We start from the raw sequence: 63,427 nt of genomic DNA, 5'->3' as shown, positions 1-63,427 counted from the left end.
ACACCCTATGTCCCAAGCTATCTATCCGATCTTACCCCTGAAATGGGAGTCTTATTGAGCCGGCGTTATTGAGCCAACTCTCACCTATGCAAATCTAAGGACAATCCTGAATAAACAGGAGTTCATAGTTAGCTCAGGATTAAGATCGAGTTACCTAGGTCATCTAGGTGAAATAGTCAGTCTTATACAGTAAACAGCGTTATAAAGTAAGAGTGACTTATTTCTTGGTCCTGATTCTTATGCAAACTCATTGCATAGAACGCCCCCACTCCTCATGTCATAACATGTACGAATTAGAATCACATCGTATGTAGCACTTTACAACTCTTTGTAACAACTACAGAGTAGGCTGCATCCAATGGTGTTACCAGAATAAGGTACCCAATCTTATTCATGTACCATAGATCATTTTGACTATTAACTCGAACCTGATTCCACTCTTATGTCTCCACATAAAGTTCAAGTACTCATACAATAGTCATGGGTCTTAGTTTATTGGATTTAGATTTTTCATACAATTTATGAAAATAATAATAAGTATATTGATTATAGAAAATGTTTGTCATTTTACAAACTGTGAGTTTTAGGACATAAAACCCAACACCTGTCCCCGCCCCGCCCCGATTAGTTTCTACATATTTATTTAATACAGTTATCTAATGTTATGTTAATGATATTATTATATAAAGATTACATTTAATTTCAAATTTGATTATTTATTGGGAAAGATAATGAATATTTTTAAATTGAATATTTTAATTTAGATTATATATATGAATAATTTGATTTATATTTATTTCTTTCTACTAAAGAAATTAGTTAGCTTTTTTAGGAAAAAATTTGAGTAATTTATCTTTAAATTCAAATTGCTTTGTAAAACTAACATAATAAACAATTTATGATAAATTTAATTATTTAATTAAAATTTATTCACATTAGTGATTTAAATTAATGATTTTTTACAAAAAAAAAAAAAAGGTAACGGGGAAAATTCCTCGCAGAGAACCCGATCCCCGCGAATTCCCCGCAGGGAATTCTCGCCCCGATCCTCATGGTGAAGAACTTTTATTCAAGAGTACCTACGAGTGAAAACGGATCTTTCTAATTCATTGTGACAGAGTTACTGCATATATATTCAAACATACTTTCATAATGCTAAAGGGATCAAGAAATCATACTAGATGAAGATTTCTTGAGTCTGAAGCCCAACCGTCTACCTCAAACAGGAGGAATAGGAGAAGACAACACCACTTAGAGCCTTCAGTATTCTTGGAGTGAGAATCCAAAGTTGTGGGCTTTGTTCAGATTTGGTAGAGGGGGGGGAGGAAAAGTGACGGTACACAACGATCAAGCAAGTGGGAGATGCGGTCGTTTATCGCATAGACAATATGCTTGATCGTTTAGGTAAAGTGTACGATCGTGTAGTAAAAGTAAGCGATCGTCTAAACGATCGTGTAGGAAAGGTAAATGATCGTCTATACGATCGTATAGGAAAAGGGTGAGCGATCGTCCAAAACGATCGCGTAGGAAAAACTAAGCGATCGTCTATACGATCGTTTAGTAAATACCGATAGCTAAACGATCGCTTAGTAAAAAGGTAAACGATTGTTTAGATAATAGTGCGCGACGGTGTAATTAGTATGTGATCGCTAACAATATCGTATATGTAAGCGATTGTGCAGTCTTATCGTGATTTTCTAAACGATGACACTATCTTTTTCACATACTCGCGACACTGAGATCAACATATCGTCTGCTATTTTATATGCACTCATCCATTATTTTAAACGAAGAGGCGCCTTCCCATTTCCTTTATAACCGTTCCAATTAATATGATATTATCACATTTCATAACTTATAAATTAATATCAATTTTTAATTATAATATTTTTCCTCTACTAGATATAAATCATATTTATATCCAATTTCCTCCAAATTAATGTATCTCATACATAAAGTTAATTATATCATATTTAATTAACTCGTTCAATTATATCATATATAATCGAACTCCCTCTTGTCAATTTGACATTTCAAATTGACCCAAAAACTGATTCTCAACTTGTATCCAAGCTACCAAGGGGACTTTATGGACCTATGGCTCGAAGCTCCAACCGTATGTGAATAGTTGACTAAATCTTTAGTCACGATATCCACCATCCGTTAACTTGATCAGGCATTCAACTAAAGACCGACAGTTGAACTCTTCTTACCATAGATATATTCTATGTCCATTAGATATAACCAATCATCAGTACGATGACCCTTCACAGATGCTCGTATTTATAGCAGGCCAATTTACAGTTTTTCCCCTGTAATTACATCTTCCTCCTTAAGTACCACTGATCCTTTTAATGAACAATACAACATAGTCATACTATGTGTGAACACCTCTTAGGCCATGAGAAGGTGTGTGGCCAATCGTTCAAGCCCTAGAATCATCCCTTAAGGGAGCTATCTATCTACTTGCCCCTGCCTCGGGGAAGAAGTGAATTCCATCTTGTGTAGCTGAGTTCCCAGCTCCCAAATCAGACGAATCCTCAAAATGGTAGGTTTTGAGTCGGCGTTCTGGCCACTGCACCCATGCAAATCAAAGGACCGCCCTCAATGGCAGGAGTTCCCAACTCACTAAGGATTAAGGTCATGTTACCTATGGTCATCCTAGTGAAGTGAAGTCTCAGTTATGAACGGTTGTATTATAACGAGACATTAACACTTCGTGGTCAGGTCTTATACAAACTCTTTGTATAAGACGCCCCTACTCGCATGTCCCCTACACGAATTGATCAGGATCAGATCATCTGTGACAAGTCACAACACTTGTGACCATTCCACAAAGTGGGCCGCATCCGTAGCGTTATCAGGATAAGGTTTCCCTCCTTTATCCATGTACTATAGACCATTTTGGTTATTACTCAAGACATGATCCACTTGTATGTCACCACATACATGCTTAAGTTACATATAATATTCAAGGATTTTAAGTTTATTGGTTTTGTGTAAAATGAAAAACATCTAAATGTGCAAAGTCAAATAGTGAAGTAAATATCATTTATATTATACAATCACAAGTGTTCGTACAAAGTTGTTTACAAACTACTGGACACGATATTTTAGGGCACAAACTGTCACCCGCACCAGATTACCCTCCTAACCTGGATGGAATGGTGACTGCAGCGGTTACCAACCCTTTTGCTGGCACTTACTGCCTACTTACCTGTTAAATTACATATTAACTTAGAACTTAACACATTTACATTACAGGGTTCGCAGCAATGTTTATACATGGATATTACAACTCAGTGAGCCCTATCAAGAATACTAGTCTCTAGACAGACACATGTGTATTAACTAATACAGTTCTTCAAATACGCTTCCTTCAACCTATTCCTTGAATGGCAGAGCAGCAGCAGAAAAGTCTTTTGGGAACTGACCACTACCTGAAAGGAAACATTTGAAAACATGAGTTAGAAGCCCAGTGAGTGACTTAATAAAACATAAATTCTCATGCTTTAAACTCAAACTCGAAAACATAATACTAGAATTAAAATATACCAAGCAAACGTGTACATAAAACCTTTAAAACCATTGTATCTGAAACCTGAATCTTAGTTGAGAATGAACATCCTTTGCTCTAATTCCCAACGCCAAACCTTGACTAGATGAGACTTCTACTTCGACCTGTTCATACTAAACTATGCTAGGGGAGATCCCTACGTCGATTTCTTTATTATACTGATGGCATCTCAAGCAACTTCCTTTAAACATAAACATTGATAACAACTCTTAAACATCATTACATCATTATTCCCTAGTGAGGATGAGCATCACCGCTCTCGCTCCCAACGTCTGTTATCAGCCACGAGACCCTGCTTCGGCCTCTCCTTGCTACTTATCTCTCTCTTCCCTACACGAATGATCAGGATCAGATCATCTGTGACAAGTCACAACACTTGTGACCATTCCACAAAGTGGGCCGCATCCGTAGCGTTATCAGGATAAGGTTTCCCTCCTTTATCCATGTACTATAGACCATTTTGGTTATTACTCAAGACATGATCCACTTGTATGTCACCACATACATGCTTAAGTTACATATAAATATCCAAGGATTTTAAGTTTATTGGTTTGTGGTAAAATGAAAAACATCTAAATGTGCAAAGTCAAATAGTGAAGTAAATATCATTTATATTATACATCACAAGTGTTCGTACAAAGTTGTTTACAAACTACTGGACACGATATTTTAGGGCACAAACTGTCACACCCGCACCAGATTACCCTCCTAACCTGGATGGAATGGTGACTGCAGCGGTTACCAACCCTTTTGCTGGCACTTACTGCCTATCTTACCTGTTAAATTACATATTAACTTAGAACTTAACACATTTACATTACAGGGTTTCGCAGCAATGTTTATACATGGATATTACAACTCAGTGAGCCCTATCAAGAATACTAGTCTCTAGACAGACACATGTGTATTAACTAATACAGTTCTTCAAATACGCTTCCTTCAACCTATTCCTTTGAATGGCAGAGCAGCAGCAGAAAAGTCTTTTGGGAACTGACCACTACCTGAAAGGAAAACATTTGAAAACATGAGTTAGAAGCCCAGTGAGTGACTTAATAAAACATAAATCTCATGCTTAAACTCAAAACTCGAAAACATAATACTAGAATTAAAATATACCAAGCAAACGTGTACATAAAACCTTTAAAACCATTGTATCTGAAACCTGAATCTTAGTTGAGAATGAACATCCTTTGCTCTAATTCCCAACGCCAAACCTTGACTAGATGAGACCTCTACTTCGACCTGTTCATACTAAACTATGGCTAGGGGAGATCCCTACGTCGATTTCTTTAAATATACTGATGGGCATCTCAAGCAACTTCCTTTAAACATAAACATTGATAACAACTCTTAAACATCATTAAACATCATTATTCCCTAGTTGAGAATGAGCATACACCGCTCTCGCTCCCAACGTCTGTTATCAGCCACGAGACCCATGCTTCGGCCTCTCCTTGCTGGTTTATGGCCTAGGAGACCCATACTTCGGCCTCTCCTTCAAAACTACCTACGTGTATTTTGAGGTTTCTATGTACCGTCAACACCTTAGGTACATTTATTCAGATACCTTTCTTACCTTCAGTATTCCTTTTCATTGTGTTTAGGAATACCAATGCATGTACTTTGACAATCTTAGGTATTTAAACATAGTACATCAAACTTCACTCAACCTTAGTTTTAACCCTAACGCATGCTTCATACTTTGTAAAATAAGTTGGCTTAAATCGTGTTGAACTAGCTTGTAAAAACAATTAGCATGCGTTAGATATGGAAAACATACTTGGAAAACTCATAAATTAGTAACATCATTCGTTGATAAACATTCATAAGCATTAGCAATTCCAAACTATCCTTCTAGCCTAGGAGAAGATATGACTGCCTTTATCCTTAGTTGAGAGTGAACTACTAGATCTAACTCTCAACGTTAATCTTAGTCAGGGAGAACCCTTTTGCTCAATCCCTCGATGTCGTATTACCTACGTGCACATGGTTATAACTGAGTATCGTCGTACCTTAGTACTTAACTAGGATACGTTCTCATTGTCCTTCAGTATCTTTAGGTGCTTATCTAGGATACTTTCTCATTGTCCTTCAGTATCCTTCATATAACTAGTCATAAACATTTAGTTGAACACTAAGGCTTAGTGCTCAAATCATCATACTAGTTCATCATGAAAATGGACTTACTAAGCATGTTGAAAGTATTTGGACAAGATAACATATTTAAATCATGTCAATTTCCATGGAAAACATGCTTTACTTAGCATGAGAAATAGCTTCAAACATATGTCCTCATTTAAACACTTAGCATGAGAAATAACTTCAAAGAAATCATAGTTTCTAAATCATTAAAACATTAAATCATTACATAGTCACTCACATCTCATTGGGGCCCTTAACGGGTTATACGCCTCTCCTAGCTCTTCTTGGCCTGAAAGGACATAATTCCCGATTAAATTCCTTAGAATTCTTAGTAAAATACCTCAATGAGTGAATTCATCCTTCATCAACAAAGATAGCATTGCTAGCGAGATAATCATTATGAGTGAATTCATCCTTCATGAGCGAGATCCTCATGAGCGATATCCTCCTCATGAGAGAGATCTTCATGAGCGAGATCAAGCTTTTCCTAACAAACTTTCATCCTAGCGATACTCACCTTATCAGCGAGATTCAGCTCAATTTCTAGCGAGATTTCCTTCTTAAGCAAGATGCTCATCACAAAATTAGCGAGATTATCATCTTGAGCGAGATCCTCATCCCCCACATCTCGCTCTCGCTCTTCACGGTGAGCTGTTTGCTTGTTCTTCCAAAGCAGTTGTTTGCTTCTGCAAAACTCTCTGTTTTCAACTTTAAAAATTCATAACTTAAAATCCAGAACTCTTTTCAAGAAACTTTATTCTCACAAACTTATTTAGAATTGAGTTACTTTCTTACCTTTAAAATTTCAGTCGAATATTTCTTATGGTTTTGCTTGAAGCTTCCAATCTTCACCTCGGGCCCTGATTAATCCGAGATTCTGTCTCTTCTAAAAATTCCTCACTTTTTGTTCTTTTTCTTCTACAATCTTTCTTCGGCAAGACAACCTTGAAAACTAGAATTCTCCCAACTTTCAAATGGCACTGATTTTACTAAATTTGCTTGTGTAGATTGTTGAAACCAAGCTTTCGAAATTCCTTTCCTTTTAATCTTCCTGCACCCCCCCCCCCCCCCCGAGTTCAAGGATTAACCTCCACGTCACCCCATATTTAGTGCCTCCAGCCCAAACCAATAAGTGAGCTTCCCTATTTAATATGTTTTTCTTTTCCTTTCTCCACAATTCCTATAAATAACATGGATTTTCACTTATTAGATATTTAATATATCATTCCTTTGGCTAAACATACTTGTCTAGGAAATTTAGTATTCGGGGTTTACACAAACCCCAACACGTAGGGATGAGGAATGAATGGGAAGTGGGAACGGGATGGGGAATGGCATCCCTGGCCCTGCCCCACCCCATGGACATCTCTAGTTGAGTTGGTATAATATACCAACTCATTGTTTGGCCCACCAACTTTAAATGTTGGTGGAGTTGAGTTGGTATATTTTACCAACTCACCCCAACTCGCCCTAACTCTCCCTTGTTCTCATGGCTTTTCCCATCAGCCATTGTCACACTCCGAGAACTAACTCTGGGCTCCGACAGCCACCTCTGATGACAACTCCGGCAACTAACTTCAAGCTTTGACAACCACCTCTGATGACAATTTCGGTAACAAAATTTGGACTCCAACAAACCACCTCCGATGACAGCTCCGATGACAAACTCCGAGCTCGGACAACCTTTGTGCAACCAATTCTGGCCTCCGACAACCACCTCCGGTGACCCAACTTCGACGACCACCTTCGTGCTACCAACTCTGACGACCAATTGGCTTCGACAACAAACTTCGATGACCAACTCCGACTACAAATTTTGATTAAAATCATCTTCAATGATCACCTTTGAATGAGCAACTCAAACTTCGACAACCAACTCTAATACCACCTTCATGCGACTAGCTTCAGGCTCCGACAGTCACCTCCGATTATAATCTCCAACGAAAATCATCTTCGATTATCAACTTTGACAACCACTTTCGCCCGACCAACTCCAGGATTCGAAAAACACCTCCAATGATAAACTTCGACAACCAACTCCAATACACCTTCACGCAACTAACTCTACGCTCCGACAACCACCTCCGACTACAAACTCCAACAAAAATCATCTTTGATAATCAACTTCGACAACCACTCTCGACTACTATAAGACTGATGACTGTTAAAGTATGTTATAGGGTTGTTGATTATAAAAAAAATATTATTTTCCACATTAAGTGCAATATTTATACATAAAAATTTATTAAAAACAATATTTTTATTTAATTGAATTCACATATCAAATGAGTGTTAAGAATATTTAGACTAAAAGTATGTATGTAGTTGAAAAGTATGTAACATATAACCAAAAATAACCCATAAAATGATATAAAAAAAAAAAATCATGGAACATTTTCCAGCAAAAATTAGTGAAAAATAGAGATTTGTTTTCTAATGATTCTCCAAATTTAGAGGAAATGAAATTGAAATTGTTGAAGAAATGTGGTGACATTCCATTGGCTGCTACGATGATGGAGGAGATTTAATTAAAAAATATTCATGACATAGTAAAAATATAGAGTAGCATTTAGAAGAAGAAGATGATGATGATGATGATAATGAAATTTATGGAGAAAAATTAGCTAGAATAAAAAGTTTTGATTTCGCTTTAGCTTCTCATTTTATATAAACATGGGTTAATTGTTATTTATTGCCCAAAAAAAAAGAAGAAACAAACAAACAAAATTAAAAAATTAAAAGAAAAAAATGCAATCTATATTTTGTTCAAACAAATATAGGTAGATTGAATAAAAAAAGTTTTAAAAAAAATAGTAATCATAAAACATATTATTGTGTTAGAGAAGAAAATAAAAATGAAAGGTGGAAGAAAATAGATATGAGTCACTACCATTCTGTTGAGAATTTGTTTTTTCTCCACCAATCAAACCAAGCCAAGTGTGATATTCTTTATTCCTTTTGTATTATTATGTAACCATATTGTAGGGCAATGAGTGTATAAAAGTAAATAGGGTTGTAGCTACTATTATTGATTGAATACAAAGGAGAAAATAAGGAAGTTGAAAAGGCTCTCTCAAAACCAAAACCTCTTGATCTTCAACTTAGTATCAGAGCTACCATGGTCGACGCCACACTCACCAGAAGTTCCTCAACCGTCGAACTAGTGAAGTTCACCACACCACCCCTCAATCAGCTCACCACCACAAAGCTAGAATGCGACAACTTCATGTTGTGGAAGATGCTCACGCTGCCCATCCTCTGAAGCTACAAGCTCGAACGACATCTCTCAGGACAAATATCCTACCCATCAATGTTTTTCCAGACTACCTTTGAAGCAACTTCCAGCTCCCAAACGATCAGTGACGACAGAGTCAGCTCATCGATTGAACGATGTTTGAATTCTCAATATGAAGCATGGTTTGCCATCGATCAACTCTTGCTAGGATGGTTGTACAAATCCATGGCTCTAGACGTAGCAGTTCAACTCATGGGGTACGAGAATGCCAAAGAACTGTGGCAAGCCATCCAAGAGTTGTTCGGTGTTCAATCTCAAACTGAAGAAGACTACCTAAGGCAGTTGTTCCAACAAACAAGGAAAGGTAGTCAGAAATGAGTGAGTACCTTAAGCTGATGAAGCTGCACTCCGACAACCTTGCGTAGGCAGGCAGCCCTGTGTCGACAAGAACACTAATCTCACAAGTTCTCCTTGTCCTTGATGGAGAATACAACTCAGTAGTCATAGGCATCCAAGGTAAACTAGGTATTTCTTGGTTGGATATGCAATCTGAACTTCTTTCTTATGAAAAAAGATTGGAATACCAAAACTCTGTCAAAATGTATAGCTCTTTTGTCCAGCAGCCTTCTCTCAATGTAGCTTTTAACAGGAATACAAATGGAAGGAAGCCACATTTCAATCCCTCATTCAATGGGAATGGGCAACAGGGCAGCAGCTTCAAAGGTAGCAGCTCTAATCATAATCCATTCAATGGACAAGATGGCAGTCGAGGTCGAGGAAGAGGTCGAAACAACAACACAAATAGACCAACATGTCAAGCTTGTGGAAAGTATGGTCACTTAGCCCTGGTATGCTATCATCGGTTTGACAAAGAAACTCTCAGAACAATGGACAGGGCAGAGGAAATCACGAGTCAATTAGCCCCAACAACAATGTCGCCCCTATGTTCACAGCCTCACAACCCTCCAACCCCTTCATGGCCACACCAGAAACAATAGCTGATCCAAATTGGTACATCAACAGTGGAGCTATTAATCATGTCACTCCTGATTATAACAATATCAACAACCCAACTGAGTATGGAGGTAATGAACTGGTCATTGTAGGTAATGGTGAAAAACTACATATATTTCACACTGGTCAGTCATATTTATCTGATGGAAGAAATGAGTTTATATTAAATGATGTCCTATGTATGCCTAATATAGCAAAGAATTTGATTAGCATATCCAAGTTAGCTCATGAAAATGTTGTGGTTGTTCAATTTCACACTAACTGTTGTGTCATTAAGGACAAGGCTACGGGCAAAACACTGCTGAAAGAGGAGCTTGACAGAGGATTATACCGCCTACGAGGGACTGAAGTACTGAAAGACAACACAAAGAGAAGAGGAATGCTCTGTATAAAAATAACAACCCGACTACCGTAGTTCTATCAGGAATTAAGATAAATTTGGTTGAGTCAAGAGTTGTCTGGCATAGGAGATTAGGACATCCGTCAATTAAAATACTAGATTATATCCTTAGAGAATGTAATTTACTAGTCAAATCTAATGAAGGAAATGAATTTTGTGATTCATGCCAATTAGGAAAAGCAAGTGCCTTACCATTTCCAAACTCTCAATCTCGAGCATCTAACAAGTTTGACTTAATACATACAAATGTATGGGGACCAGCCCCTATTGAATCTACTGATGGATACTGATACTACATACTGTTCTTGGATGATCACAGTCGATATGTGTGGATATACCCTGTGAAATAGAAAAGTGAGACATTGGCAGCGTTCAATCACTTTACTCGATTAATCCAAACTCAATTCAAACCTGGGATCAAAATGCTTCAATCAGACAATGGTAAAGAGTATGATAGAATGCATCAACTCTGTGAGTCCAAAGGCATCTTAATCAGAAAATCATGCCCCTATACCTCTGAACAAAATGGCTGAGCTGAGCGCAAGTATTGAAATATCGTCGAAACCAGACTCACGCTACTTACACAGACATCCATGCCTTTGTCCTTTTGGTGGGAGGCATTCTCAACAGCAGCTTATCTCATAAATGGAATGCCTACCATAGTGCTACAAGGTAGATCGCCCATCACTGTACTATTTGGTTCTAACCTTGATTTTTTCAATCTCGGGACATTCGGATGTGTTTGCTTCCCTTACCTAAGGCCATACCACAGTCAGAAATTCCAATTATACTCGGAGAAATGTGTGTATATTGGTCCCAACTCACATCACAAGGTGTACAGATGCCTCAATCCATTGGGTCGAATTTACACCAGCAGACATGTGAAATTTAATGAGAATGACTTCCTATTTGCATCCCCATCGTGCACCACGATCACCTAGACGACAAACAAAACGATCGCTAAACTTCCATTGTTTATCACGATCGCCCAGACGACAGGCCAAAAGGAAGAAAAAACGATTGCTGAGCTCTCATCACTCAGAACGATCGCCCAGACGACAGACAACACGATCGCTCTCAGCTACTGTCGTTTAGAACGATCGCCCAAATGACAGACAACACGATCGTTCAGCCTCCATCATTTAGAATGATCGCTCAGGTGACAGACAATGTGATCATTCAACGCCCATCGTCTAGAACGGTCGTCCAGGTGAAAGATAACACAATCGCTCAGTCTCTATCGTATAAAACGATTACCCAGGCCAAAGACACAACGATCGCAGAGAGTCCATCAACTAGACAAATCGGTGAAAGCTCATCGTATAGAACGATCACCACAGCGAAGAACCCCACGATCGTTGATATTCCATCGTCCAGCACGATCGTCTAGGCGATAACACCTCCCATAATTGAATCCTTAATCCCGAGCCTTCAACCCATACTCAATAACCTGTCTCAGTCACAGTCATTCCTAAAGTAAATCCAACACCACCATATGCTCCCGACTATGCTCCAAACACCACAAACCAAACATCCTCACCAGGCTATGCATCCCACCACAGCCCAAATCTCTCCCTGACGGTGAGCCCCACCCATCCCTCATCGGTGCCCCTGACTCAAACCAACCCAGTCTGACATGACAATCCTACTATACCACATATATCACATCCTACTGATAATTCAACCTCTACCACCCTGCCAAAGCCTACCATCTCCTCCCGCCCCTCACCTGTTCCCACTCACCCTATGGTAACAAGAGCCAAAGCCGACATATTTAAACCCAATGCCTGGATAACAAGCAAAAGCACTGATTGGTCTCAAACAGTGCTCACAAGAATCACAACTGCACTTGCAACTCCTCAATGGAAGAAGGCAATGGAGAGGAATACTCGACTCTCATGAAGAACAAGACCTGGACATTGGTTCCCTCATCTCTGTCACACAATATAGTTGGAAACAAGTGGATATTTCGACTCAAGAGGAACATGGATGGCTCAATACAGAGATATAGGGCCCGACTAGTTGCGAAGGGCTTTCATCAACATCATGGAGTAGACTTCTTTGAGACATTCAGCCCGGTCGTGAAGTCCTCCACAATCTGAGTAGTCATCAGTGTTGTTATGTCACACGGCTGGACTCTCAAGCAACTTGACTTCAACAATGCGTTCTTAAATGGAAAACTTGTCGAGAATATCTATATGTGTCAACCACCCAAGTATGTCAGCTCTCAATACCCGAACCATGTCTGCAAACTAAAAAAGGCTATCTATGGCCTAAAACAAGCACTACGAGCCTGGAATACAACCCTCAGCTCTGTCCTAACAAAATGGGGATTTTATCAGTCACGATCGGATACATCCTTTTTCATCTAACGCACGATGGGCTCTATAATATTCTTACTTGTCTATTTCGTCAACGTCATTATCATAGGTAACAACTCTCAATTAACAGAGCAACTCATAGAAACTCTTGATATTCAGTTTGCACTCAAGGACTTGAGACAACTTTGATATTTTCAGAGAATACAAGTTCACTATTTAGACTCCGGCCTACTGATCAACCAATCAAAGTATATGGATGACCTACTGCATAAACTACAAATGACTAATGTAAAACCAATGCCCTCACCAAGCGTGCAAGGCAAGAAACTATCAAAGACTGATGGACAGCCCCTCTCTGAACCTTACATGTATCTTAGCACCATCGCCGCCCTTCAGTACTTAACTCACACATGGCCGGACACCACCTATGTTGTTAACCAACTGAGTCAATTTCTTCAAACTCCAATTGATGTACATTGGCAAACAGCTAAGAGAGTCATTCGCTACATCAGCGGCACAAAACACTATGACCTTTACTTCCAACCAAGCCCGAATCTACAAGTCTCTACCTACTATAATGCTAATTGGGCATCCAATCTCGATGACAGAAAATCAGTGGTCACCTACTATACCTTTGTAGGAAATAACATTGTATCATGGTCCTCGAGGAAGCAAACGGTGGTTGCACGGTCAAGTACAGAATCTGAATACAGGGCACTAGCTCATGCTACATCCGAAGTTCTCTGGCTTCAATAACTACTCGGTGAGATGAGATTACAATCAAGAACTTGATCGATCATATGGTGCGATAATCTAGGGGCAAATGCCTTGGCTGCCAACCCAGTGTTTCACTCTAGAACTAAGCATGTAGAAATTGATCTTCACTTTATCCGGGACCATGTTCTAAAAGGCAACATCACCATTCGATATGTACCTTCGACAGACCAACTAGTAGATTGCCTCATCAAACCACTCAACAACCCCCACTTCTATACATTACGGTCCAAACTGGGAGTAGTTGAAGTGCTCTCCAGTTTGAGGGGGGATGTTAGAGAAGAAAATAAAATGAAAAGGGAAAAGGAAAGGTGGAAGAAAATAGAAATGAGACACTACCATTCTGTTGATAATTTGTTTTCTCTCCACCAATCAAACCAAGCCAAGTGTGATATTCTTTATTCTTTTTGTATTATTATGTAACCATGTTGTAGGGCAATGAGTGTATAAAAGTAAATAGGATTGTAGCTACTATTATTGATTGAATACATAGGAGAAAAGAGGGAAGTTGAAAAGGCTCTCTCAAAACCAAAACCTCTTGATCTTCAACTTATTGAATAAAAAAGTTTCAAAAAACTACATCAAATATCCATATATATGACTCAACACCTAAATCCAGACATATAAACTCATACCAAATAACTTTACATCCAAAAACAGACATATAAACTTTGACCAAATAACTTTGCTCTTCAAATAACATTTTTATAGTTTTTATCAAAAAGTGTTTTAATGAAAATGAATTTTTTAAAAACATTTTTTCTTCTAAAACACGCCCCACTTGTATCATGTATTATTGGGATTGCCAAAAGTCGTCAACGTAGCTCATTGCCGCCGCATTCTCTTCCCCATCCTCCTCTCTGCCGCTGGAATCATACACGGCCACGACAACCGCCACTTCCGCAGTAGCCTCTCCATCTCTCAGTCTCTTGTCGTTAAGGTCTGTCCAAATCTCTTTTCTTTTCTGTCCTTTCTTTTGGTTTCTGCGCTTCAATCAACTTCAAAATAGGGTAAAATTTAAATCTGGCCAATTTCAATTTGAAACCAAACGCTTTCCAATATTTGAGAAAACAAACCGAGGGTTTGTGTTGTGTTCTGTATTCAGACTTCGGTCGAGTCTAGTAGAGCTTTGTTCGTTTACATCATAATTGATTGATTTGTTTGATTACGTATCTTGATCTGGATTTTGATTTTCGTTTTACAATGATTCGAAGTTAGCCAATAGTAAATTCATGTTAGGAGTTAGTGTTTGTGTTGTGAACGTAGATTAGGGCTTTATCCTGAAGTTGTACTATCGTTTGAAACTTTGAAACGAAGATTTTCTACCTTTTACCAAAAGGGTTCTTAGGGAAGGTAAACTGTTTCTTTGAATGCATCATTTATTCACCTGATTCCTATTATAGATGGAGAGCGGAAAACCGAAAGACGATGCAGATGCTAAGGCAAAAGGCAGAAAATCCAATATTTGCCAGGATTGTGGCGTTGATTTCAAAAAGCCTGCTTACTTGAAGCAACATATGCAAAGCCATTCCTTCGAGGTATTTTAATAATTTTCCTATAAATTGTACTTCTTTGGTTTGAATTGCTTGAGAGATATTGATTCAAAAAGCCTGCTTACTTGAAGCAACGAAAATGCAATATTTGAATTGCTCGAGATTAGGAGGGCCCAAGTACCTCGAACACTTGGTTTGTTTTACATTTCCGTTATCTTTTATAGTTCAATATATTCGGGTTCTTCAGTATGTTAGTTGGTTATCTAGATATGCTTGCTTTTGGGGTTTCTATCTTCTTTACAGTTCTCATCTCATAAATGGGTTTGAATTATGTGCTTGCCTTTATTGTTTACATGGTTGTCTTAGGTTGTGTTCTCAGAAGTAAAATTTTTCTTTGATATTAGCAGTCAATTTTCACTGGTGGCTCTTCGACTTTGGCCATCAATTTTATAGTCATTTATCAGTTATTATGAATTATTTAAAGGTTCTTACAACGAATTCCTTCCTATCTATTCCATATCTTTTTGCATTGAAGGTGACTAGTTTTGCAGGAACAACTCCATAAATTTATTAAAATAATGTGATCTGATCCTGGATATCTCAGCGTGAAGCATTGGATCCCACAATAAGAACTCCAAAATGCACGGGGCTGCACTTTTCTTTCTTGATTGGATCAGTATCAGGTTGGGAGACCTCCTGAGAAGCTCCTTCAAGTGGGCCTCGGTCGCGCTACTGTAACTTGAGGTTCGAAGTCATTTGAGAATGTTGGGAAGAGGGTTTTTAGTTAATAAATTTTAAAGTTGACCAATTTTATTGAATTATTTTGATACAGAGGCCATATATTTGTTCAGTAGATGGTTGTCAAGCTAGTTATAGGAGAAAGGATCATTTGACTCGCCACCTTCTCCAGCATCAAGGAATACTATTCGAGTGTCCAATTGACAGTTGTAGCCGTGAATTTGCATATCTATCCAGTGTAAATAGACACTTGAAAGAACTCCATGAAGATAATGCTCCTCCTGAAGTTGAATGTCAGAAACAGTTTGTTTGTCCAGAGGATGGATGTGGAAAAGTCTTTAGATATGCATCTCGACTGCAAAAGCATGAAGATTCTCATAGTTAGTTCCTATCTTTTTTATTTGCTCTATGTCTTGATTGTTTGATTTTGTTATTCATGTAATATTTTAAATTTTTACTATATGGTAGTGAAGCTGGACTCAATAGAGGCATATTGTGCTGAACCGGGTTGCATGAAGACATTCACCAACAAGCAATGCCTTGCGGCACATAGACAGTCCTGCCACAAGTACATAAATTGTGAGATTTGTGGGAAGAGAAAATTGAGAAAGAACATCAAACGACATCTACGACAAGCGCACGAGAGCGAAGGTCCACAAAAGACAATTCAATGCACACATGAGAGCTGTAGTAAGGTTTTTTCATCAGTAAGTAGCACAGAGACTACTTTTAGCTGAGCTATAAGGCTTCCCAATGAATGTCATTATTTTTATTTTGACTGGATGGATATTTGATATGTTCCCTTGTTGATAATGTCACAGATTTCAAATCTCCGCCAACACATGAAAGTTAAGCACCTAGATCAAAAACCTTTTGCATGTGGCTTTTCTGGTTGTAGCATGAGATTTGGTTACAAGCATGTCAGGGACAATCATGAGAAAAGTGGCTACCATGTTTACACTAATGTAAGTTTGCATTTAGAGAACTTTATATATTTATGTACACTTGACCTTTAAAAAGATTATCTAACGTGCTTGTTACTCTGGTAATCAGGGGGATTTTGAAGTAGCTGATGAACAATTCCGCTCAAAGCCAAGGGGAGGACGAAAAAGAAAGTGTCCAACCATTGAAATGCTTATACGGAAGCGGGTTACCCTCCAAGCATGCGATTTCATGATGGATGAGGAATGCTAAGTCTTCTTTTTTCTTTTTTTCTTTTTTAAGTATTTGAACTTCTAACTTCTTTAGATCGTGGAGACATGCCATTAAGGTTTGTTTGCTTTGTCTGTAGGCGCCCTATTAGTAAGAAGCCTCCCCATCTTTGTTACTTATCCATGTTCCCGGCGAATATTTGGTGGATATCCAATGTATAGAATGATAGAATCTGTATGTATATTATACCTCCAATGAATAAGTTTCTGTCTGAACATAGCATAGCTGAAAATTCATATCCAACGTCGGATGGATATTAAGAAAAAGGAAAGGATACACTTGGATTTTAAAAACTCGTGTAACACCGTCATTTTCACAAATTTTATTCATTATTAACCAAACATACTAATTTAATTCTACATTTAACAAGAGGGAGGCATTGGAAAAGAGTGATAACTTTATCTTCGAACACAATTGACTAAGGGGAATTGGCAATTAAAGTCGCATAATTTGAAATTGGAAGCATAGTTTATAAATAAAAGCGTCCATAATCATAGGATTGAGATGATATCATTTGGACTTGAATGGGATGGCTCTGATCACCGTCTGATGGTAAAGAGCCGCAAGTGCAGCCCCGATCAACGGCCCTGCCCAGAACACCCACTGCCCAAGACAATATCAACTTTCAGTAACTAAACATGGGAATCGAAAGTGAGGACGTTGTCTAATTCTAATTTTAAATTAATACTATACTTTTTTTTTCAAAGATATTGGATTAAAGCATGGGTAGAGGAATCCAATCTTTGATCTCGAAATTGATAGTACAAGTACTATGTTAGATGAACTAGACTTATTTTGGTATTATACACTTTAATTAAACTAAAAACTTTGAAAACAGATAAGAATGGCTGTGGGAAGCTCACGTGGTCATGCCAGCCTTGGTGGCGGTTGTAAATAAGGGCGGCACCGAGGCTTCTCGCCGGATTAATGCCAGTTCCGGTGATCGGAATGGTGGCTAAATGCACCAAAAACACTGCAAACCCAATCGGAAGAGGAGCCAACATCTGCACAACAATTATATGTATATTTCATATAAGAGTAATTGTATTAGGTAACATTTTTAGAGATAATAATTAAGTGTATTATAACATTTAAACTTTTAGGGATAACAATTAAGTGTATAGTCACATTTTTAAAGAATTACAAATATAGAAAATCTATTAGTAATAGACACTATCACTAATAAACTTTTGTAAGTGACATGACCTATCATTGATAGATTTCAAAATCTAAATCTTGTTATATCTGCAAATTCTTTTGCATTGTATTATACTTTGGATATGATTGTTATACTTGTAATTGCTCTTCCATATAATTAAACTTGTTTTTCGTTAACATATGATTTAAAGCTAAGGATTAAAATCCATTTGATTACCCTTTGGCTTTTTAAAATATAAATTATAAAAACTACTTAAGTGTGTCATGACTTTTTTAAATATAAATTATAAAAACTACTTAAGTGTATCTTGTAAGGGTATTTTAAATTCTAAAAAACATACTATGTTTTTTCTTCTAGAGAAAAATGAAAATAGATAAAAGTATATTTTTCAAAAATTAAAATTAAAAAAAAAGAGTTTGATGGTTATCAAATGAGCCCAAGCTTACAGGAACGTGGGAATCTCGGGCATTTCGCTTGGCATCGGTGGCTGAAAAGACGGTGTAAACAAGCAGAAATGTACCGACGATCTCAGATCCAAGGGCAGCTGTTGTAGAATAGCCTCCATTAACGGTGTTGGCGCCGCCACCGAGCCTTTCGAAAGGGCCGTTTTCGAAGGATTTGACGACGGCGGCGCCGCAGATGGCGCCAAGGCACTGCATTATAATGTAAAACACTGCCCTTGTAAGCGATAGCTTCCTTCCCAGTAGTAGCCCGAATGTGACTGCTGGGTTTATATGACCACCTGCGCTCATCGCAATTTTACATCATTTGATGGAATTTTTCACAAATTATTAAATCATTAAACTTTAAAACACAGCTTTGTATTTTATGATTCCAATATATATATATATATATATTCTTAATATGGGTTTGATGGCTGATTTCAGAACTTGATGGTTTTAATTTAAACAATGGTGCAAAATGTGTTTGATTTTTATATGTTTTGAAAGGGTGTTTGGTAATATATTAATTTTGAAATTTCAAAAATCAAATTTGTTATGTTCAAAATCATTTCAAAACACACCTTTGAACACTCAAAATTAATTTAACATTTAATTTCACCAATTTTCAATTAATTCAATTTATTGGTTTTTTTCTTCTTTTTTTTTTTTCAAGTTTAAGAGTAGTAAAGAATAATGACCTGAAATACCAGCAGTGCAATAGACAAGAACAAAGATGATTCCACCAAAGGCCCAAGCAATGCCTTGGGCTCCAACAGTAGAGCACTTATTTGGAGCTCTGGCCACACCCATTATTGTCAATACACTCACATAAAGAAACAACAAACTCCCTACAAACTCTGCAATCCCAGCCCTGTAGAATGACCATGACCTTAACTCTCCGCCCTCGAACAGTGGCGCCGGGGCTGGCTCTCGGTAGTCCTTCCGAGCTGCCGTCCCCATCGCCTGCCTCTCTTCGAACCTGTTCGCTCCCACTCTCACATCTTCTTCTTCTCTCTCGACCTCCATTTTCACTCTCAAAATTTTAAAAACAAAAAAACTCCACAATCTTGAAAATACACATAATGGGAATTATAAACATGAGGGGATGAGTGAGACTGACGGTGGTGGGGCACAAGTTTGCGTAACTTTCATGCAAAGTTTGTTACCTTTTTTTAAAAAAAAAAAAAAAAAGAAAAAGAAAAAAAAAACTCAAGTTTAATTTTTTTTTTTTTGGAAGCTAAAATAAATTCTTAAATTTTTAATTATATGTTGAATAGGTGAATGAATTATAGATTTGGTGTCTAATAGGTTATTGAAAGTTTAGACTCCTATTAAAGATTGATCTCATTATATTAAGAACTTACTATATACAAAATTGAAAGTTTGAGTAACTTAATGTATCAAATATTTTTTTTCTAAATCAACTACTTTTTGTACAAACTTAACCGACACTAAATTTGTAATTTAACTTTTTTTTTCTTATTGTTATTATTGCATTTGATTTAGGATACTTCTCAATTTGATACACATCATATTAGTCTGAATGGTAACTCATAATTTGATCTTTTTTTTTATCCTCTCAACATAGCCTATCTATTTTCTTTCAATTAACTAAATAATAAACATCAATTCATAGTTACATGAAAAAAAATGTCAATATAGTAGAAACTATATTTGGTGTGAGATTTGGTTATATATAAGGAAACAAATTGAAATATAGCCTAACCAGTGGACTTAAATTTGAAAATTTTGAGATTGAATAGGGAGTGAACCAAATTTGTAACCAACCATTTAACTTTGAGAAGGGGAAAAGAAAAATTGAAGTATGTATTATCTTTCACTCTTGATTTGACGATATATTGCTGACCTTCTAGGGCTTTACAATTTTTCTACTTCAAGCTACTTCCGAGCAATTATGCAACAAGCAAAAAGTTTAAGTCTTGTTTAGTGATCATTTGACTTTTTATTTTTGTTTTTGAAAGTTAAATCAATAGTCACTACTTCTGCCTCCAAATTTCTTTCTTTGTTATCTGCATTTTACCAATGATTTAAAAAATTAAACCAAAATTTGAAAATTAAAAAAAATATATTTTTAAAAATTTGTTTTTGTTTTTGAAACTTTGCTAAGAATTTAACCATTGTACTTAATGAATATGCAAATCATTGTAAAAAAATAAGAAAGAAATATGTTTAACTTTTAAAAACCAAAAACAAAATATGGTTACCACACACTTAGCTTCAACAACATTGCACAATTTATTGAGAAAAATAAATTAAAAAAAGTGTATTTTTTTTTAGTTTTTGAGTTATCAACAATACATGTGTTAGATAAGTTTTACCATCCTAATTTCAAAAAAAAAAATGTCATAAAAATTTAGATAAGTATTGCAATCTTAATCTTAAACTAAAAAAATATTACCATTCATACGTGAATAATTTTCAGGTAAAACTTGTTAAGGAAAATAGTTTTCACATATTTTTATCTTGAGGAAATTGATAAGATTTCAAAGTAAAAACTATATTAAACTATATTTTTATTAAAATTTGTGAATTTTAACACAGTTATTGACTATTTTTGTATTATTTAAATGTAAATTTGTATGTTATTGAAATTGACCTAATGATCCAACATTCCATTACTTTCAAAAGTGAAGACTATCTCTACAAACCATAACATCATTTTTGCATGCTTTGTCTTCACACTCACATGCTTCTAAGAAAATTTTCTTGGAGGTTACATGACACAAAATTGTTCTAAACTAAGCACGTTTAATTTTTGAGTTCGTATGATTAAATCATTAAAAAGGAAAGTGTACCTTAGCTTGTTGATATATGTAGTAACTTTGGGTTCTTTTCAACTTTTCTTAACCATACTTATATATCATCGAAATTAAAATTTAAAACATGTAACCTAGAAACTAAATGAAAATTTTAGTGGGCAAGGGAATTTTTCTCCAAATCTTAAAAGTGGAGAGAAACTTAAAAGTGGGATTTGGGCACGTGAGAAATGCCCTTCACCTTCACCCACGAATTTTGAGATCTGAACAAAACTCTCCATTCTTCTGATTATTTGACTATTTTTAAATTCTTTTTCCAAAATTAATTATTTAACCAATTGGTAATCAAGAGGTTAGATGAGGTAAAATACCATCTTATCCTCTGCATTTCGAGCCGTCATCTTTTAAATCTCACATTTTAGTCCTTCTCCACTCCATAAATCTTTTAAAAAAAAATCGTGTATTTTATGATTTTCGGGGGTTTAATTTTGAAAATATGATTTTTAAATAAATTAAAGTGATTAGCAACTCGTCGAATTAGATTATTTCACACTTTCAAATAGTATTTTAAATAGTTTTCATTAAAAAGAGTAAATAAAAATGAATTTTTTGAAAAAAAAAATATTTTTTTCTTCGACGAACTCTTAAAAGGCATTTGAGGTAAAGAGTTAGTTATTATAGTTCTAGGTTATTATAATTGAGCTATAATAGTTTGTGTTTGTGGTATTGATTATTTTAATTTGGATTATAATACTGTGTTTGATGTGTAAATATTTGAGTTTAAAAAATAGTAAACACTGTAACAAATAATAAAAAATAATGAATGTAAAATAGTAAGAAATGTAACAAATGGAAGTTTTGAAATAGTGTTGACGGAAGTATTTAATATAGTAAGACGTAGTTATTATAGTTGTAGGATAGTCTTTACTCCAAACACTCCCTTAGTTATTGATAATTTTTCTTAAAAAACAATGGGATTTCTTTTATAAATCTTGGCAACATATTTGTGAGTGCCTTTTGTTGTAGAATTTATTATTATTATTATTTATTTATTTATTTATAATATTAATTGAATTTGAAGTACTGATTCTAAAATTTAGTGGATGTACAAGAAATAAATTGGTCAATTCTGCATAATTTTACAACATATTATGGAAGTCTAAGAGCCTTAGCTCTTTTTTGCTTGGATTTTGTCTTGACCCTCCAATGATAGAATTAAAAACTATTATGGAAGGAATTGAAATAGCAGAATTGTTGGACTTCTCAAATATAATTCTGAAATCTGATTGTTTAGTGGCTATAAATATGAGATTTTAATGCAATTTCTTTTCTACATGTTAGCAAAAATTTGAATTTAATACCTATAAAGCTGCTAGGGGAGCTAGATGTTATAGAATATCATGTGTTTGATGTAATAATTCTAAATGAAATTATGTTTTAGAAAAATGGCTGAACAATTTTTTCTTTATAAAGATGCCAAATGAATAATTCTAATACTATTTTAACATTTAATAATATACTAAAATACTTCTCTTGTCAAATCCCTACAATTATAGTATATTCAAACAAGCTAAAAGAAGATCTAATAAACTCAACCACCTCAAATCTCGTGAATTTCAATTTTGAATATAAGTAAATAAAACTATTTAAAACAAGTAGCAAATCTAATCTATTTGATTTAGTTTAAAAAACAATATCTAAAATGATATCACAAAGACAAAAATAATTTAGAGCAGAAAATCTAACAAGCATAATTAGAAATTAATAATATCTTGTATTCAAAATAGCTATTAGATGAAGTTTGCCTCATACTAAGCCAGACAAATATCACATAAAAATTTTGTTGTCACATATTAAAAGCAACTAAAATCTTTGTTAGTCTAAATCATGCAAATATATTGTAATAGCTTAAATCTAGATAACTTAAATCCGACATACATACCTTGTAAGAACTAAAATAATTTATCAGGTCGAGTCATGCAAATGCAAATACTTTGTATTAATAAACCATCAGTTGAACTACACAAATACTCCGTACTACAAACCTAAGTTTTCTATGAGACTAGTGGAATTAGGATATTCCAAAAGCAACTTGGTTACAATCTAAACTATCCATCCTCTCCCACTATGTCAATGGCCTTTTTTTACGGTTTATATATTAGATTCATCAACATCAAATTTACTCTTCTCTTTCACAACCTCTCATATTGCCTACTCCCACAATTCTTCCATAGAAATATCAATTATCATCAAATCTCCAATTAATCTTTTATTGTGAGAGATACAAACACCTAAAATCAATCTAAATCTTAATGTAAAAGAAAAAATACGTTGTATATCTTAAATTAAATATGTTATGAAAATATCAATTTAATGATTAAATTATCAAGCAATGTGTCATGATCATCTAAAACAATAGATAGATATAAATTTTGTTAAAATATTACTACTACTTGTTTTATCCGCCTAATATTTCACTTTTTATAGGTAATTTCGAAAAGTATCTACAAATAAATATGGTTGGATATTTATTTCATCTTTATGAAATATCCACAAATTCTACGTGAAAATTTATTTAAATAAATCTACTAAATTAGTGGAGAAATGAAATCAAATTTAGCGGAAGGGCCTAATATAGCAGAATAGCCATAGCACGGAGTTTTCGAAAACTGGCCAAAATACAAATTCGGTGTCCACTTTTGGTCATTTCGTACCATTTCCATTGGGCCTTTCCCATTGTAAATAAGACATTGTCTATTTCTATTGCCCAATAGACTTAATGAAGTATTTCTTTAAGAATAAAAAAATGTCAATTAAGTAGAAATGAAGTAAAAAAATCGAAATAACGTGGAGGAATTTTTACATAAAACATCCTCTTTAGGCCATATATTTAAAATATATCTTTTAATTTGATTTTTTTCAAAGAAGTCTTTTAGTATTTTTTTGGACATATATTTAAAATACATTTAAAAAATGTCATATATTTAAAATACATCATGTCAACTATATCATATATAATTGAACCAGTTTAATCATATCATATATAATCAAACTCCCTTTTGTCAATTTGGATACTTTAAACTGACCCAAAAACTAATTCTCAACTTGAATCCATTGAGCTACCACGGGGACCTTATGGACCTGTAGCTTGAAGCTCCAACGGTACGTAAATAGCTTACTAAACTCTTTAGTCACAAGATCCACAATCTGTTAACTGTCGGGCACTCCACTAAAGACCGACAGCTACACTCTTCTCACTACAGATATATTTATGTGTCCATCGGATATAACCAGTCAACAGTACGATAACCTTCACAGATGCTCGTAAGTACAGCTGGGCCAATTTACCATTTTGCCCCTATAGTTACATCTAACTTCTTAAGTATCACTGATCCCTCTGATGAACAATACATCATAGTCCTACTATGAGTGAACACCTCTCGGGCCTTGAGAAGGTGTGTGTCGCTACATCGTTCAAGCCCTGGAATCAACCCTTAAAGGAGCAATCTATCTACTTACACCTGCTTTAGGGAAGGAGTGAATTACATCTTGTGTAGCTGAGTTTCCAACTCCCCAATCAGACGAATCCCCAAAGTGGTAGGTTTTAGTTGGCAATATGGCCACTTGCACCCATGCAAATCAAAGGACCACCCTAAAAGGTAGGAGTTCCCACCTCACTCATGATTAAGGTCGTGTTACCTATGGTCATCTTAGTGAAATGAATTCTCTGTCATGAACGGCATTATATAACGAGACTAAACACTTCGTGGTCCAATCTTATACAAACTCCTTTGTATAGGACACTCCCGCTCGTATGTCTCCACATAAATGATCAGGATTAGACCATATGTAGCACGTCACAACACTTGTAACTATCTACAAAGTGGGCCGCATTCGTAGTGTCATCAAAATAAGGTTTCCCTCCTATATCCATATATCACTTAAGGCATGATCCACTTATATGTCTCCACATACATGCTTAAGTTACAACAACAACTAGGGATCTTAGTTTATTGGTTTGTAGTAAATGCAAATAAAACATCTCATGTTTCATAGACAACAGCGAAGAAAATATCTCATATTATTACATCACAAGTATTTGTTCATATAGGTGTTTACAAACTACAGGAACCGACGAGAGTTTAGGGCATCAACCCCAACAGCATATGCCCTTGGAGTTTATAAAATATATATTTAGGGTTTGAGAGGTATCAGCACGCAGCGGAAGTGAACAGGATCCATAAGCGCTCTAATTCCTTAATTTTGGCATAAACGGAAACATGTTTAAATAGAGTTTAATGGGTTTCAAGAACATATCTTTGAAGAATCGTTGAAATCTTGATTTTCAGCTGCTAAATCCTCTAAATCTTTGTGCAGACCACCATAAGATCTTCCCTACTATTCTCTTGATGCTCTAGATTGAGTTGTGTGACTCAAAATAAGTTGGAATCAAATTGAATTTGGAGAAAGCTCACTGCAACAACCCATATGAAGAACACTTTCTTCTCATGAATTTTCATCTAAAATTCTTTCGGTTGCAACCTCTCAAAATCACTCCAATCTCTTCAATATATTGCAGACTATCATGCAAAGAGATTTGCTGCATGGGATGCAGCTCATGCTTGGAGTAAATGAATGTTGAAGAAGTGGGTTTCATTGTGAGCAACTTTTGAAGATGAAGATGAAAAACCATTTTTCGTTTTTTGTGTAATTTTCTATTTCCAAAATCTATTTTTGATTTTAAAATCATATTTTATTTCTAAAATCAAAATTTATTAATTTTACAAATTAATTTCATAAATTAATTTTATAATAAAATTAATAAATAATTGTTTAAACAATTTAAATAATTCTATTAATTTAATATCAAGAATTAAATTAATTTTTACACAAATTTATCTTCATATATTTAAATCATATTTAAATATATATTCTCCAATTCCATTTGATTCTAATTTGTATGTTTCAAATCAACTTATCACACTACTCTAGAGCTAATCCATTTCCAAGCTAGTAGGGAGACCTCATGGACCTACAGATCATGGGCTCCAACGATTCAAGATTAATCAGTTAAACTCATTAGACCGATCTAACCCTCATTCGTTAACTAATGGGTCACTCCACTAAAGCCCATAGTTGAACTCCCCTCGTTTTAGATATATTATGTTCATTCGATATAACCATGATTAGTAAGTTAACCCTTCACAGGTTGTTCGTAATAACGGTTGGGTTAAATCTCTATTTTACCCCCGAAATTACCTATTGTTCCTTAAGTCCCCACTGATCCTCTAATGAACAATTGTTTTGTGATCTGATCAACAAAACCAAGTCTCTCTCAGACCAATGAGAGGGTGGGGCCCTTGTTTAAGACCAGAAATCAGCACTTAAGAGAACAACCTCTCTATTATCCCTAAAGCGGGTAGGAGTGAATTCCATCTTGCACCCTATGTCCCTAGCTATTTATCCAATCTTAGGAGTCTTATTAAGCCGACGCTGTTGAGTCAACCCTCACCTATGCAAATCTAAGGGTAATCTCAAACAAACAGGAGTTCATAGTTAGCTCAGGATTAAGGTCAAGTTACTTAGGTTATCGCTTTGAAATAGTCGGTCTTAGACAGTAAGTAGCGTAATAAAGTAAAAGTGACTCATTTCGTGGTCCGATCTTGTACAGACCCTTTTGCACAAGGACACCCTCACTGCTCATGTCCAACATGAACTAATTAGGATCACTTCGTTTGTAGCACTTTACAACTCCTTGTAACAACTACAGAGCAAGTTGTATCCAATAGTGTTACTAGAATAAGGTACCCAACCTTATTCATATACTATAGATCATTTTGACTATTTAATCGAACCTGATCCACCTTTATGTCTCCACATAAAGTTCAAGTACTCATCCAATAGTCAAGGTTTATTGGATTTCTTATAAGCAACACATCAACTCAATAACACCTTTATTGAATTGTTCAGATTAAGTTCCATTGTTTACATACCCCGAGTTTTAGGACAAAAAAGCCAACATAAAAAAGGGAAAAAAAAAGAAAGAAAAGTTCTCCTCGGTCTTGGTGCAATGGATTTGTATAGGCGATACGAACAAAGTCCATCTTCATCTCTCCATCTTCATATGGGATTTATAACACACAACCTTCCATCTTCATCTATTATTTTTCTTTAGCCATGGCCGCCACGGATCTGTATAGGTAGTTGAATCATGGTGCACGACACAAACGAAGGCAACAAACTGTGAATGGGGGAAAGAATCAACGAGAAGACGACTAGCAGCTTGCGTCACCGACCAAAAGTCGATGATGATGGAAAACGGTTGATGAACGAGGACAAATGACCGATTTTGACAGGCAAATGACTATTGAATGAGGATGAATGGCGCGTGGCGGACTGGAGAACGACGGTTGATGGCTGCGACCGAATCCGATGGGCGAATGATGGACTGGTGAATGGTGACATCAACGGTCGGGTGAATCCGACGGGTGAACGACGACAGCAAAGGGTGTGAAATCGCCAAAAGGAGAAAAGAGAGGGAGGAGGAAAAAAGGGGAAGTGGAGGAGTCAAGGATTTTTATTTTTTAAAAAAGAAACATTAATGGGCATGAAACCTTAAGCCTGTGCAGGGAGAGAGATAATCACAGTTATATATGTGTGGGACCAAGGGTTAAATTGTAAATAGTCACTGACATTAGTGGAAAAACAAAATCTAATAGGCAGTTTTTTTATAAAAAAAAAAAATGAAATGATAAATACATATATATAGTCCTTATTTTAAGGTCTTTTATGTCGAAACCCCTAACATGGGTGTGTACGTTATGAAGCCCAAATATCAAGCCTAACAATAGGTGCGTACCTTACTGGGCTCACATCGCATTTCTAGGCCCAAATTGATTCGGTTGAGAGCTTACTGCTCTTACATCGACTATCAGGCCGAAATTGATCAAAGCCCAAGAAGCCACCACGTGCAAGAATTTTCCAAGGAGAATCCCACATTTTTATTTCTTTAAAGAACAGAGAGACGAAATGAGGAATAAAATATTTGAAGTTATAAAATAAATAAATAAGATACGTTTGTTGATATGTTTGACCTTTTGAATAAATAGAATTAAGATTATCAACTTTCATATAGGATCTTTAGTTAATAACCACTGAAGTTTCACTTTACTAAATTAAACAATAATAAATCGTTTACCTTTAATAAAGCTATATACATATATATATATATATATATATTTAAAAAAGGGGAAAATATGGAGTAAAAAATAGCGTAAAATGTGGAAAGAAGCTCAATTCCAACAGAAACCTGTTGGTCTTCCAATGTCTGCCATATTCATCAAATCCACAAAATCAGGAAGAAGAAGAAGAAGAAGAACCAGTGGAGACATAGACAAACTGTAATGCAGTGCCTAGCCAGAGATATGCTTTTCTCAGGCATTAAAAAAAATAAAATAAAAAATAAAAAGCATTTATTTGTTGACCAAAAAAAAAAGGAAAAAAAAAAACACCCACTATACATAACCACCATATAGTTTGTTTGGATTTATTTAAGTTATCGTTTCAAACATGTTCATTTAATAATGTTTTAGTTTGAATTGTCAAAATAATAATAATAATAATAATGTTTTAGTTTGGACAAAATTGAGCATTTTGAGATGTGATGTTTATGAACCGACGAAAAAAAACTAAGACGTTGAAATTATTTTTGTAATGAAATCTTAATCATAAACTAAATAGCTATTTAGGCGCCGTTGGAAGGTAAATAATCAGAATTTAGATGCTTGAAATTATATATACTAGGAATTATAAATGTCTATCTTTAGATTACCATGTTTGTTTTATCTGAGAATATTTTGATAGGTGTGTTTGTCGTAACATTTTTACTCGTGAATGTTTTAAATTTACAATAAATTTCAAGAATACCCTTACAACTATTTATTACTTTATAATTAATTTGATACAATTTGAATGTATATAACATATTTATTTTTATCAATTTAAATTTATTTTAAAATTAATACAATTTATATTATTTTTATATGTTATTTTTCTCAATAAAATAATAAATAAGATTGTTTATAAAATAAATATTAATTTGAATTTGAATTTGAATTTGAATATATTGTTAAAAAATAATAAGAGTGATGATATAACTAAACATATATGATATACATGGTTGACAATATTTATTTGAGTTATACATACATATATACATACATACATATATATATATATATATGAGGAATGACAAAAAAGTAAAATGGGAATGTCCTCAACTCGGAAATTTGGAAAACTCATGTTTTAGGAGGACATCCATAACTCTCGAGATGCCCTCCATCCGAACATCCTAGGATGCTCGAGAATCTTCAGATACTGAGGCATTTCACAATTCTACAAAACAAACACGTTAATCCAGATGACCACTCCATGGAAATCTAGGATGCCTGCAAAACAAACGGTTCGTTAAAGAAAAATTGTGGAGACCCAGATTGGAAGTTGAGCTTCAAAAAATGAAATCATAATTAGAAAGGAAAAATTATCTTCTTTGCATTTGGTCCGTGCATATTCAAAATAATATTTTTTTAGTTCTCGAATTTTTTAAAATATGTACAATTTTATTTTACAATTGAAAATGTGTGCAATTGGTCACCAAGTTTTCAAAATACACATTTTTAATATCTGAATTTTTAAGAACATATTTAAAAGATCTAAATAATTATACAACTGTTTTTATGGAAAAGATAATTATGTGACATTTATATTGAAAAAAAAAATTTAAGAAAATTATCTCTTCCTCCCATAATTTTTTGGGACAGTTGCAAATATAGTAATCATACCATAATTACCCAAATTATTAGTAGATATAGCATAATGCAAAAGAATTTACAAACACAATAAAATTTAGATCCAGCTCTCAGAGGCTATAAAATATTGCTATACACTTAATTATTAACCCTAAGAGACCGTTTGTTTTTTGGAAATGTAGATAACCAGATTCTTAGATACCCGAAATTATATATATTAGGAATCATATATGTCCGACATCTTTAGATACCATGTTTGTTTTGTAAAAATATTTTTTTGCAAATATCTAAGAATATTTTGATAAGTGTGTTTGTTTTATAGCATTTCTACTCGGGAATGTCTTAAATTTACATAAAGTTCAAAAAATGCCCTTACGACTATTTATTACTTTATAATTAATTTGATATAATTTGAACTTATATAACATATTCGTTTTTGTCTGAATTTATTTTAAAATTAATACAATTTATTTTATTTTTATATATTATTTTTTTCAACAAAATAATATATCATAATTTATGATTTTTTATAAATTAAATATTAATTTAAAGTTAAATTTGAATATATTGTTAAAAAATAATAAGAATTGTGATATAACTAAAAATATATGATACACATGATTGACATATTTATTTTAATTATATAGTGCAAATGAAGTTTAATATATATATATATATATAATAAAATAAAAAGGAAGGATAAATAAGTAAAATGTGGATGTCTTCCACTCTTCAGATGCCGAGGCATCTCATAATACTACAAAACAAACACGGTAATCAAGATATTCACTCTATGAGAATCTAAGATTCCGTGAATCAAACAACCCCTAAAAGTACTCCTACAACAATTACCCTACATTTTTTTTAAAATTTAAAATTTCATATAATTAATTAAAAAATTATTTATGAACTTAAAATTTGAAGACTAAAAATATATATTTTGAAAATTTAAGGGTGAATCACATGAATTCTTAAAAATTCGAAAACTAAAACTATATATTTTGAAAACTTAATAACAACCGCTTTCATTCTTCAAAACTTGGAGACTAAAAAGTAACTTTTCTAAAAAATAATAATAATAATTAATAATTGAACATGTGATATATTATAAAAAGTAGGACAAAGATAAGATTTTAGTTGATTGAAACAGTTTATTAAGCTGGATGCTTTCTGCTCCAGATTCGTTGTTCTCTTTCAGCAATGAGTAATACAGGTTTGGCCGAAAAGATAGTTTTGTTATGACCCGAAACCGAAAGACAAACAAAAGGGAAAGAATGCAAAAAAGAAAATTATTTTTTTTAAAATAGAAAAAGGATTCAATAGAGAGGTCTGCACGTGCATAGATGATTAAAAAGCTTTTCCCTTTATCTTCCTTTTTCCAATGAAAATCAACAAACTTTTTTAAAAAATAAAAAATCTGCCTAATTTGATGATCTAATTCATCTATAATTCAACACTTCACTTTACATTTCCCTTCAATTTTAAGGCCAACAAGAAGAAAAAGGAGAAGAAAACAGCAATCTGTGCTTTCTTCTTTCATTCATTTTAACCAAATAAAAGGAATTATCACGTGGGTTGAGACATTCTCAGTGCCCACTTTAGCTAAAAAAAAAAAAAAAAAAGAGACATCAAAATTTTTATTGAATATAAAATGTATCATAAAGTCAAAAAGATACCCACAAATTCGGTGGTTCATGTTGATTTGAAGAGACATGCCCATTTTGATTATCCTTAACAATACCACTAATTTATTTAATTTTTCAAAATCTAAATTCCTGTTCAAATTAATACATAGTGGATGCTGAACTAACTACCCCATGTCTCCTTCACACTGATTGACATCCAAAAGCTTGTTTTTTTTTCGACCAATCTTTTCTACCTTTATCTCAAATCTATCTTAAATTTCTCTATTTCTCATCTATCTTAGACTGGACAAAAACTTTTTAACTGAACTATATGAAATGAGAGAGAACTAAATTAACTAATCTAACAATGGTGATTAGGTTTAGGATTAGTGTATTTTGATTGGGTTATTAACAGAATGGACATTTAGGCAGCTATGGATTGGCTAAGAAAGAGGAGGGCCACGTGAAGGAAAGTTGAGGTTCTACTCGAATGTCTGTCTTTAGAGCTCCCCTCTCTCCAAATTATTTGATTGAACACTCACTAGCTGGCTCTTAGTTTTAATACAGTTTAGCTCTGGAAAGCCCCACCGAATTAATGCTGGACGAACATTAACAAACAGTACTGATTGATCTAAGGAATAGTTTCTACTTTTTTCTTCTTCTTCTTCTTCTTCTTCTTCTTCTCCTTCTTCTTCTTCTTTCTCTTCAACGAATTGTACAATTAAACTATCAAGTGACAAAAGGATTGTGATTCGAAATATGACGAGAATTGGTAGGAAATGGGGCCTGTGTAAGGTGAGTGTGGGCTCTCCCCTTTTGGCTAAGCAATATTTCAAACACTTGGCTGAGAAGAATCGGCACCTACAGCATTTAACACAAGAGTGTGCATTTTCTTGGACGCCTGGCCTATTGAGAATTGGACCCATTGGCTTAGTAAAGAGAGAATGGGGTCCTTATCTTGTTTCCCCATTTCATTCACACATGACAATGGCCTCTCCTAATTTGACTACAGAAGAAGCTAGAAATGGGGGTTATAATTCCCTGTGGAGTAAGCATCCCAAACTAGATGTGTATGAATAGAAACTTGAGCATACAAAGACTTGGGGGGTTTGAAAGGGAGAAGACAAGAGTTTTTTATAGCCATATAAATCCAAAGAAAAATTCAAAAAGAGTCTTTGAGATCATCATGACCCAACATATCAAACAGGTGGCAGGTGGAAGACATTGACAAGATTGATGGCAACAAAGTTTTTTGGGTTTACTTTGGCCATCAAGTGTTTGGGAAAATTTACTCTATGGTTATCACCTCACCACCCACTTATTAACACATTTCTTCAATGGACAAGGATGTGCAACAAACTCCAGTCTAATTAGACAGATAAGAGACAGATCATATTGGTATGGCAACTTGCAACAACAAAATGGTAGAGAGACTCACTCACAAAAACAAACACCATCATCATCTCAATCAAAACCCAAATCACTACTTTTCAACAAGATGCTGCAATGCACGATAATTAAACCTTGTAAAATATAATTTTTATAAAATTAATTTTTTTTAGCAACATGATGCAAGTACTGTCATCACCAAAAATCAACTCAAGTTCAGCTTGTTAGTCATATTATGAGTCCAATTATCATGACTAATTAATGTAAAACAAACAACAAATCTTTAAGCTCATCATTAAGCACTAACTACCTAATTTCAAAACCACCCCTCATCTCAAAATCTGACTAATCATATCTGACAACTCTGTTTTCTAGCGACACACAGTCGAGAAAAAACATATTTTTTTTCCTCCTCGACATTTCATCAAACACCTAGAGTGCATCAGACAATTAACGAACAAATGAAGCAATTTGAAGGGTGTCGGAGGGGGGTGGCAGCCACTTTATCGGCGTGCGTTGAGGCCGAGCTCAAGTAAGCTCCATCCTCCCTCCCCCGTTCAAAAAAATTAAATCATGTGGCTTATAACATGCCCTTCCACGCTTTCCAATGGCCACCAGGCCGTTGCCCACATGCCTATGTATGCTTAAAGTTAGGCATCTGACATTACTTCCAATCAAACTCATCAATACTTTCTTTTTCAAAACATTTTTAATCTCTCTGTAAAATATACATATCTATGTAAAAAAATTCAAAAGAATTCTTCAATTTGTAGCTTACTTACATTACACAAATCAATTGCGGGGCCATGTCTTCTACCGCTTTCCTCGCATTTAATCCTCCCAACTTTTCTTATCCTATGTGGGTTTTCATTTGAGATATGGAGCAAATTGGCTGTCTTTTTAAGAAATCGAAGAGTGGAGGTTGGATTTTGGAACGCCCGATTCTCTAAGGAAAAAGAAAGCGCCCCAAGTATTTTAACTGTTACACGATTTCGTTTGACTTTGACTTTTAACTCTTTCCCATCAAAATCCTTAACATTGTAATTCTTGAGTTTGACTTTTCATCAATTACCAAATATTCAATCTAGGGTTTTATTTTATGGATTTATCACTGGATTTTGATGCAGAAAGTTTTGGCGGATTTGCAAATAGAAATTTGATAATAATTTCACACAAATCATATTGGAAAGCTTAAAGTATCGTTTTCATTTCCAGCTTTCGAATTTGTTTGATTTCTTTTCATTCGTATATTTTTAATTGTTTGCACTTTAAATCCATCTTAAATTTAGTCCCACTATTAATTTATTATTGATTTCATAAAGAATTATAATAATAAATTAATAAAGCATAGATATATGCACATGTTTTATATTTTCTTACATGATAATCCATAGGTTTATTTAGCCAATTTTCAAAGTAAATTCAAGATTTATCGAAAATATAGAAATTAAATTTGCACATTTGAAAAAGTAGAAATTAAAATTAAATAAACTCTAAATTATATGAATCAAAATGATATTTTAACATGTGAATGATGTCATAATATCTTACAAGTTCAAAGATAAAAATAAAGTGTAGGAACAAAGGTATTTTATAGAACTTAACCTTAAATGATTTTATACATTTTTTAAATAAATTTTAATCTAAATATTATATAATTTATCTTTCTCCAAAAGAGAGATATTATGTTTTACATGTTTAAATTTGAAACAATTAAATAAGTTTATAACTTGAAATGATATATATATATATATATATATATAAAAAGTTACTTTTGAAATGTACGATATTACCCCTATTGTTTATAAGCTTTTGAATCTACTTTCAAACGGATTAAATAGTTTAAAACCAATTTCAAGCTCTCAACAACTAATTTACATAAAATGGACAAAATTAATGAATTGATGTTAACCTTATTAAAAAATGGTGATAATATATATTATATATATTATATATATATATAAATTTAGTTCAACGATTATTGATATGATCCTTTTAAAGGTAAAAAATTCGATAATTTCTTATCTATACAATTGTTGTACCAAAAATATTTCTCAACTACATATGCGATTTATCCGAAAGAAAAAAAAAATTCAAAAAATAAAAATCTTTAAAAACTAATAATTGGATGAATTAGATCAATACCCACAATTAAAATTCTTGATTATAAATGTAGATTAAGGTAATTCTTTTATTATTTTTTCGTATGCAGACATTATGTATGAAAATTTGAACATCCAGAATAAGAAAATCATATTAATTAGTATTGAGTTAAATTTATATTGGCTGAAATACAAATATACAGTTCATCGATATCATAAACAGATCAATAGGTACAACCTCTTAGTCCAAAAAAGTGGTGTTAATGCACTCGTTTTGCGGGGTAGGGATTTAATTCAATTTTTGTACCAAAAATATTCTACATAGTTTTTTTCTTTTTCCCTATAGATTTGGTGGTTGGATTGCCGTGTCTAATTTGATTGCTTTGTTTCTAAGAGTACAATTGAGATGACCCACATCATGCATTGTACAAATTTCTAGGTATTTTTTGTGGAAAACAATGGTATCAATTATTCTATTTAATAGAATAATTTGACTATATACAAGTAGTTGTAGATTAAAAGATTTCTTAATATTTTGATATATCTATCCATAAATTTAAGATTAATGGATAGAGGTGTACATCATTTGAGTTGGATTAGAAAATTTTTTGGACCCATCCAAAAATTTGGATTGGTCGAGTTGGCAAGCTGAATGACCCCAACCCAACATTTAAATTTTTGGTTCGGTTGGGTAATCAAATTATTTATTATCTTTCTTTTCTTTTTTATTAACTTAAAATACTTAAATTTGTGTACAATACATATTAATAATTAAATTTTTATAAAACTCAAATGTTAAACATCAAAATCCGAGATATCTATTACAAACATCATAATCCGAATTTTTAAAAGTACAACCGAACCTAATCCAACCCCAAAAAAACATAAGAAATTCAGTCCAACCAAACTAAAATTAAAATTAACTAAACTTAATCTTAACAATTTGAGTTGGATAGCTCGGGTTGTTTGGATTGTCGAGTCAATTGAACACTTCTATTAATTGATATCTCTCGTATCTATATAAACACATAATAAGATATAGCAATTTTGATATTAATAATGACATCAATATTTTAATCTTAAAAACACATTAAAAAAATTTAAATTTCCATTGTTTGATTATCTTTGTAGAAATTAAAAAAAAAAAAAAGGAAAAAGAAAAGTATGGAAAAACAACATTATTATTCTTTTCTCAAAATGTGCCTCTCCAAAGATAGCTTCTCTTATCCTTTGAGCATGCTTGTCATTCCATTATGGTATTAATGTGCATGATGTCACCTTTAGGAAAGAGAGATATATGAGTATTATTTAGGTATCCTTTTTCTAGAGTTATAGATGATTTGGACATTTTCTTTTCTTTTTTTTTTTTCTTTTCTTTTTTTTTTTTCCTTTCTGTTCTCACTGAATTTAAGACATTAGGCATAATCATGACAAAGAAAATGAAAGAGAGCGAAAAAAAACCTTATGGAAATAGATGGATCATGATGAAAAAGTGAAAAAAAAAAAAAATAGAAGAGAGTGACCAAGTACTCCATTAGGGTTCTTGATCTTCATTATTCATATAGTTCTTTAATTCAATACAAATATTATTTTGTCTTCTTTGAATTGTATGTTAGGCAAAAGAACAAAATCGAAGACAAAAGTGATAAATATCAAAATATAGTGACATTATTTGTATTATCAACTTTTACACATTCATTGATAAAATAAAAAATTCAAGTGCATAAGTTTTAAATTTTTGTTTGGTACCATTGAATTTAAATTTTGTTTGAAGTATTAATGTGAAAAGATAAGTGTAATTTTATCATAATCTCCTTTAGAGGTTTGAGACATATTAAGAGATATTTGGCGGCAGACCACCTATTTTTCTATATTAAAATAGCCTGGGATTAGGTCTTGGTTTTATTTTTATTAGTCTTATCGTCTATATTAAAAATAATGAAATCTCCTTCAATTTTATTATTTTTTGGAAAATAAAAATACGCCTATTTAAGAGTTACCATGAATGTCATTGAATAAAGTTAAATGATTGAATTATTAATAGTTTTTTTTTTTTTAATATATTGCTCAATGAAGGATCGTGAGGTGAAAGATTGACTTGTCTTTATAATTGGCTTTAATTAAATTAATCATGGATTTGGATCCAAAATCTGTATCGCATTAATGAAGAGAAAGCATTTGAAAGCAACCAAAAGGCAAAAGATGAGAACTGTTTTTATAAATTTTTATAAATATATATATTTTCTAACACCAAATGTCGAGACATTAACACAAAGTCAAATTTTGTTATGATGAACGCTCCTCTTTACTCCATCTTTTGTAGCTTTTTTTTTTAAAAAAAAAAAAAAAAAATTAATAGTTATTAATTATAAGTGTTTTGTTAAATTTGTGTGCCCCAATTTTATAGCTGTTTCACTCAAAACCATTAGTTAGAGGAAAAAAAATCATGAAATTTTAAAATATTTAATAGTTGACTATCATAAAATTCAAATCATTCAACCAAAAAAAAAAAAAGAAAGAAAAATCTCCACTTTTGTTGGTTAAATTATACCAAATGCTTCTCGATTTTGAAGGTAGTTACAAATTTGCTTTTAAGATTTGAATTTTTTTGGTTTTGCATATCAACTAATATTTGTTTTCCAAAAATTACATTGGGAGTGTTTATTTTTTCTTTTATAAAATGAAATTAGAATTAAGACAACCAGCTGGGTAAAAAAATAAATGACGATAATAATGGATTATGTAAATAATTTTTAAAAAAAATTATTTAAAATGTCAAACTGCTAAAAATATTTTCAGATATTACAAAATGTTACAGACACTAGTACACATTGATAGGCTACCGGTGTCTACCAGTCATACATGATAACATTTAGAGATGTCCACGAAGGGAGGACGGGACGGGGAATGCCCCACCCCCCTATTTCATTCCCCATCCTTACAAAATTCCCCGTGGGAAAATTTTTTCCGTTTGTTTTTTTTTTAATATATTCACTTTTAGTGATTTTGTTTATTCTCAATCAAATAAAATTATATATATAAAATAACTAATTTTTCGTACCACAATTTTTTGTAAAAAGTAGCTAGATAAAATAATAATAATAAATTATTATTATTATATAATATATTCATCAANTATTATTATATAATATATTCATCAAGATAGGAGGGACGAGGTCGGGGACGGGGACGGGGACAGAGAATATAATCCTCATCTCCGTCCCCATTTAGTCAACAAAATAAAAGTTATCCTCGTTTCTTCCTCCATTTCTTGTTCGAGGCGGGTCTATCAATGGACATCCCTAATAACAGTCTATCGATGTTCACTAATAAATAATGACATTTTATTAGATTTGTAAATATTTCGATTCATTTTTTTATGTATCGAAACAACCTTTTTAAAATATATTTTTAGATTAAATTAAAATAAATGTTAACTATATTCTTAATTTTTTATATACTTATAAATTAATATGAAGTATATTTATTAGTTTTTATACATCGAATATTACGTCAATTTTCATCTTTATGAAAAATATATTTTTTTATTAATCAATTTTTAAAGTTAAAAGGTAAAAATAAAACTTTTAAACCTAGTACTATTTTGTAATAATTTAACCTCACTTTTTTTTTTTTACAATAATTACCGGCCAACTTTCGACGAGGAGAAAAAGTGATAGTAGATGAAAATGAATAAAGAGTATAGTAGTATGATGGAGTATGGGTTTGTTGGGTGAAATTTCATTGTTAAATTAATAAATTGCTGTCAGTGTAATTATGAGTAGGGAATTTCATGACGGCGACACTCACGGTGGTGGCACGCCGCCGCAGACGGTGGTTTCGAAACCCAAGGAAAAAAGGGGATAAAAGGAAAAGAAATGAGAAGTGATGAGTATTAATGATGGTCAATTTTAATGAAATGTCAATATTATACGCAGCAAAGTCTATGACTTTTTGGAGTTAGGAGTGATGCCTTCCCACGCATAAAATCCTCTTCTTTTTAGTGTATTTTTAAAAGCTAAAAGCAAATGTTAACCCACAAAAAGAACCCTAACCTTTAATTGCTTTCAATTCCTTTTTTTTTTTTTTCCTTCCTTTTTTATTTTTAATTTTCTTCTCTTAACTTATCCAAACAAGCCAAACCCATGAGAGAAGAGAAGACAAAAACAAACATTCCAAAAAAAAAAAAAAAAAAAACCCTAAAAACCCTTTTGGAAAGGTTAAAACTTAGGTCTTAGAATTCCACAAGTTTCCAACCTTTTGCCTTGTTGTTCTAATATTTCTTTCACAACCAACAACAAAACAACACAATTTCAATTTCTCCCAAGAAGAAAGAAAAAAAAAAAAAGAAAAAAGAAACCTAATTTTCCATTTCAAAAAATTCTATATCTACCCAATCGTTTGTGACAACTGATAAAAGACCTTTTTCCACTCCAATCATAAATTAGAGATAAATGATCAAATGATCTATAAATACGTTTAAATTAAATAGAAATATTGTTTTGGACAAATTATAAAAGTCCACCCTTGTAATACAGTAGTGGTTACAATTACACCCTCAAACTTTTAATTCTAAAAATCGAGCCTTCAAACATATACAAGTGATAAAATTGGACCTTCAAATTTATACAATTATGCAAGTTTGAGGGTCAAATTTTAACACTTATACAAGTTTTAGGGTTCAACTTTTACAACTGAATGTTTGAGAGCATAATTACAACTATTATCATACTTTAGGGTTGATTTTTGCCATTTGTCGTATATTTTTTAATTCAAAGTTATTTTGATGTCCTAAGACAAGGCATTATTACCATTGTTGAAGAAAACAAACCACATTGATTAGGCATAATTTACAAATATACAATATGGTCAATGTAGATATAAATATAGAGAATGGGCATGGCATGCTAATACATTCATTCGTTCATTCATCACAAGAGAGGAACAGCATGATACTTGACAATAATGAGCAAAGGCAATAGCTGTGAGGTTAGGAATTTTTGGACCCCTCCAGGATTGGCCCATAAATATTTATAAACAAAGGGAATCAATTCAAAAAAGTTTGGTCAACTGCCATTTCCATCATAATTTATATACACACCCCCTCCTATTTTGTAGTACTATCCTCATTTTATATTGTACTGTTTTGTTTCTTTTTATCTTTATTACCCACAAAAAAAAATGGGGGGGGGGAACTGGTTTTTAATACAGTGATTATATAAATAACAAAAGGATTTGAAAATATAGGTAAATAAAATGTATCTGAAATAAAGACAATCAAGAAAGTTAGGAATTTGTCAATTACATTATAGTAGTACAATCCAAGTAGTAACAACTTGTTGGAGAGGTAGATAGATACCTTTAATGAATTGATTAATTAATATTATGAGCCTAAACTTGGCTGTAGTATTATTTAGTTAATGTTTTGTATATATAAAGATTCTCTTGTCTAATATATTTATTAGAAAATACATTTATTTTTTTACATGAAAAGTAAAACACCTACTAGGAAAAAAAATGAGAGAGAATACCTTTTTGATCTCTAGGCGTTTTGAGTTTAGTTTTCATTTGGTCCTTAAATTTCAAAATGTTGAACATTTAGTCATTAAGTTTTGAGCTTGATTTAAGTTAGTCAGTGAGTTTCAAAACGTTATAGTTTCTTACTCTTAGAATTTAAATTTTGTTTCAATTTGGTTCCAAAATCTCAAGATTTTTACACTTTCAATATCGATTTTTTTTTTTACTAAATACTCAAATTTAGTTTTTGGAGCTAATGTCTACTAAGTATTAATTTAAAATAATTATAAAGTAAAATTGTGGAATTAATTTTAATAGTGATGAACATAATCAAACTTAATTAATAATTATTTTAAATTAATTAAAAGGTATTAACATTAAAATCATCCTAAAGTGAGTTCTAGTGAAAATTTGATGTAAAAATGTAAATTTTGAAACCTAAGGCCAAATTGAAATATAACCCCAACCTCAAAGTAAAATTGTAACATTTTAAAATCTAGAGACTAACTTGGAATAAAACTGAAAGTTTAAGTACTAAAATGGTAACATTTTGAAATATAAGAACCAAATAGAAACTAAATCCAAAATCTAAAGATCAAAAAGTATTTTTCTAAAAAGAATAAGATGAATGTAGAAAAAAGTTTTAGTTTGCTAAAAAATGATTAACAAGTGACAACCATTGAAAATACAAGAGAGATATCACTAACATATATATGGTTCAATTTTTCTCAAGTAAAGAGTGAGAGTACAAATTCTCAGATGGAATCAAGAATTCGAGTCATACATTCGTAACATTCTAGCTGTCCAATCGAGCATCGAGAAAGATTGGCTTAAAAAGTAAGACTAGTAAAAATTCCCAAGGGATAGGGGGACCTAGGACTTGAGGGTATGGGTCAAATAATGAAATGGGGTCATAAAGGGAGAGGGATAGTCCCTTTCAATGGGTCCAAATGAACAATATTTCTTCCTCTTATCAGAATTCAATGCCTTTATTTGTAGGGTCATTTTTTCAGTACCAATTATTGAACTAACTTATTCACATATATTCTTGAATCCTTACCCTCAACTAATTAAAAGCCTTTAATTCCATATACTCTATAATCTATAGCAACTATTATTCCTTAGAGAATCCATTAATATAGCAATTTTTAAATATATAGATATCATCAAAACCAATCCCACTCATTTTAGATTATACCCAAATCATTCATGTTATATCACTATCTAAGAACATAACTTGGTGCTTTAAAATAAACCCAATTTCAAAATTTATCCACAAGACAACATATTGAAGATTTCCTTTTTTAAAATATTTTTATATATTTTTTGTTTGTTCTTTTTATAATATCTTATTGATTTCTTTTTTCATGTTTTATTGGTTGCAAAATGTATAAAGTAAGTGAATTGGAATTTGTAAGTTATTTTTACTTTTGATTTTTGTGATTTAATCTTTTTGTTTAAAGTCACTTTACTTTATATATTTTATATATATTATATATAATATATATATCGCGCAAATTGCAAAAACAACCCCGGTTATAGTTGCAATTATACCTTTTAATTTTTAATTTTAAAATTTAAGCCATCAAACTTATACAAGTGTTAAAATTGAAACTTTGAACTTACGTAATTGTATAAATTTCAAGTTTTATTATTCGTTGGTTCAATTTCTATAATTATTGTAAGTTTAAAGGTCCAATTTTAATACTTTTAAAATTTTGGGGACCCAACTTTTACAATTACAAATTTCATGATGCAATTGTAATTACTACCATACTTCATATGTGGTTTTTGCAATTTTATAAAAAAAAATACCACGGAAAGTATAAGATGATTAGAATGTATAAATTATTCAATTTTAATAATATACATTTAGAAGAAAAAAAATCCAACATACATAATAATAATTTTAAAAACTAGAGCCATTTTATATTAAAAAATTCTTATAAATAGAAAAAAATCTTTAAAATATTTATCATTTATAGTAAAAAATTTCAAAAATACTTTTGGAACTGAAATTTTTTAAATATTTTTTATATTTAAAAAGTCCCTTTTATGTATAAACAATTTCATTCAATAAGAATCATGCATGTGAGATCTAATGAATTGGACTAATAAAACTTATTTTATTCTTCATGAATAGTGTAGGATAACTAATGTGGTATTTTCTATAAATATATCCACTCCACTAATAAACAGTAAAATATAAGTACATTCAATAATCAAAGATGAAAAATTAGTTTTTCACCAGAGACATGTGAAGGAACTTTTGTAGTAGTACACAATTTGAAATTGACTTTTTTTTATTTTTTATTTTTTATTTTTTAAGATGTAGGGAGAGGGAAATATTTTATTCAAAATTTACAATTTATTGTCCTATATATTAATTTTAGTTTAATTACTAGTTCCATCGTATTTAATTAGTTTCTTAAGCTTTCAAAAAGTAAGGACATTTTTAAATATAAAAAAATATTTAAAAATATCTACACTAGTACAAAACAATCTTGAAACTCTTTTCTATAATGTGTAAATATCTAAATAAAAATTACTAAACTTTCAATTTTGATTTGTTTATTTAATAAATCCATTGACCTATTCGTTATATTTTCTAATTTTGTGAATCTATCGAACACAAAAATAAAAGTTTAGGACTCCATCAAATATAAAATATAATTTTTTGTATTTTTTTAAAAAATTGAACATGTCATAGATCTATTAGATATAAAACTAAAAATTCATGAATCTATTGGATATTTTTAAAGTTCAGGAATCTATTATATTAAATGCAAAATTAAATGTTGAAAAATAAATTAGATACTCTCAAAATTTTATCCATCAAATAAATCCCCTAAAAATTCAAGATTAAATGTGTAATTTAAACCATTGATTTAAAGTTTTAGATTTGGAATGAAGTGATTTTGGAAACTTAAAAGAGGAATAAATTTTCATCTGTGTTGTCCTTTTGTGGTTCAAACATAGAACATGATTTTGACTCGAATATTAAATGTCATATATAAACAGACAATTTCCTTTTAATGACAAGAAAGCCCCTCAATTCCTTTTTTTTTTTTTTTTTTTCCTTTTCTCCATAGATCAAGCGGTATAAAATGATGTAATGGGTCGTCTTAATAATGAATAAATTCAACCAAGATCTAAAATTTTGATGTTAGTCAAAGTACTAATGATTTGAATACAATATATTCAATATGTGGGAGATGGCATAGCTTATATTTATTCAAATATTCGAAGGATCTTATCTTATGAAAAAAACATTGTGTCATCAAAATCTTGGATGGAGACAATAGAGAAAATACAAAGAATGATTGAAGGTTTTGGTCATCAATTGCATCATAAGGGGTAACGTCCCCATGGCAAGATGTTGCTTGTTTATTCTCTTATTGAGTGTATATCTTCATTGCCATGATTTAGAGGCTTGACTATTTTATGCAATTTGGCCATTTTTATTGTGAATGATTGGAATTTCGAAGTGGAAGCTAATCAATGTGTGAATGTTTAAATGTTGTAATAATCAAGGGATTAGGAGTTTAAACTATGGTTAAGGTTAGATTCTTTTGTTTGTTGAATTATCCATTGGTTTTTTATAAGACCGATAAGAATAATATTCAATTGCATTTTACATTGCACTTATATGTTTGTAATTCACTCCAACTAGGAAAAATTGGACTCTATAGCAGATAATGCGAGAGGGAGTGTAAAAAATCTCATTACCTGAACAGGGATGGGGACAAGATAATGAATATACTTGAATAATAGATTATATGTATGAATAAATTGTAGGTAATTATTTTATGTACTAGAAAATTTTAGTAATTTCTCTTTAAATTCAAATTATCTATGTGAAATTAGTCATGTACAAAAATTAGCAAGAACATTTTCATGTGGAAACCAATCCCTACGAAATTTAAGTGGAAAATTTCGCAAAGATAGAGAATGAAACAAGGAGCAAGAACAGGTAGACATCCTTGATTCCCACGAGACAACAAAAAAAGAAAAAAAGAAAATTTTCTTTTAAATACAAATATTTATTATCTAATATATGTTGTAATTTGATCAGTTGCATAAAGATAAATACAACTGATAATACATCAATATATTTTAATTGAAAACAAACATATTGCACGCGTTATTTTTTCTTGAACAATGATTAGTGTAGTTCAATCACATGTCTCTTTTTTACAGGAAAATTTAAAATAAATTATATATATATATATATATATACCACATACTTAGGATAGATTATGCGACTCCCAAGTTTTTACTTTTTTTCTTCGTGAAAATAATATTTTTTTTTTCTATTCTTTTAAAATATTACACATTTAATCACTAAATTTTGAGTTTTATTTCAATTTACTCTTAAGTTTTAAGATGTTACAATTTTACCTCTTACATTTAAGTTTTATTTCAATTTAGTCCCGAATTTCAAGATTTTACATATTGAACCTCAATGTTCATTAAATACTAACTTTTAATCATTGACACTAATTTCATTAATTAATTATGAAGTGAAATTTTAAATTTAATGATTATTTTTACTATTTTTAATTTATTAATATAAATTAATTTTAAAGACAAAAAACGAAGATTTAGTGAAATTAAAAATGTAAGTCTTGAAATATTAGATATCAAATTGAAATAAAATTGAAATATAAAATATAAAATTGTAAGCTTTTAAAATTTAAGAAAGAATAATTATTTCTTTTTTCTTCTTCTCTCTGTGCATGCTTTGTGCCGAAGACGTCGGCGCCTGGCTTATCAAGTTTCTATGTTGCTGTGAAAGAGTACGGTTCTTGTGGAAATTTTGGCAGGCGATCATAATTATTAGAATTCGGAAAATGAAATGTCATTCAATTATTTCTCTCTTTGTACTTCTTTTAATATTATTTTCTTCACTTTTGTTTTTGTTTTGGACTAAATTGCGGGAAAAACTACTCTTTGCAATATTATTTTAAAGTTTTTATAAACTTTTCAAAACCATATTTTTAATAGAAAATTGGAATTAAAACATTGCCATGTAACATGTAATAAAAATTACGACCCCAGCATTATCCTCCAAGTCATTATTATATTTTTTTCAACTTTCAATTTTCTTCTAAAATTTTGATACATTTTCTCTAAAATATTTCGAAAGATCGGGAGTAATATTACAACGAATAAAAGTATTCTTTAACTTAAACATTTTTTTTTTTAAAAAAAATCACTTGATATCTACCCCAAGTAAAGATTCAAAACTTAATTGTTTGGTTAAGAATATAATGACTCAACGTTAAAAATTAGATATTGTATAATTTTGTGGTATAATACTTTTACTTTTTTAAATTCACTAACATGTAGGAACGAGATCATATTATTCAAATATTTTGGATCGAATATGTAATGATCTGATTAATTGGACTACGTTTAGATTGGTTAGATACTTGACTTTATAGTAAATGACGTTCACTTTAAAAATTAATAATGCAATGTTGATTTCAAGTATAAATTTTACATAATCTTGACTTCAATCAATCCTCTCTATACTAATTGACGTTGGATGTCACCCTATCCCTTCCATCGATAAAACTTGTGTAACATTCCCAATGTCAATAAAGAAAAGAATAATTGAAACAACTATTATTCCTATGAATACCAATTTAAGATTTTTAAAGTATAAGATACAACCTATAGAAACTAAAACAAAGCTAGCTAGTGAAAGATTTGAATGAATAATTAATAAAGACTATATTACACACCATTATTAGTGGGATACATATAATAATCATAAACACAATTATCACTCACACGAAATTTGTATAAGCAAAAAAGAAAAAAAAATGTATAATACAAACCTATGCTTTTAAATTTAATTATATATATAGTTTGATTATGATAGTACAAGTTACAACTACAAACCTAAGCTTTCTTAAATGGGTTTCTCTTGAGCAAAATGATTAATGGGTCCATCCATAGAAATTTAAGAAATCATGAATTAAATAAATTCTATTAATTCATAATCCTTGATTAAAAGTGGAACTCAACTTACAAAGTACACTGACCCTAATCTCATAGAAAGGCATCTTCCGTCCTTTAGGTTGGTGGGCGGGTCCCACCACCAAAATTTTTCGTAATAAGCATCTACCAATTTATATTTATAAATATCATTTTTATTTTTCAATCAGAATTCCAATACCCAAAAAAAAAAGCTCATTTTCCTATACGACATGTCGTTTCTCTTCTAATTTAGTTAAATAAGTGAAATTGAAAATTATATTGGGATTTGGGGCCCACGTGGGCCTCAATGATGGGACATACTCCGAACTTTGATCCTCCCAATTAGGGACCCCAAAATCCTCCATTAATCATTGCTCTCCCACTATTAAATATTAACACATGTTTAATATAAAATTAAATTTTTAGGAAAATACTAGGTTAAAAAACGTTTTGTCTCACGAATTTAAATTTTAGAATGTAACAATTTAATCATTATATTTTTAAAAGGGTAACAATTCAGTCTCTAATATAAAAAAAAATCATTAAAATGAGATGTTAGTTTTTTATACTTTATGATGTAGACTTTGTAATTTTTGAAAACGTTAAGTTTTTAATTAATTTATTGATTTACTTATCAATAAATTCTCATTAAATCATAGCATTAATTTCTACAATAAAGACTAAATTATTACAAATATAAAAGTGTAAGGATTAAATTGTTATATGATAAAATTTATGGACTAAATTGTCACATAATTGAAAGTATTGGAATTAAATCGTTACAAATCAAAGTTCATAGAGTGAATTGTTACTTTTATGAAAGTTATTTTAGAAAAATAATAATAATAACTAAGGGGTGAATTTTGATTTTTTCTCTTCTTCTAAATTTTTACTCATCAATTGATTTCCAAAGAGTAATATATATATATATATATTATTAATTTTTTTTTTTTTGAGAAATATCAATTATCAATTTAAACTCTATACATCTTCAAGGTCTTTCGTTGGGATGAACAATGTGTGAGATTTATAATTTTATCAATTAAATCTATAAACTTCTATAAGTGAATCAATTTGGAATCTCACGTAGAATTTCTCATGAAAATTATCTATGCATCAATTTTAATAATCTATTTTATTAGTTCAACATTTGAAGAAGTCTACACGTGTGTAAGAAATATGGTTGTTTTCAAATATAAGAAAATGAGTCAACTTATTTACAAATATAGCAAAATGTCATTATCTATCAATTATAGACAACAACATCTATCATTGACACTGATATATGTCTATTATTTTCATTTAAAACAATTACCCTACAAAATAATCACTACGAAACCGATTTATCGTATAGAAGAATAGATCTGTGGACCTATTGATTGACCATAGATGCAACTGCTATCGAAGAGAATCATTGTAGTTCTTCTATCATTAAAGGGCAAGGGGAAAACATGTAGTGGCTTGCCTAGATCTCATATTTCCACATAGTCTGTCGGCCAAACCAACGATTATCTTCTCAAAGTAACAGAGAGATTATTTTTCTTTTTGTGGTATGTAGCTCCGGGAACTAGGAACGCATCATTGGGGCAGGGCAAAACGAACATAGGATCATCATCATGGCCCTTTTCTCGTTTCCTTTGTTTTTTACCAGCTTTAGTTAAAAAGAGGTGTGTTTTTCTTTAAGGCTTATCAGGGGTGCTTTGGGGCATCAAATTTCTCTTCTTTCTTTTCCTGCTGATTTCACATCGATAACAACTCTTTGTTTAGGGTAAAATTTTTTCTCTGATTCCGATAAATCAATCAAGCGGGGGCTACCGTTGACTCATCTCTCGAGATATAAAAACTCTTCTGCGGAAGAAAGTGGACATTATATGATCTAAATTAATTTACTTGTGAAAATTTATATGAGTTTAATTCAAAAAATTATAAGTATAACTTATATTTTTCTAACGAAATTTAAATGAGAGTATAACTCAATACACTTAGAAAAATAGAAGTAAAAAAAGTTTAAAGAAAACAAAGAGATCCATACATTTTCTATATATTTTTTTTAATATCTTGAAGTAAATATCAAACAAACGGTTTGAACTACGTTGTGTGTCTAGGTTTCAATTAAAGCATATTTTCATGATAGATGATTATAAATTATAAAGTATGGTTTCTTATAAAACAAGGATGAGAACTCCAAAGAAGAAAAATAATAAGTTGTTATCCTAAAGACAGAGAAATAATAAATGATGCCTAACGAGGCCTGACCATAATTAAAAAAAAAAAAATCATAAATCTTCTTGTATTTCTTATATAATCATGTTATTCCCAAAAGTTCTGTATTTTTACATTAGTAACTCTAAAACTGTTTCCATCGATCTTGTATAAGCCTTGATCAAGTCTTCCAATAACTATGAACATAATCTTCTAGTCTTGAAATAGACATCCAGCAATAAAAGATTACTCTCTTCCTATTATCCTTAGTCATCTTACTAATAGATAGCAAGTTGTATCTAAACTTAGGTATGAACAATACTTTCTTCAAACCAAGATTATCATGCAATTGTAGTGACTTGTGTGTAACATAGACAAGACATTGTTGGATAAGTAAACAAGACTTGGTTTTTCGAGAGTTTGTGGATTCATTAGAGTTTCAAAATATGATTCGGTATCAATAATCTATTCATTATCATGAAAATAATTAGCATTTGATAAAATTTCCAAATGCAGTGTGAGCAAAGTTGGTATCTATGCTCTCTTTTTCTTTCATCAGCTTCCGCATTTCTTGCTACATAGTGTTCACCATCCGTGCAAGGCTTTCAAGGTTAAGATTGTCTTCTTCAATTTTTGCAGATTTAGCCATGATGGGTTAAATAGTATGTAGAGAGAATAGAAAAGAATGATCTTAGAGTAGGATCTCTCTAATACCATGAAGAACACTTGGTTAGGGTTTCAATCAAAGCATATTGTCACGAGAGATAATTATAAATTATAAATGATGGATAAACTGCTATCCTAAAAACAAGGAAAGAATAAATGAGATCTAATAGACATGACAAGAATGAGAAAACTAACTATGAACAAAGGAATCACATAAAAAAAAATAAACCAAATGAATAAATCTTCATAAATCTTTCTCTTACGTTAAACCCGACTTTCACATTTTATCCACTAAAATCAATTTGAAAAATAAATAAACTTTAGCTTTTGAGCAAAAATGTAAAGGAAAAATGTAACACTTTAACACATGTCCATGTCTAGATATCGTCCCATCTCCCCTTTCTCTAAAATGTCAAAACAATAACATAAAAAACTTAAAATAATATCTAATAAAAAAAAAAAAAAAAAAAAACCTTGGAAACTTTTGTTAGTGATATGGCACTTTATGCTATAGGGTGATCATGTGAGATTATTCCCTCTCCCACTCTTTTTATTCCACCTCTCATATGTTATGAAGCTATTACACCCCAATTAACGTGAAGTCAAATTACATCATCTATCATATCTTTACAATTGTTGGTATCACTTATTAAATATCTTTTCCCACAAATGTTCTTTTATCTTCACTATTCACGTACGCTATAAATTACTTTCTTTCCTCTTTATTTTATTCTTCCTAATTAATTCATTTTTACTGTCACTAACTCCATAATATAATTTAATACCAATAAGTTATGACTTTCAATTTCCATCCAACAAAATTATCTGATTTTTTTTTTGGGTTAAAAAATAATTTTAATCTTTCAATTTTCTTAAAATCTAACCATTTAGACCGTGAGCTTTATTTGGTAGCAATTCAATTGTGTACTTTTAATTTTTATATAACTTAATTCATAACATTTAATATACAACAACTTAGTTCTTATAATTTAAAACTTTTAACGGTGAAAGATTGTACAAAAATGAAATGCCAACTTTTTGCTGTGTAACTATGACGACTAATCTTTGTAGTTTTATTAACTTACATGATTTTTACTAATTTTATCAATATATAAAAGTAACAAATCTAATTAAAATTTAACATTTTTAAAAATTAATTTTATGGATAATCATTGAATTCTTAATTGTTAATTTCTTACAAAATTACTTGTTTGCTTACAAATTCCGTATCATGATTTTGATTTTTTCCAATTAAAATTTGAATTCTTAGTAAAATTAAAATAATAATAACAATAAATGATAAATCAAGAGATATGGATAGTATTTATAAATTTAATTTTTTAAAATAAAAAGTTATTAAATGGGACTTTAATCATCAATACAAACTAAATTGTCCCCTATTAAAGCTTTAGGTAGAAAATGACCATTAAATATTTGTAAAGTCTCGACCGAGTTGAAAATTTTAATAGTGGGTGAACTAAAACAACGTGACTGTATTTTATTTTTTTTCTTCCCACCTTTTTGTTAGGTTAAAAAATATTGAAAAATTGAAGAAATCAAATTACAAAAGGTGATTTTTTATGTTCTTTTTGTAATTTTTTTAAAATGATAAATTATTGAGTGGAGTCCCAAAAATGGGCCCAGCCGTATAATGGAGCCGGCGGTAAATGGGATTAGGGTTGATTATGCGCGTGAATAGCTTTAGAAGCGTGCGAGTTTATGGTCGATACAAAAGCGGCTTGGCTCGAGCCGAATTTCCATTTACAGAAACAAATATTTAGTCGTTGTGGCTATGATTCTGACATGGGCCTCTCTCAGAAACTGCCGGCTCATTCGGCGGTCTAATTGATGGAAATCCCTTCCTATTTTTTTGCCTCCACCTTCTTATCCAGCGCGTGGTTTTCAGTTTCGTTAAAACTACTAAGGAAGTTGTGTTTCACGCGAATGGTTGAGAGTGTGATTCATTTCTTATTGTTGAGTGGAGACGTGGGGTCGGCAGGAGTTCGCGGAAAATATTCCAAATAAAATTGACTGTAATCACACAATTATACAATCATACTATTAGAACAGATAAGCAAGTAAATTACGCAATGAACCACTGTAAAAAAAAAAAAAAAGAAGAAGATAAAGAGTTAAAAAAAAGTTTTTTTTTTTTTTTTTTTTTAAAAAATTTAAAATTAGGATGAAGGAAGATACCTCTTACATATATTCGCAAATTAAACTGAGTTCTTATTGACAATTTTTTTCTTTTATTAAACTATACTAAAATTGGTAAATTAAGAACGTGTGTATATATTATATATATAACAAATGCTAGAAAAAATGATGGAATAAAATACATAGTAACAATTTAATTAATACAATGAAGAATTCTGTGATGATTTTTCTTGTTATTTTAGTAGATTGTTTATTTTCTAGTTTTTTAAAATTCCTTCTAAAGGTTAAAAAACAACTTAGAAAGTTTATGGTTATTTTTTTCCTAGTTCAATATTCATGTGTGGATATCAAACCTACCTTCCGTTTAACATTTGGACACATTATTAAAAGTTTATTTTATTTTACGTACCATATATCACTCTTGTGCTTGTTTTATTGTAATAAAAAATAAATAAAAATATTACCAAAAAGTTATTTAAGTTTACTAATAGAAAATTTTGAAAAATTATTTTAAATATGAAAATACTTACAAATAATAGCAAAATATCACAATTAAGCTGCGATAGACTGTAATAGATTACAATAGGCTACGATCTATGTTTATCCTGACATAGATAGACACGTATAGAAGTACATATAAGCAGTAAAAATTTGTTATATTTATAAATATTTGATTCATTTTTTTATATTTAAAAACAAACCTTATATGGTTAATTTCTAAAATTTGAATACAGAATGTACATGCAAAATAATTTCAAAATCTAATAAGCCAATTCACGTAACCGAATACAAACAGAGTGTGAAACCTATAATCAACATAAATAATATTTAAACTACAGTATAAATAGTAAATTGTCCGGTCATAAGGAAACATACCTTAGAACAAATTTTACAATAACTTCAATCAACTCCATTACTAATTTAAGTTAAAGATTGAATGTGACAAAAATCAAAATTAAAATTGATTCCCTCATTTAAATATATATGAGTACAACATAAATTAAAAAAAAAAAAGAAAAAGAAAAACATATTCTAGGAATCATAGTTTTTACCCAAAAATAATTCAATGAACTTGGCATAAGGCAGCTGGATAAACCAAAGCATATTAATAAATGAAAGTTTTGTTCTGAAGTATGTAGGTTTCATTAATCTTGAAGGCGACGGCCCTGAAAACAAAAGTACTAAAATAATTACAACCATGAATGGGGAATTTGCAAACCACAAGCAAAATAACAATACCAGAATTGCCATGCATTAATTTTTCGTGGAAATGTTTATTATTCATTCGATATTTTCACATCCATAGATAAAAAATAATTGTTGACTCGACATTTTCTACTGTATGGTAAGAAAAATTGATGAAACAAAAAATATATATCAATATAAATTATATTAAAATGAGCGTAGCTCAACTGACATAGTGCTTGTATTATCAACTTCGATGCCGAAAATTCAATCTCTTCATTCTACACACTAAAATGATTCAACACAGCACGTGGAGGATTTGAGATAATCAAACTATGACCTATTTGAGGTTTTACGATGAAACATAAATAGGAAGCAAGAAAATGTCACTAATTTAAAATAATATAAGGTTAAAGTATTGTTTTGGTTTCTTTCTTTAAAAAATAAAATAAAATAATTTGGTTCATGTACTCTAAGATTGTTTTTATTTGGGAAATAATACATTTTTTGTCCCTACGATTTGGTTCTAATTTCTATTTGGTCTTTAAGTTTTATATTGTTACACATTTAGTATTTAAGTTTTAAGTTTTGTTTTAATTTAGTCATTCAGTTTCGAAATGTTACGATTTTATTATCGAGATTTGAGTTTTGTTTCAATTTGGTTCCTAGAATTTAAGATTTTACATTTTAACCTCACATTCTTATTAAATATTCATTTTCAATTATTAACGTCAATTTCTATTAATTAATTAAAAATAATTATGAAGTAAAATTTTAATTTTAATTTTAAAAGTGATAAACAAATAGTAAAATTTAATTAATTATAATTGATTTTTGATTTATTAACCTAAATTAACTCTAAAGACGGAAAATGAGTATTTAGTGAAAAATCAAGATAAAAATAAAAATGTAAATTTTGGAACATAGGGACCAAATTGAAGTAAAACTCAAATGTCAATGATAAAATTGTAGCATTTTGAAACCTAGAGACTAACTTGAAATCAAATTTAAAACTTAAACACTAAATATGTAACATGTTGAAATTTAGGGACTAACTAGAAACCAGATCCAAAATCTAAGGATCAAAAAGATATATATATATATATATTTTTTTTAACTATTCAATTTTATTTCATATACTTTCAGATGTCTATCTTTAGTCCACGCACTTTTAATAAATATTAAATTCAATCCATATTTAGAGATGTCCAATTTCTCCACGAGAACGGACCCCATGGGCTGTCTCTTATACACATCTAGATGTGTATAAGAGACAGGGGTACAGGGAATGCATTTCCCATCCCCGCTCCGATTAGTTTTTACATACTTATTTAATATAGTTATTTAATGTTATGTTATTATTATTATTATATAAATATTACATTTGAATTCAAATTTGGTTATTTATTGGAAACATAATGAATATGTTTAAAATTAATGTTTAAATTTAGATTATATAGGTGAATAATTTGATTGATATTTATTTCGTTCTACTCAAAAAATAATTAGCAATTAGGCCAAAATTTGAGTAATTTATCTTTAAATTCAAATTGTCATATAAAACTAATTATAACAAACAGTGATAAAGTTAATTATTTAATTAAAATTTGCTCACATCAGAGAAAAATTCACTACGGGAACCCGATCACCGCGAATTCCCCGCGGAGAATCCTGTCCCGATCCCCATGGGAATTTCACAGGGATGAGGAATGAAATGGGGAGTGGGGACGGGATGGGGAAAGACATCCCCAGCCCCATCCCGTCTTGTGGACATCTCTATTCATATTCATAGTTTATTTTTTTTCTCGAAAAACTTTTACCATCTATTAATATTTCCATAGCAAAATTTTAGAAACATATTAACACATTATCTTTTCGAAAATTATTATTTAACAAATTTTAATAAAACTTAATTTTGAGTGATTAAATTTAATATTTATTAAATATACCTGGACAAAAATGGAGCGAACACGGAAAGTGATATACACAACAAGCATATGCATGTTATATATATATATATATGTGTGTGTATGTATTTATTTTATTTTATAATTTTTTATAAGTATTTTATTTTCTTAAAATTGAGATATATATATTTTGACGTAAATTGATATTTTAAACTATAGGGAAGGTCATTATTTGAAGCAACTTTTAAATTTGTAGGCTATAAAAAGAGAGGTCCTCTGTTAGGTCGAGACCTTATCGATCAGAACAACGTCTAGATCGCTTTTGTTTACCAAATTCACTTTCACCTAATCAAAAGAATCGAATCATCAAGTGGTTTACAAGCGAATTGGGTGTTTCGTCTCTCTCACTTTCCTTTCTTTTTCTCTCACTTCAATCGCTTTCTCTCAAAAACCCATTCTTTTTTCAACTTTTTCTCATTCCTCTGTTTTATATATATACACAGCAACAAGTATTTTTGTATAATTTCAGCCTTCCTACAAAGAAAAAAAGGGTCTTCCTTTTTTCTCCTTTAAAACTTATGAATTCAACTATCTGATCAAAATTTCTATTCGGTTTGCTAGTGCTTCTTTCGAGGATTCTCGCCGTCTTTCAATTCGGCGGTGGCTCTGTTTTTCCTTTCTTTTCATTGCCATTTCTGAGGAATTTGGTGGGACGCATTAAAGTTGGGGCTTTCATTGAGTCCAGCTATTTAAAATTTCCCTTTTTCTCTCTCAGTGCATTTAAGACACTTTTGAAGAAGAAGCAGCACGTCCTCTGTTCTGCCATTTAAATTCTCTTCCTTTCTTGGTTTTGGTTTTGTTTTTATTCAGTCGGAGAAAACAGACACCCAAACAAAACCATTGAATTTTAAAACTACACTGTTTTATTTCTTAAAAACTTTTGTTTGTGAAGTCGATCTGGGTTTTCTTCAATCTTTCAAACGAAAGAGACATTTCGAACAAAGGTAATTAGTTTCATTCTTCCCCCTTTTAAGTGAAGTACCTTGAACACTCTGTTTCTTTTGTTTCTTCCTCCCAATTTGGTGATTTCTCCTTTCACTTCCTTTTTTTTTCTTATTAATCTAGGAATTTTTGTTACGTTTGTCAAAGAAACCAAAGACAATGTTGCCTCAGAAACAAGCAGAGGAAGCCATAGTTCCCAACGTGAACGAAACAGAGCATGAAGGCAAAGAAGAAGATAAAGAATCTCAGTCCATTTTCAGTGTCAAAAACATCCTCTGGCATGGTGGTTCTGCTTGGGATGCCTGGTTCAGTTGTGCTTCAAATCAAGTAAAAAAAAAAAAAAAAAACCCATTTCTCAAATTCTTCTACCATTTTCTTAAAACAAAACTTTAAACTCTTTTTGTTGATTCTTTTGCAGGTGGCCCAGGTTCTGTTAACACTGCCATATTCATTTTCTCAGCTGGGAATGCTTTCTGGGATTTTGTTTCAAATTTTCTACGGAGTAATGGGTAGTTGGACTGCTTATATAATCAGTGTACTGTACATTGAATACAGAAGTAGGAAGGAGAAAGAGAATGCGAGCTTCAAAAACCATGTGATTCAGTGGTTTGAAGTTCTTGATGGCTTATTGGGTCCTTATTGGAAAGCCATTGGACTTGCATTTAACTGTACCTTCCTCTTGTTTGGATCAGTCATTCAACTCATTGCTTGTGCAAGGTGAGATTTTTTTTTTTTTTTTTTTTTTTGCCTTTTTTCTCAGCTCTTTAGGCTTGATTTTATCTGGGTTTGCTTTATTTTTGAGGGTTTATGTTGGTTTTCTTCAGCAATATTTATTACATCAATGACCATTTGGACAAGAGAACTTGGACTTATATTTTTGGAGCTTGTTGTGCTACAACTGTTTTCATCCCTTCTTTCCATAACTACCGGATTTGGTCCTTTTTGGGTCTTGGAATGACCACTTACACTGCCTGGTATATGGCCATCGCCGCCCTTGTCCACGGCCAGGTAATTTCTCCGGCTACCCCTCCGCCACCGCCGCCATCTTTTTGTTTATGGGAACTTAATTTTTTTTTGTTTTTTTGTTTTTTTGTTTTTGAAATTTTAGGTTGAGGGTGTACAGCACTCTGGCCCTAAGAAACTGGTTCTGTACTTCACCGGCGCCACTAACATTCTTTACACATTCGGAGGCCATGCCGTGACAGTGTAAGTTTTGAGAGTTTAAATCAAATGATTATTGTAAGATTTAAAAGTTCTAATCTAACCCCATAACCCCCAAAATGTTTCAGTGAAATTATGCACGCTATGTGGAAGCCACAGAAATTCAAGTACATCTATTTAATGGCTACCTTATACGTTTTCACCTTAACGATTCCGTCAGCCACCGCCGTGTATTGGGCTTTCGGTGATGAACTACTCAACCACTCCAACGCCTTCTCCCTCCTCCCAAAATCCGGCTTCCGTGACGCCGCCGTCATCCTCATGCTTATCCACCAGGTAAACACTCAATTGCACGGAAGGTGTTTGTTAAAAGTCCCCTGATAAAAAACAATTAATAGAAATTCAATTTTAGCACAGAAATCTGACATGGGTTGTTTTGTTTTGGCCTTATGGTTGTGGGGTGAAGTTTATTACGTTTGGTTTTGCTTGTACGCCGTTGTACTTTGTGTGGGAGAAAGTGATTGGAATGCATGATACGAAGAGCATTTGTTTAAGGGCTGTTGCGAGGTTACCAGTGGTGATACCGATTTGGTTTTTGGCAATAATTTTCCCATTCTTTGGGCCTATAAATTCGGCGGTGGGAGCTTTGTTGGTGAGTTTCACAGTGTATATTATACCTGCTTTGGCTCATATGCTCACTTACAGAAAGGCCTCTGCTCGTCAGGTAAAAATTCTCTGTTTCTGTTATTTAATTTGCTGTTTTTAACCACAAATCCCACTGTTTCTCTTTCCCCCACACTGCACCTACCTGACACTTGCCCCCACAATGTTTATTTTTTTTAATGCTTATGACTTATGTGAATTCATATGCATCCCTTTACTATCTCTTTATCTTATCTACACTCAACTTTTTCACTTTCTTTTTTCCGAGCTATTTTAGCCTAAAAGAACTAGATGACCATTTAATTTTTTTAAAAAATTAGCTTAAATTTATCTTATGAAAACTACTTCTATCCATACATACCTATTTTTGTGTTTTGTTATCATTTTTGAAATCTAAAAATGTAGTTTCGAAATACTTGTTTTTTTAGGATTTGAGTAAGAGTTCTAGTGTTTCTTTAACCATAATTGAGGAATTGAGAGAAAACAAACATAAATTTAAAAGACATCTAGACAGTAAAATTATTCCCAAGGGCCTTGTCAATTTGGTTTTGTTTTTGCAATTCTTTCATTTATCCTCATTGGTTGGTTTGAATTGTCTGATAAAAAAAAATGGTGTATTGAAGTTGTAATAGGTTATTGAACTCCGTAAGTTTACTTTCGAATTTGTTTGATCTAAGCCTTTTTTTTTTTAAATGTTAAATAGTTAAACTATTTTTAAACACAAGATTGAAAAATTCATCAAAAACAATATTCAAAGTTTTAAAACATGTCAGACATTTTTTAATTCAGAGTAGCATTGAAATCAAAATCTAAAATTTTAGCACTCCTTAAATTTGGAAACTAAAACTAAATAGACATAATTAAAAAAAATTGATGGTCTAAACTTGTAATATGACCATGGAATGTATTCGGAGGCATTTTTTTTTTATTTTGTCCTACTTCTATCCATAAATTTCTACTACCTCAACGTAACGTTAATGCTAACCGAGAGGTTTTGGTGAAATAAATTAAGAAATTGGGGTAGAAGTGGAACTTTCAAAATATGTTAAGGGCAAGATTGTACATAGCTTAGCCAAAATCATCGTACTAAATCCTTAATCTACATAGTATTAGCTAAACATAGGATTAGGACATTGTGTTTTTTCTAAAGACAATTTATGTTTTATATATAGATCATTATTCTTAGTTACTTAATTGTAGTTGGTTTTTTGAGGAAAGAGGGTGGAATATCGAAGTTATGAATAAAAGCATTTATGGCTTTGATATAGAAATGTTATCAGACAATTAAAATAGGTGAAAAGTCCTTTTCGTTTTGTTATTCAATAGACTTGTATTTTTTGTACCTTCTTCAATGTGCTACCCTACTCTCACCTCATCTTCCTGCCTGTAGGCCAATTTTATGTCTCTGTCACGCTCTCAACACTAATCATAATTAAATACCTTATAATAGAACAATTATTACTTAAATTAATCAACTTTGGAGACTCTTCTTGTTGCTGAACTCTCCTCCTTTGCAGAATGCGGCGGAGAAGCCTCCATTCTTCCTCCCGAGCTGGGTCGGTATGTACGCATTGAACACATTCGTGGTGGCGTGGGTTCTCGTGGTTGGGTTTGGGTTTGGAGGATGGGCTAGCATGACGAACTTCGTTAGGCAAGTCGACACCTTCGGACTTTTTGCGAAGTGCTATCAATGCAAGGGTCCCCCTGCAGTGGCTCCGACCCCGCATCACTAAACTCCAGCCACAAGCCACCGGGTTTGGTCTTGGTCATCGTCTTCATCATCTCCTTCCACATTTTGTATCATACCAATGGGGGGAAATCACTAGCCTTTTGCTCATGCCCCCTCTTTTCTCGAGTGTGTTAGATTTTTCTGTTCTCTTTTTTCCCCTAGTGTGCCGAATCGGTAATGATTCTCATCCACTCAAAATCATTGGCTCAATTTAGCTAATTAGTATATTATATTATATGTTATACCCGTAGCTTACTTAATATTTTCTTTAAACAATCTTTCTTATTATTACCATAATTGCCATAAATTTAAGATGTAGTTTTTGTTAATTCTCATGGTTTCCCCAACTTATATAAGTATATATATGCCTTCCAATCGTAATCCAGTCTTTTCTTTCTCTCTCAAATTAAACTAAATAATGTTGAATATAGAGTGGATTTCAACGCTTAAACTTTGAAATTTTTTCATTTTTAATTAAATGATGTCATATTTGAACTTTTAAGGACTTGCCTGGTTGATAATTTAGATTCTATTTGGTATTCTTTTAGTTTACCAAGTTCAATAAATATGCTTACGATTTGAATTTTTTTTTTTGAAAAATTGTTTTGGATTTTATAATCAAATCTGTACAAATGGTAAAAACAACATAAATGTTATATGCAAAACGATATTAAACAAATATAAAATTTTTTAGAAATACAATATTTTATAGTTATTTTCAAATATAGAAAAATAAATTTTTATTTTCAAATATAGTAAAATGTCATTGTTTATCTGTATTTATCATTATTAACCAACTATGACATTTTGGTATATTTGAAAATATTGTAAGCAGTTTTATTATTTAAAACAATTTTTATTTTTTATATTACAAAGTATAATTTTTTCTAATAAAATTAAAATATGTATTGTATAATGTATTATAAATTATATAATACTACAAAATAATAATTATACAAAAATTAACAAATAACATTTTCATTTTTAAAATAATATTATAGTTTATAGTCAATTGTGGATGTCTAAAACTCACAACTAGTTTTATGGTTTATAAAATATGTATCAATAAATTTGTTTAAATTATAATCAAAATTTTAATAATGCTACCAAACACATCTAAAAACATAAAATAGTATTAATCGATTCTAGTTTTTTTTGTTAACTATAGTCGTGCTCTTTTTTATTATTACTATTATTATTATTATTGATTTATATATATAAAAATAAAGAATTAGACCAATAGTAATCCAGTGTAAACATTGCTATAATATGCAAAGTAATGGTTTAAAAAAATAATAAAGATAAAGAAATTAAAAGTCTGTTTTCATGCAGAGAATTTCATAAAGGAACGCTCGTCATTCAATAAAATAAATATTTCTTTGATTTAAAATATCGAGTGGATGCCTTCAAGATAAAACAGACTGACCAAAAAAAAAAAAAGGTTCAACTGTTTATTTCGGATGTGTTTGAAGATAACTTTATTTTTTGCTTTCATGTTTTAATTAAGTAAAAAAAAAAATAGTATTTTATTCTATTAAGTGGTTGCAATTTCAACAAATTTTCATAATTTGGAAATGTAGTATAAAAAATAAATTTCAAATTTCTACTTCTAAAAGAGTATAAATTGATTTTTTTTAAATTGAAAAATAAAAAGAAGGTGAAAATGGAACATGGGATGGTCTTGATTCCCATTTGATAATGGGAAATTGGACTGCCAAGCTTTCACATGGTTCGCACGTGGCTTGCACATGCAAACCCATATGATCAATTAATTCTTGCATGTTTATGATAATAATAAAAAATAAAAAATAATAAATTTTTGGGATCCAACAAAATTTGATTACTGATAATTATTAGAGGAAATTATATAATATTATTATTCAAAGCATGGCCACCACCAAAAGCAATTGTTTTTGTGTAATAATAAGTGATTGGATTGGAGTGTGTTCTTTTCCTTTGACCCAACCAATCAATTCTTGACTCAGATCTTCAAACCACCGTTGTGTTCTCCTCTTCCAACTGTCCAAGTACCTAATTTTTTAAATCCAACATTTTTTTTTTCTATTCAAACTCTGATTTAGTAATTATTTAAATCCATTCCACCATCATTTGATTTTTGAAATTAAGTTTATAAACGCTTATAAACACTTATTTTAACTTTAAGTTTATTATTTTGGTGTCTACTTTTACCAATATTTTTAAAAACTAGACCAAATTTTAAAAACTAAAAAAGTCGTTTTTAAAAAATTTGTTTCTGTTTTTGGAAGTTGGTTAAGAATTCAATTCTTGTACTTGAGAAATATACAATTCATGGTAAGAAATTAGAAGGAATTTGACTTAATTTTCAAAAATAAAAAACGAAAAACAAAATGGTTACTAAACGGAGTCTTAATTTTTTATTTTTTATTTTTAAAAATTAAGATTATAAGTCTATAAACACCATTTTCATCTATTACTTTCTATCTTTTATTGTCTATATTTTAGGAGTTTCTTCAAAATCTCATACCCAAAATTTGAAATCTTACCTCGCTTATTAATTATTTGATTATTGAAAATTAAGCTTATTTCCTCAGTTTATGAAAGTATTTATTAAAAATATGTAACTAAATTAGAAATTTAGAAATAGAAAAGGTGTATATAGGCTTAATTTCTCAAAACTAAAAATAAAAAAACCAAACGGTTCTTAAAAAAAAGTAGTTTTAAAATTTTTGTTTTTATTTTTTAAAATTAGTTAAGAAGTCTAATGTTTACCTAAAAAATAAATAAATTTCAAAGAGTATGGTATGAAATTTTAAAGAAATTAAACATAAATTTCAATAACTAAAAGACTAAAATCAAATGAACGAAATGATATATATTTTTTTTAATTTTATAAGAGCTAAAGAAACATCTGCAAAAGTCCATCTTGAAACAGACAAATGGGCTTGATCTTATTGCTACCAGTATGGTCATGCAGTACTTCGTAGGCCAGCAAGCAATATTTGGACTGTCATTGTAAGTTGTAACTGGGAAACAATTCGGATAGCCATAATGCTGCACAATTCTTTGAATTAGCTACTATGACCTAAGAATATAAAATCTTGGGATTTCTACATAAATGGCTTTAACAATAGTTACGTATTAAGTTAATGTCTTAAATATTTTATTTTCTCCCCCATAATTCACACCAATTTTTTCTTCTTCCCTCTCTTTTCTCCTTCCTCCTCTTTCTTTTCTCTTTTCGATGATGTGAGTTGTAGGCGATAGACGACTACGTGGAGCGAATTGATGACTCGACACGAGGTGACACAAATGACTTGGGACGAATCGATGGCGTAGACGACGTGGGGTGAATTGACAGTGACGAGTTGAGCAAATTCGGTCGACGACACGGCGGCGAGAAAATCCGGTCGATGACTACGAGAAGAGAGATCTGTGACGACCATGGCTGAAGAAGAGATGAAGATGGATGGTTATGTATTATAAACCTCCATATGAAGATGAACTTTATTTTTTATTTTTATTTTTTTTATATATATTGTGATATATATGTACTTTTTAGTTTTGTAGAAAATTTGATATACTATATGTATTCGTTTATTTGATATAATCGAGTGTTTTTTTTTTTATTTAGACTTATTGTATTATGATATAGATACTATGGTATAAATGAAATTTATGAAGATTTATGTATTGTAGTATATTTCATATATTGGTATATCGTGATTTATGTCAACCATTGAGTCAATCTCTAATTTATAAACTATAGTATATTTCATATATTGGTTAGAATATTTTCAAATACCTAACAAAATGTTCTAAGATATATTTAAAATAATCATAAATTCGTCAAAATGTTCTAAGGTATATTTAAAATAACCAATAATCCGTAATATATATAAATAAACAACGGAATATATTACATGTACAAGTGAACAAACAATGAAATATTTCACATAATAACAAAAATCAACATGAAAAATGAAATGGAAAATAAAATCATATTAAAGGTCATTTTCTCCCTCCAAATGGAATGGAAAAAATATATCAAATTTATTTTATC

The 63,427-nt window shown here is 31.4% G+C and overlaps 4 protein-coding genes and 1 long non-coding RNA gene across 6 annotated transcripts; 3 read left to right on the top strand and 2 right to left on the bottom strand.

Annotated features, from left to right (window-relative positions):
• Positions 1 to 12,968: 12,968 nt before the first annotated feature.
• On the top strand, positions 12,969 to 13,445 carry LOC120090757 (secreted RxLR effector protein 161-like). Its single transcript, XM_039048466.1, has one exon. It carries the CDS (start codon positions 12,969 to 12,971, stop codon positions 13,443 to 13,445), a length of 477 nt encoding a protein of 158 aa, XP_038904394.1.
• Positions 13,446 to 14,243: 798 nt separating this feature from the next.
• Positions 14,244 to 17,121, top strand: LOC120091396 (transcription factor IIIA-like). Its single transcript, XM_039049402.1, has 6 exons — positions 14,244 to 14,403; positions 14,867 to 15,001; positions 15,789 to 16,074; positions 16,163 to 16,401; positions 16,516 to 16,659; positions 16,748 to 17,121. Exons 2-6 carry the CDS (start codon positions 14,867 to 14,869, stop codon positions 16,886 to 16,888), a joined length of 945 nt encoding a protein of 314 aa, XP_038905330.1. The 5' UTR covers positions 14,244 to 14,403; the 3' UTR covers positions 16,889 to 17,121.
• Positions 17,122 to 17,345: 224 nt separating this feature from the next.
• Positions 17,346 to 19,559, bottom strand: LOC120091397 (probable aquaporin PIP1-4). The gene is made up of 4 exons (XM_039049403.1): positions 19,207 to 19,559; positions 18,512 to 18,807; positions 17,770 to 17,910; positions 17,346 to 17,509 (listed from the first exon to the last, which is right to left on the bottom strand). The coding sequence occupies exons 1-4, from the start codon at positions 19,532 to 19,534 to the stop codon at positions 17,417 to 17,419; spliced, it is 858 nt and encodes a 285-aa protein (XP_038905331.1). The 5' UTR covers positions 19,535 to 19,559; the 3' UTR covers positions 17,346 to 17,416.
• Positions 19,560 to 29,438: 9,879 nt separating this feature from the next.
• On the bottom strand, positions 29,439 to 34,139 carry LOC120091610. Its single transcript, XR_005485752.1, has 2 exons — positions 33,889 to 34,139; positions 29,439 to 29,732 (listed from the first exon to the last, which is right to left on the bottom strand). It is a non-coding gene; the product is annotated as an uncharacterized LOC120091610 (long non-coding RNA).
• Positions 34,140 to 55,159: 21,020 nt separating this feature from the next.
• LOC120091421 (auxin transporter-like protein 2) lies at positions 55,160 to 59,766 on the top strand. Of its 2 annotated transcripts, none has more exons than XM_039049443.1 (8): positions 55,160 to 55,834; positions 55,980 to 56,159; positions 56,251 to 56,549; positions 56,657 to 56,840; positions 56,941 to 57,038; positions 57,122 to 57,329; positions 57,460 to 57,717; positions 59,174 to 59,766. In XM_039049443.1, exons 2-8 carry the CDS (start codon positions 55,992 to 55,994, stop codon positions 59,387 to 59,389), a joined length of 1,431 nt encoding a protein of 476 aa, XP_038905371.1. In that variant the 5' UTR covers positions 55,160 to 55,834; positions 55,980 to 55,991; the 3' UTR covers positions 59,390 to 59,766. The 2 variants fall into 2 exon arrangements, with proteins under 2 accessions (XP_038905371.1, XP_038905370.1); XM_039049442.1 differs by having other exon boundaries at positions 55,162 to 55,834; positions 55,956 to 56,159.
• The last annotated feature ends 3,661 nt before the right edge of the window (positions 59,767 to 63,427 follow it).

This window comes from Benincasa hispida, chromosome 11 (assembly GCF_009727055.1).
Source record: "Benincasa hispida cultivar B227 chromosome 11, ASM972705v1, whole genome shotgun sequence".
NCBI lineage: Eukaryota > Viridiplantae > Streptophyta > Magnoliopsida > Cucurbitales > Cucurbitaceae > Benincasa > Benincasa hispida.
The sequence above is the reverse complement of the archived record's forward strand: the minus strand, read 5'-3'. Positions and strand labels throughout refer to the sequence as shown.

Coding starts and splice junctions, on each gene's coding strand:
- LOC120091421 (XM_039049443.1), top strand. CDS start 55,992: ATGTTGCCTCAGAAACAAGCAGAGGAAGCCATAGTTCCCAACGTGAAC. Junction 57,039..57,121: donor GGAGGCCATGCCGTGACAGT/GTAAGTTTTGAG, acceptor AAAATGTTTCAG/TGAAATTATGCACGCTATGT. Junction 57,330..57,459: donor TCCTCATGCTTATCCACCAG/GTAAACACTCAA, acceptor TGTGGGGTGAAG/TTTATTACGTTTGGTTTTGC.
- LOC120091397 (XM_039049403.1), bottom strand. CDS start 19,534: ATGGAGGTCGAGAGAGAAGAAGAAGATGTGAGAGTGGGAGCGAACAGG. Junction 18,808..19,206: donor TTGCACTGCTGGTATTTCAG/GTCATTATTCTT, acceptor CGATGAGCGCAG/GTGGTCATATAAACCCAGCA. Junction 17,911..18,511: donor CCCGAGATTCCCACGTTCCT/GTAAGCTTGGGC, acceptor ATTGTTGTGCAG/ATGTTGGCTCCTCTTCCGAT.
- LOC120091396 (XM_039049402.1), top strand. CDS start 14,867: ATGGAGAGCGGAAAACCGAAAGACGATGCAGATGCTAAGGCAAAAGGC. Junction 15,002..15,788: donor TGCAAAGCCATTCCTTCGAG/GTATTTTAATAA, acceptor ATTTTGATACAG/AGGCCATATATTTGTTCAGT. Junction 16,660..16,747: donor GCTACCATGTTTACACTAAT/GTAAGTTTGCAT, acceptor TCTGGTAATCAG/GGGGATTTTGAAGTAGCTGA.
- LOC120090757 (XM_039048466.1), top strand. CDS start 12,969: ATGACTAATGTAAAACCAATGCCCTCACCAAGCGTGCAAGGCAAGAAA.